At 32.6% G+C, this 71,370-nt stretch overlaps 7 protein-coding genes and 1 long non-coding RNA gene across 8 annotated transcripts in view; 3 read left to right on the top strand and 5 right to left on the bottom strand.

Annotated features, from left to right (window-relative positions):
* The window catches only part of LOC118046971 (transcription factor SRM1), a 1,367-nt gene extending 69 nt beyond the window's left edge, over nucleotides 1-1,298 (bottom strand). Inside the window, exons 1-2 of the mRNA XM_035056081.2 lie at nucleotides 785-1,298; nucleotides 1-630 (exon numbers count right to left, since the gene is read on the bottom strand). The exon at nucleotides 1-630 is cut by the window's left edge and continues 69 nt beyond it. Coding sequence (XP_034911972.1) covers nucleotides 297-630; nucleotides 785-1,122 — 672 coding nt within the window. The 5' untranslated portion in view covers nucleotides 1,123-1,298 and the 3' untranslated portion in view covers nucleotides 1-296. The remainder of the gene's footprint in view (nucleotides 631-784) is intronic.
* Nucleotides 1,299-15,052: 13,754 nt separating this feature from the next.
* Nucleotides 15,053-18,585, top strand: LOC118046970 (uncharacterized). The gene is made up of 2 exons (XR_012168161.1): nucleotides 15,053-17,856; nucleotides 18,543-18,585. It is a non-coding gene; the product is annotated as an uncharacterized lncRNA (long non-coding RNA).
* A 70-nt stretch (nucleotides 18,586-18,655) lies between these two features.
* On the bottom strand, nucleotides 18,656-19,873 carry LOC140954707 (NAC domain-containing protein 90-like). The gene is made up of 3 exons (XM_073405240.1): nucleotides 19,660-19,873; nucleotides 19,247-19,536; nucleotides 18,656-19,121 (listed from the first exon to the last, which is right to left on the bottom strand). Exons 1-3 carry the CDS (start codon nucleotides 19,871-19,873, stop codon nucleotides 18,828-18,830), a joined length of 798 nt encoding a protein of 265 aa, XP_073261341.1. The 3' UTR covers nucleotides 18,656-18,827.
* Nucleotides 19,874-29,267: 9,394 nt separating this feature from the next.
* On the top strand, nucleotides 29,268-31,757 carry LOC118046969 (small ribosomal subunit protein uS11z). Its single transcript, XM_035056080.2, has 6 exons — nucleotides 29,268-29,419; nucleotides 30,040-30,159; nucleotides 30,269-30,314; nucleotides 30,794-30,879; nucleotides 31,002-31,131; nucleotides 31,481-31,757. Exons 1-6 carry the CDS (start codon nucleotides 29,417-29,419, stop codon nucleotides 31,546-31,548), a joined length of 453 nt encoding a protein of 150 aa, XP_034911971.1. The 5' UTR covers nucleotides 29,268-29,416; the 3' UTR covers nucleotides 31,549-31,757.
* A 1,491-nt stretch (nucleotides 31,758-33,248) lies between these two features.
* LOC118046968 (peroxidase 60) lies at nucleotides 33,249-34,705 on the bottom strand. The gene is made up of 4 exons (XM_073409585.1): nucleotides 34,450-34,705; nucleotides 34,164-34,343; nucleotides 33,836-34,007; nucleotides 33,249-33,726 (listed from the first exon to the last, which is right to left on the bottom strand). Exons 1-4 carry the CDS (start codon nucleotides 34,690-34,692, stop codon nucleotides 33,269-33,271), a joined length of 1,053 nt encoding a protein of 350 aa, XP_073265686.1. The 5' UTR covers nucleotides 34,693-34,705; the 3' UTR covers nucleotides 33,249-33,268.
* Nucleotides 34,706-55,333: 20,628 nt separating this feature from the next.
* Nucleotides 55,334-56,832, bottom strand: LOC118046967 (peroxidase 60). Its single transcript, XM_035056078.2, has 4 exons — nucleotides 56,590-56,832; nucleotides 56,308-56,487; nucleotides 55,978-56,137; nucleotides 55,334-55,865 (listed from the first exon to the last, which is right to left on the bottom strand). The coding sequence occupies exons 1-4, from the start codon at nucleotides 56,830-56,832 to the stop codon at nucleotides 55,411-55,413; spliced, it is 1,038 nt and encodes a 345-aa protein (XP_034911969.1). The 3' UTR covers nucleotides 55,334-55,410.
* Nucleotides 56,833-65,039: 8,207 nt separating this feature from the next.
* On the top strand, nucleotides 65,040-65,873 carry LOC118046966 (uncharacterized). Its single transcript, XM_035056076.2, has one exon. The coding sequence runs from the start codon at nucleotides 65,131-65,133 to the stop codon at nucleotides 65,683-65,685; it is 555 nt and encodes a 184-aa protein (XP_034911967.1). The 5' UTR covers nucleotides 65,040-65,130; the 3' UTR covers nucleotides 65,686-65,873.
* A 1,816-nt stretch (nucleotides 65,874-67,689) lies between these two features.
* Nucleotides 67,690-68,867, bottom strand: LOC118046965 (NDR1/HIN1-like protein 10). The gene is made up of 2 exons (XM_035056075.2): nucleotides 67,934-68,867; nucleotides 67,690-67,838 (listed from the first exon to the last, which is right to left on the bottom strand). Exon 1 carries the CDS (start codon nucleotides 68,811-68,813, stop codon nucleotides 68,067-68,069), a length of 747 nt encoding a protein of 248 aa, XP_034911966.1. The 5' UTR covers nucleotides 68,814-68,867; the 3' UTR covers nucleotides 67,690-67,838; nucleotides 67,934-68,066.
* Between the last annotated feature and the right edge of the window lie 2,503 nt (nucleotides 68,868-71,370).

The following is a 71,370-nucleotide window of genomic DNA, read 5'->3' as shown; positions in this document are numbered from 1 at the left end:
ACCGGAAAAAAAAAAAAAAATGCTGGCGTCAGGCTAGTACAATCTAAACGTAAGAGGTGCTTAATCCTTCCCACATTTGACTGCAATTTTTGTAATATTTTAAACCAACTTTCCTCTCCTTTACCTTCTTTGTAAACTTCTTACACACGGCTGGGTTCTACACTCGTTTCACAAACTAAATAAAAATCCCTAATTTCTTTTTTCATATCTCCAGTCCCTACCGGACCTTGCTACCTGGTTGCTTCAGATTAGCCTACAAAGTCAAGTTTACAAGACGTCCAACGCCTGTTCTTCAATCACATGGGAAATCCGAACCCTTGATAGGCTGGTGGGTTTCCTTGATCATGGAAAAAGCTTGCTGGGCGGCTCGGTGGTTCATCCACCGATTGGTCCATCAGCTCAAAATTCCAAATTGGATCATGGTTGGTTTGTGCCATTGAATGGGTCGCATTAGTTGCAGTAATGTCATGTATGCTAGATCTTTTCTTTTCCTTCTTCACTGAGTTTAGACGAAGAAAATACTTCTGGGCATGGCTGGCCACCTGTGTAGGTGTTCTTGACACAACTGCATTTCTTGAAATACTCCTCCAATCCCCCTTCCCATATTTTTGCAGTCCAATCAAGAACAGCCTGCCCAAAACCACAAAATCATCGCCAAATCAATTAATTACCACGAGATTGAATCGTTTTTCGACGGAGCATCTAGTTAATTTCAATAATAATTACCAAACAAGTTTTTCCCTGATTGCAAGAAAAGTAAGGAATCAACAAGGCTAATTATTACCTGTGCTCTTCTTCTGTCCAAGGAGTTCCTTTCCTCCTCTCTGTATGCTCTCTCTCCTTTCCTGATCTAGACTCAGCAGCAGGACTCCCCAAACTCGTAGTGGAGTCGCCCCACAACTCATCCTGATCATAAAACGGCACCTCAACTCGTCCAGAGTCAATCTCCGAGACATCGTGAACCAAATCGTCGTAATGTTTCCTTACTTCACGCCAACTCTTTCCAGGAACATAGCTTGAAATCTTTTCCCACCGTCTTGGCGTTTCCTCTGGAAACAAAACAAGGGCCTGCTCGAATTGCTTGTCTTCTAGCCGAGACCAAGAGGAGAGATGGCTACTCATCGTCGATTACTAGTATTTGTCCGATGGATTTGTGTTCTTACTTCTAGCCTTGCCGCCGGCTTTTATGTCTGGAAATTTGAAGAGGGAGAGGGAGGGGTTAAGCTGTTTGCTCGATTGTTTATAGGATTAACGTTAACTTTCGGCAAGCGCATATTTAACACGTTGTGTGTAATGTATTTGTTTGAGGAGATGCTTTTGCAGTTTGCTTTCTTGTTCAACGGGAGTGCGCTACACGTGTCTTTTTTCTTACAAACGTCGGCTGAGATTCTGTCGATTTGTCTGCATTTTCACTCTTCCACAAATTTTAGGCTTCGCAAGTACCAGATTCTAGATACTATACATGTACTTACAGCTGGATTTTGCTTTATTTAATTCTTATTTAAAATATATAAACTGACCATCCATTTTCTTCTTCTTCTTCTTTGTTTTTTAATTTGCGTTGGTGTCCGGACCAGGTTGCGTGCACCACGACTAATCCCACGGCTCACTGAATATCCTGCAAACCCAGTAAACATATAAGACACCACGGGGGTAACAAGCATGCACTGTGAGGTTTGAACCCAGGATACAGAGGAATAGAACAAGTCCCTTTAACCATTGGGCCAAGACCTCATGTGTAAAAAAAAGATTGTTGGTTCGGATAAAAGAAGTTTTAAAATTAAAATCCAAACTTAGAATATAAAATGTATTTTTATCATAAAACTAGAAGTCTTAAATTCATGCATAAAACTATAAAAATCATTGTTTAAACATAAAATAAAAAAAATTCATATGCTTTACTAAAAATAAAATTACAACTCCACCCAATACAATAAAATAAAATTTAGCGATAATCTCTTTGGATAATTTTAACCAAATCAGATGGAATCTTATTCATTTGGGTTTCACCAAAATTTATTTATTTTTTATTTTAAAAATTAATTTTTTATATATATTTTAAATTGTTTTAACATGTTGATGTCAAAAATAATTTTTTAAAATAAAAAATATAAATTTGATATATTTCAGTACTAAAAACACTTTAAAAAACAACTATAATTACACTTCCAGACAGATTTGACCACAATTGAACTGATGAATTGAATGAGATTATCACATGTTTTTCAATTATTCTTGAAATCAATAAAGTTAAGGCAGAGAATAAATGTCATCCGCTTTTACTGTGAATGATAACTTTTTAAAATTTAAAAATTTATTCCTCTAATCTCATTTAAATGCGATTTCGAAGGAGGTGAATCTAGACACCTCTAAGCAAGGATTTAATTATTGCAAACATTAATTCAGGTAGCCTGAACAACAACGAAAAAGAGGAAATGTTCCATTAATTTACCGCAGCTATACTCCCAAAAGATTTGACCACAATCGAACTGATGAATTGTTCTTGTTCTTAGCTAATAATATATCTATTAAATTATTGCTCTTTGATTTTGTTCTTGTTCTTAGCTATATATATCTATTATCTAGTCATCCCATGGTGGAAAGCCGGAAAGAAGATGTTTATTCAACCTCTGAGATTATCCAATTTCTTGACTTCACTCGCAGCTCTTTTTCCTCAAGAATCTCAGTCCAAATATTCTCTTTTGAAATTCTAAAGATGACCCACTTCGTCCTGGTTGCGGAAGAACAGTCCTAAATTAATATTCTTCAACTTGCAATTTGGATAAGATCAAGTATCTCCAGCTATCGGTCCAACCAACCAGGGATTCCGGCATTTAAATAATCCCTCGATCTTGCTTGTGCTGATCCTTCGAATCGAGATGATGATCTTTTTATCAGTGATGACAGCGACCTTTGATCATTTCTTAACTCAACTTTTCACAGGAAAACGATGAGGGCTAACGCACCAACCTTATCTTGCTGAGAGACAAAGTGGTTGTAGGTAAAACAAGCTCAACTTATCAAAATTATTAAGGATGTTGTCTTTGCATAAACGCAATCAAATATATGTTGAAAACGACGAACACAACATTGACAATATATATTAATGTTAATGAAATAGATTGAAGATGAGACGAAATGTTCTTGGAACACTTGTTAAAAATTGTTTACAGTGTGTTTTTAGGAGAGCGGAAGGTGAGAGGAATGGAGATATACAAGGGTAGAAAGTTACCAACTTCCATTGTTTGGAAGAAAAGAAAGAAAATGAGAGGAGAGGGAAGAAGAAATTATGAAAATTTTCCCGAGAGCCCCCAAAAACCAATGTCTCCGTTTTAAAGAGAAAGTGAGGGCAGGCAAAATGTGTAAAATTATTCATTTTAATCCTAAAATTTGTTAGAAGTAGAGATATCTAGATCTTTCTATGTTCGAAAACGAGCCAATTATGTGTAAATAATTACAAGAACCGTCAACAGCACAAAAACTTGATAAATTATTGAAAGCTCAAAGGTAATTTTCTCTGTTAAATCTTGTTTCCAGTATCCTTCTGCTTTCTTTACTCTCTTATTTGGTTTCCAAATACGTTCTTAATGCTCCATTAATCCACCTTCAGTTTTCGTTTTTGTTACAAAGTTTTTGGGAACATTTAAAAATGTTTCCACATGCAACAAGACACAATGGCTCATGTGCATTTTTATAATTCTTTATCATTTATATATTTTTTATATTCAACATTATTCCTTTAATCTACCATTCTTTATTCCTTTAATTGATCTTACAATGATTAAGTGACTATCAATTGAGTAATTAATCACTTTTATGTGAATTCAAACAGGAGACAATAACAAATTAAAATCATTAATGAAGTTTTTGTATAATATGCCTCTTTTAATTTTGCATACAAACCATATATATATATATATATATATATATATAGTAACATAACAAATATACTAAAAGTAAATGTAGTTTTAAACCATGGACTATGACTATTTTTCTCCTAAATCATATAACATTTGTCTTGACTCATAAGATGATAGTGTCCTTTTGTTTTAAAATGAAAAATTAAAATACTAAAATATCTTTAGAGAAAAAAAATGTTTGAAGTATAAAGATAGTTTTGATTTTTCAATTTTGGATGAACAATGAGATTATTTAAATGTTTTTAAAGTTAAAAATAAAAACTCTTCGGTTAAGGGTTATTTTTTACTTTTCAAGTTGATATTTTTTGTTGTTTATTTTATTGTTAGGGTATTATTGTAATTTACACAAATTAATTAATATTATATTTTAAAAAGTTACTGGTGTGTGGGCGGCACTTGCATATTTTGATCAATGTTGTCCATTGATGGAACTTACTCTTTCGCCAACTTTTTGGATGCACCATCATGTTTTTTCTCTTATGGTGCGTCGCGTGTCATCGAAGAGAGGATGATTTATTATTGTTAGCTTTTCCCCTTCTAAATTACAAATTGGTTTTCTTGTTTTTTTAAATTTCTACTTTGATCCCTTTTCTTTTAATATTTTTCCCTGATTCTTTTGTAAAGGTTTTTTTTTTTCCTTTCAATTTAGACCTTTAATTCAAATTTTTATATATTATATTTTTAAATTTAGTACTCATTCTTTTAATTTTTTATTTTTTTTCCTTTGCCCCTTTATAAAAGTTTTATTGGTTTTCAATTTTACTCTTCAATCCAAGTTTATGTTATGTTATTATTTTTAGTTTAGTCCTCATTCTTTTATTGTTTTTCTTTTTTGTTAGAGTTATTTTTCTTTTAAATTTAACTCTCCAATAAAAAACTTGTGTCTTTTTTTCTTTTAATTTCTTAGTTTTGTCATTGTTCCAGTTATAAAAGTTTTATTTCATTTTAATTTAGTTCTTCAATTATAATTTGTCATGTATTCTTTTTTTTTTTTTAATTTGATCCCTATTCTTTTAATTTTTTTCACTTATCCCTATTATAAAAATTTTATTTTATTTTTTTTTTAATTTCATCATTCAATTCAAGTTTATGGTGTGGTGGTGTTGTTGTTATTGTTTAATTTGGTGTTCATTATTTTATTCTCTCTTTTTTTGTTGGAATTATTTTTATTTTAAATTTAACCCTCCAATCAAAAACTTTTAATTGCCCTCTATTTTATTTTATTTTTATTTTCACCCTCATTCTTTTAATTATATATATTTTTTTATTTTAGATCATTTTGCGTTGCTAATTTATTTTCCCTATTTTATTTTTCAGTTTTCAATTTGCTAGGAATTATGCTTCACTATTTTTCTATATATGATGCTTTTGGTTTAATGATCGGGTCATGAGTTTGAAAAGTTGGTGTTGTTCGACATCTTTTTTTATATTTTTTTGATTTCATCATTTAGCATTAATTTTTTTTTAAAAAAAGAATTAACCCTATGGTTTTCTTTGATTTTTTTTTCTATCGAGTTTTCTCGATTTTATGACTTGGGCCATGAGTTTTGTGGGTTACCATTGGCGGGCTCGCCTCTTATTACCTAGATTACATATCTATTGCACTACCTGGGGTGGACTCAAACCTTTTTTTATCCGATTTTGTGTCTCCATGAATTGTTTTCCCATTGTTTTGTGTTTTTTTTAAAAGGATTTGTTTGTTTGCTATTGATGCTTATTCTTTTATCATCTAATTGATATTAAACCAACTTATTAAACTCAATTTCTCTCTCTCTTTTTTTTTTTTTTCCTAACGTGCTTGTGATACGTGAACATTAGTTTTTGCAAGGAAAAAAATTTAAATTTGCCGCATAGCATGGGCCTATGCCTAGTAAAGACATATATTTCATGCCTTTTAAAGCACCATAAAGTACCCATTAAAAAAAATGAAAGAGATGGAGAAATCATTGTGCACACAAACTCAGTGCATTGTGGATAAGAGTAGAACAAATATTATTTTGCCCTGTTTAAAAAAACTCATTTACACAACCTCTAGGGGTAGAATTGTAATTGCACAAGGACCAAACAATCATTATCATTTTGTTAAGGTCTAAGATGTCTTTCTCTTTTTTAATTGTACATTGTAATGACAAAGATGCCCTTGAAATACAAAAAATCCTACATATGATATAGAGGGAGTTTTATCTTTCTCTTTGAAAAAGAAGTAAATTTACTTTTTTTGCCTCTTGAAACAAATATATTTTAAATAAGGTTTAAGGGTTTATTCATCTTTTCCTTTGGATATTTTTGTAAGTATTGGGTCAAGAAAGGGGTGGATTCAGTTTTTGCTTTGAAAACCAACCATAAATGTACCTGTCACCCCTTCAATCCAAAAATTTTAAACTAGGGTATAAGAGCTTATTTATCTTTTCAATGTGGTCATTTTGTAGTTACGGGGTCAAGACAAAGACAATTTGATTTTTGTTTTAAAAAATAATATTTAAAGAAGAAAGTCGATGCGTTCTGTTCACGCGCTAGCATGTTAAGCCACTCTGCACACTTTAAGCTGCACACACGGAGGGTTTAGATGGTGGAAATTTCTCATTTGTGGCGGCTTTAGAAATATTACAACGTCCTCTTCCAAATAAGGTGGCGTGTGTGGTGGTGCTTCGATAGCATTTCATTTATTTATTTTTATATGTGTTTGCCTTGTAAAACATGTTGTCCTCTTATCTTGTTTTGATATTTGATTTGGTCCTCTTGCTTTTGATTGTATGATTTTTTTAAATTTCTTTTGTAAACTTTAAATTTCTTTTCAATTTCACCCTTGATTGAAATGTTATATTTCCTTTTATTCTATCATAGTTTTAGGTTTGGTTCTTATTCTTTTGATTTTAGGTTTTTGTTTTGTTGTTTTTGTGAATTTGTTTTTTCAATTTTACCTTTGAATCAATGAATGTTATCTTCTCATTTATATCAAATTTAATTTTATTCAACTTCATCCTCTAATATTGGAATGTTATTTTTCCTTTTGTTTCGTTTTGATTTCGGATTTAATCCCCTTTTCTTTTGATTTTGGGTTTTTATTTTGTGTTCTCTTTTGAAATGCTTGATTTTTTTTCAATTTCACTCTTAAATCAATGAATGTTATTTACCCCATTCATTTTTTGTTTAGCATTAAATCCTCATTCTTTGATATTACTTTTTTTAGACAGGGGGAGTGGGGGTTATGAAATTGAGGTTTTTTCATTTTCATTCTCTAAAATTGAAATGTTATTTTTTCTTTTATTTGTTTTGGTTTTAGATTTGATCATTTTTCTTTTGATTTTAGATTTTTTTACTTGATTTGTTTTTTGTAAAATGTTTTATTCTTTCTAATTTCACTATTGAATCAATCAATGTCTTTTTCACCATGATCTTTTTGTTTAGCATTTGGTCCTCATTTTTAAATTACTAATTTTTTTGGGACTTTTATCAAATTTTTATTTTTTTAATTTCATCATTTGATATTGGGTTGGTTGTAAATTGAGAGTCGTGATTGTTGTTAGTAGAGCTGCATTGGGCTCATAATCGAGGTGGCGAGTTTGAAAGGTTGATTCAGGTGATATTTGTTTTTTTTTTTTTTATCATTTAATATTTTGTATTTTATCATTTTTCACGTTTCTTTAAAAATTATTATGGCCTTATGCATAAGCTGGATGCCGACAAGTAAACTTAAGTTTGCTTGGGTCATTTATTCCTCTTTTATTTTTTTTTTATTTTCTTTGTGATGCCCTTAGTTAGATTGAAATGTATTTTTGTTGTCTTTTTTCTTTTTAATTAACTTTTTTTTTTTAGCTATGATCACTCCTTTTTGTTTCTTTGTTCAATGCATCTTATATAATAAGATAATACATTCTTATTAGACCCAGCCGGGTCCATGAGCCAAATCCCTACCTTTTCTTGCTTTTTTTAAAACAAGTTTGTGGTCTTTTGATGATTTTTTTTTTCATTTGTGACATGTAATGGCTATAATTTGGTTTTGTTAGCATTTGGGTTATTTATGACTGAGTTTTACTATATCAACAACTTTTTTAGTTCAACTTGAAACCTAGTCCAAGTCGAGCTTTGGGTCATGGGTTTCCAAAACCAACCCGTTGATAGTGTTTGATGTTGTGGTAGGCAGTTGCTTTTTAAAGTGTTTTTCGCTTGAAAATGCATCAAAATATTTTTTTTTTATTTTACATCAATACACCAAAATGATTTAAAAACACACAAAAAAATTAATTTGAGGCAAAATAAATTTAATTTTTTTCAAAAGTACGGTGCCATCACAAAATAAACACCGTCTAAGTTCTAGGATCGATTTTAATTATGGCAATATTGTTTTTATTTTATTTTATTTTAAATCTGGGTTAAATAAGAATGATGAACTATGAACTAGTAATTAGACATCATACATAAATCTAGGCAATAAATTGAACATTTTTATAGGCAAGTTATGCCCGTAAATTTGGATGATCCAAACCTAAAGTCAAAATTAAAATTGATTTTTTTACAACATGTGTCAAGTTCTTAGTTTTTGTTCTTTATTAGAGATTATAAACAAGGATTAAAAAAAAAACAAGAATTTGGAAAAGCTTTGAACATACAAAATGATTTTTTTAAAAAATAATTATGTATGATAGGGAATATTGAATTGAAAAGCAGGAAATTATGTAGTGTTTTTTTAGTTTGTCTTTCTTACTATTTTACTAGAACTATTTTCATGAATCACCATGCATTTGGCTACATATATGTCATTTTCAATTCTTTTTGGGTTATATGATACATGAGTTCTATTCAAGATTTTTTTCAATTTAAAAATTTTATTTTTATTTTTTATTTTTCTATTCAAAAATATTAAACTTTCTTAGTTTTCTCTATTCGAATGGAATGATTTTCCTATTCGTTGTTAATAAGGTTGTTTAATTTTTAATTTTAATAACTTTTCTTAAATAAAAATTAAGTGCTTTAAGAAACTTCTATTTTCTTGGTTTTTCGATTGTTGTTATAAAAAACCTAAAGTTTTTCAATTATCAATAAATATTGCAATAGAAGAGAAATTAAAAAGAACATAAAGTTTAACATGGTTTGACAACGTGCTTATATCTACAAGAGCGATGAGCCTTTATTTTCACTATATCAAAATAGGATTACATAATATGTATTTAAAGTAGATCCTGAACCGTCCAAGAAATCCTATATGTTTAAGGAGCATTAATATTTTTTTCATAATACCCCTTTATCGTACCGTGGGGGCATTGCCCCCACACCCCAAACTTTTTCAAGTAATAATTCATTATAAGAAACCAATTCTATGATCTTATGAAACCTTACATCTATATACTTGGTCCTTGCATAATACACCTGATTCTTTGCCAAGTAAATGCCACTTTTCTGTCATAATGCAACTAAACTTACCTTACTGAATGCCTAGCTCTTTGACCAAACTTGTACACCACAAGACTTCATTGGCAGCATCAACCACTACCATATATTTTGACTTAGTAGTAGATAATGGAATTAGAGACTGAACCATAGACTTTCAACAAATAGGTCCTCCAATCAAAGTAAATACATAATATATGGTAGACCTCATATCATCCAAGTCCTTTGCATAGTCTCCATCTACATATCCTATAATTGAAGGATTACCCTATTGTTTACTAAACATGATATCATATTTTGTATTACCCTTCAAGTATTTGAAGATCCACTTGAATGCATTTCAATGTTGTCGTCTTGGATTTAATAGAAACTTGCTCACCACACTGACTGAGTGTGCCAAATATGGTTTTGTATAGACCATAACATACATTAAAAACCCTATTATACTGGCAAAAAGGACCTTTGACATGTCTTTCACTTCATCATCTGTCTGTGGGCATTATGTAATAGATAATCTGAAATGATTTATCAAAGGTATACTCAATGGTTTTACATTATCCATGCCAAACCTTTCCAACACTTTCTCAACATAGCTATGTTAAGATAACCATAATATCTAAGTAGCTCTATCTCTATGAATATCTATCATAAGAATCTTCTTAGCAGTACCAAAATCTTTCATGTTAAATTCTCTACTCAACAAAGCCTTCAACTTATTGATCTCACATCTTTTGTATCCAATCCTAATTATGTAGGAGTGAAGTCGCCTGTACCACTACCTCAAAAATTATTTTAGTCCATAAAATAAAATGATTTCTTTAATTTACAAACCAAGTGTTCTTGTCCAGGTTGACTAAATCCTCCTGGTTGTACTATGTAAATTTCCCCCTCTAAATCACCATGGAGAAAAGATGTCTTGACATCCATCTACTCTAACTGCATATCAAAATATGCTACCAAGCCTAACACTACCCTGATGGAAGTATATCTAACTATAAAAGAAAATATCTCATCTTAGTCAACCCTTTTTTTTATGAGTAACTCTTTGCTACTAAATGAGCCTTGAACTTCTCACTATTTTTTTTTTATTGCTTATTTCTTCTTATACACCTATTTGCACCCTATCACCCTCTTTCCTTCTGGAAGTTCAGTTAACTCTTATGTCTGGTTCTTATATAGAGATTCATTTTCTTCCTCTATAAAACCCATATATTTACTTTTATCTTCGTTGTGTAATGCCTCTTGAAAAGTAGTAGAATCTCCATTACTAGTAATAAGTGTGTACAAGACCATAACTTCAAAACTATACTTGATGGGTGGCCTAATAATGTGTTTAGGCCTACTTAAAGCTATATTTTCATGTTGCTGATTTTCTGAACTACAACTCCTTGAATTGTTAATGGTTTCTTTCTTAATATGGGTATCTAGCTCTACATGTACCTCATGGGCATTGTTGTTGCAATTTTCTACCACATGTTTCTTTTCTTCTTGAGTACGCTACAACATGCCATTTTTATTTATAAAAAAATTACATCTTTATTGATCACCACCTTGTTTGCCTTCAAATCCTATAGCTTGAAACCTTTTAACCCTTTTTGATACCCAAAAAAAAAAAAAAAAAAACATTATCTAGACTTCACAAGAAGCCTTGACCTCTCATCACCAGAAACATGCATATAAGTTGGACATCAAAACACTCTCAAACCAAAGTAGTCTAATATATTGTCTGTCTATACCTATTATGCTATTGTTCCATTTAATGCTATTCTAGGTGACTTGTTAATAAAGAAACATGCTATATTCATTACTTTTACCAAGAAGTTCTTAGCAAACTTTACATTCAACTTAAAACACTTTGCTTTTTCATCTATATTCTGTTTATCCTTTCTACTACACCATTATGTTGTGGTGTCATATATATTATGAAGTGCCTTTTGATCCCCTGCTACTCACACAACTCCATAAACTTCTAGTCTGTGTATTTAGTACTATTTTCTAACTTGAGTCATTTGGTTTTCCTTATTGTCTGGTTTTTTACTTTTCTTTTCCATACTTTGAATTTATCAAACTTTTCTAAATTATTTTGCATGAAGTACACTTAAACCTTTCATGAATAGTCATAAATAAAAATCATGAAATTCATATATCCTCTACGTGTGCTACCCTTATTGAACCCCAAATATCTGTATGAATATAATCAAGAATATCTCATTTATTGTGTGTGATTGTCTTGAACTATACCTTATTCTATTTTCTAAGAACATAATACCTAAAAAAAAGCAAGTTCGTATGTTTTGAAACCCTTCAATATATTCTTTTTATGAAGCTTCATCATTTAACGCTCACCTATATGGCCTAATCGCATGTGCCATAATACTGTGTTATTTAACTCAGATTATAAGACTTCATCTCCACCTACAACTATGGTACCTAATAATCTATAAATACTTCCTAACGATCTATTTCTTTTCATCACTGTCATAACACCTTTACTCACCTTTAGTACTTCACCTTCGAACTTGAAACTGAACCTTTTATGGTCTAAAATGCCCAATGGAATCATATTCTTTCTCAAATCTAGTATACGTCTAACATCACATCAAGTTCTAATAATACTATTAAACATTTTAATTTTGATATTCTTATTTCAATAAATTTATATGGATTATCGTTACCTATTAGAACAAAACCAGAATTTATTAACTTATAGGTGTCTAACTAAACTTTACTGGGTTTTATGTGATAAGAACATGTTGAATCAAATACCTAAAAATTTATAAGATGACCTAAATTGGATGGAATAGAAAGCATGTCTCTGTCACCTTTTTTTGGGTTTTCTTCCACTACATTTGTGAACTTTAATGACCTTTCTTTGTTCTCTATATCTCTTTTTTTTTTCTTTAGACATTCTTGTTTTATAGGCCTCATTTTTCCACACTTATAACAATTTTTTATCCTTTCTCTTCCTGGATTTGGACTAGCTTTATTGTTCCTTGATTCGTTCTGAGACTTGTTTCTCCTATGCTTCTGATTACTCCTCACCACTAACCCTTTGCCTTTTGAGTTTTTATCACCACCATTCTTTCTTAGATTAAAGCTTAATAGGGAACTTGTGATCTGTTCTAATATGAGAGTTTCTTTCCCTCACATCAGAGTTGTAACCAAGATTTTATAAGTAGAAGTAGATAGGGAATTCAGTAACATCATCTTTATCCTCAAACTTCACATAAATTTGCTTCAAATCACTAATGATATGATTGAACACATTGATATGTTGATTCAAATATATACCCTCTGACATCTTAAGACCAAGTAGTTTTTGTTTAAGATAAGGTTTGTTTGACAATGACCTGGACACATACTAACTTTTTAGTTTTGCCTAAATTGGAACCAATGATTCTTCATCCATGACATGATACATCATGTCATCATCTAGACAAATCCTAATAGTTGCCACAACCATTGCTTCAAATTCCCACCAATCTATATGATTCATGCCTTTTAGTTGTTTTTCATTTAACGTCTTCATCATGTCTTGATACATCAATAGATCATTCACTTTCCTCTATCATAATCCAAAATTACCTGATCCATCAAACGTGATCATGATGAACTTTGCAAAAGAAATCCAAGAAAGGTACATGTTGTCGTTCCTCTTTGCTTTGTTTAGTACGCCCTGCTCCCCTCATTTTACTTCACTTTAGCATCTGTATATAAGCCATGAACAACAACATTTTTTTTCCTTTTTTAAAAAATCTACCAGTTACATCATAACTTTTTTTATATATATTAAATTGACTTATTTTCCCATTTGTTTAAAAAATATTTCTATTCAACTACGAGTTTTAAATATGAAAAAATGGCTAGTTTCAAATCTGAATATTAAGAGAATTTTTTTGGGTATTTTTAATTTAATTTACTTTATTTTTTGTTTAAATATATCCTATTTGTTCGGGTCTCTAGTCAATTTTATTTTATTTTCATTTCTCATTTTAACTTTAATTTATTTTATTCCTTCCCTTTTATTTTTATCCAAAAAATACGCATAAACACCCTAACTTCACTCATCTATATCTTAACACAGGCTTATTAAAAAAAAGGTTTTAAGACCACTTTAGATGTGTTAGATGTATATCCTCTTCTAGCCATATTGGGATCAATTTTTTAGAGCTATATCCACCATTGGATTCCTTGTCGACCAACCACCCATCGGATCATCATAATTAAACCCCAACCTTGATCATTAATTCCACTTTAAAATAGCACAAGTTACCTATGTGTTTCACTTCAGAAATATACATTAAACATAAAGAAGCATTAAGACGTGTGAATAAAAGAAATAATGATATGGAAATTCACTTTCCTAGATAAAAAATCCTTAATCAGAGCAACTTAGCTGGACGATCCAGGACCTAGACTAATCTAGATTGAAGATTAAATAAATTAAAAAACAGACCCAACTTGACTTAATAAAAAACCTAAATTAACTTGTGATCTAGGATAAAAAAAATAGGTCAAAACTTATTGATTTTTTTTTTTATCATTCCAGCTATTCTGATACTATTTAAAAAGAAAAAAAAAAGATTAATCCACACGGTTTGATCCTCTAAACTCATAAAATTTATAATTAAAATTAAGTATATGTTTGGTAGTATGATTAGTGCTGCGTTTTGCCCAACCACGATACCAAAAACCATTTGGTTAATTTCTGATGTGTGGTTTGGTAATCCCCCAATAAAAATAGTGTTTTGAACTATGTTTTCTTTGTATTTAGAAAAGCAAAAAATCATATCTTTTCATTCATGAGAAATCTATTTCTCATTTGCCATTATAAACTCATTCATCCATTTAACACAAATACACTCATCTCCCTTAAATCACTAAAGCATCTAAGAAATGACTCATCTCCCCTAACGATTATATTGTTTTTCATTAGAGTTAAACTTTGCAATTTATGCATTTATTATTAGTGTTTTTTTTAACTAGGACTTTAATATTATTTTGCTATATTTATTATGTATTAATAATCACATTCTTTTTATATAATTTGAAGTAATGAAAATACTATGTCCATTTTTAGTTATATTATTATTAATAGCACTTTCAACCTAAGTTTTTAACTAAATTCTTTTAAATTATTTTTTTATTCAATAACAAATTTGAAAAGTGCTTTTAATCAAATCAAATTTATAATTTAATTCAAATAGCAATAGTTTAAAAATACTTTTTTGTAAAATAATTTTTTTCAAAGTAGTAATTATAAAACATTTAAAATATATATTGTGTAAAAGCCACTTAAATACCAAATATATGTTGGATACCTGTTTAGCAATATAGTAAAAGTTGTTTTTTAAAGTGTTTTAACTTTCCAGCCTTACAGGCCCAAGCTTAGCCATGTCTCTCATAAAAGGTCTCTTGCCATGACTTTTCGAGCATGCTGTTTTTACCCTCGATGAGGACTCCTCATATTTCATATTGATATTCCAAAATAAAAAAATAAAAAAAGGGGAAGAAGAGGTGCAAAGTTTGTGAAAAAGACAAGATTAAAAAAAAAGAAATTGAGAAAAGAAATACAAAGTCTTATACCAAAATATTGCAACTAAAATTTTTTTTCAAGAGTTTTTAATTGTATATATTAATCAAAATTTCATAATCAAAATCAAACTTAAATTAACTAATTTATTCATGAATGACCAAAATTTATATAAAATTATTTAATTTTTCTTTCCCTCCTCCTACGTCTCCAGACAGTTTGGCAAAGGTGGAAAAGGCAGAGCACGAACAAAGAATAGAATTTGACTAGGTTTGACTCTTCTATCTCTTTACTGTACATGACATTGACCGATCTGTCTTCAGATGGCAAGGCAAAACCCAACAGCCTGGAGCGACCAAGCCCGCTTCATACTGAATGGTCAACCGCAAATAGGGCAGCTCTTCTTCTCGTTCCATGCCTTTCTCAATCCTCTCTGGCTCTCTCTCGTGGTTTGTTTGGTTGGACTTTCTTGTTTCTGCTAACGAAATGGCAAGAAATCTTGAGGTTTTTATTTCTCCCCTTGTTCATGTTTATCTTGATTTGTCAATGCCTTCTTGAACCTCCTGTCTCCCCTCTTGCTGGGAATAAAGAAAGATTGAAATATTATGGTTTTGATTCAATATCTGCTGTTATATTAATTCAATCTCAGAGGGTCTTTTTTTGTTGCTGCTTGTTTTATTTCATTGAAGCGTTTCCAGACATAATAAGTAGGTTCGTTCCAGTACAAGATTGTTCTTGTGTTTGTGAATCTTTGCTGGCTTTCTGGTTTGATTTTCTGTTTCCTTCTTGCATCTTGGAGGAAGGAAAATGGCTGGCTACCTTTGTTGAAGCGAAGTTGACACAGACTGCTTTTCTTTCTTTCTTTCTTTTCTGCAACCCAAAAGTAGGGAAAATTCAAAGGAAAGATTGAAAATTTCAATTGTTTCTTGATAGGATAGAAAGAAAAAGGCAGCTATTGAATTTTATTGGATTTTGTTATGACTTGGAAAGGGGTTAGGAAGCTGATGGGGATTGATGTTTTCAGTTCCTGTCAACGGAAATGTTGCGTGCACAAAAGTCAGCAACGGGAAAAGTGGGCTGACATAAAATCAACAATCTGGTTGTGAGTTTTATTTATGGAAAGTAGAACTTTTAATCAGGTTGACATCAAATCCGTATTTTTGTTTTGAGTTTTAATTATTGAAAGCCGAGTTTTTAATTGGTGAAGGTTATTTTGCTTTTAACATTTGATGTTTGGCTCACGAGTCGAACAGTGTTGATTTGGGTGCTGATGCTAATCCTTGCTTGTGATTTCTGGAATGATGATATATGGTAATTTAAGGAAAGTTATGGTCTTGGTTATGCCATACAGTTCTCAATGTGGGGACTAATTACCTTAATTTAATATGGTACAGTTCTCATTGTAATTAAGTCTCCCATTTGAGTGCTTCTTAGGCTTGTTCATTGTGTTTCCTTTTGTCCTTGAGAATATTGATTTGGACCATTGATTAATAGCGGAGAGATTTCCATTTAGAGAAAAAACAATTGCACGAGTCTTCTAAATATGTGGTTGATTGGGAGAAGAATGTCTAGTATACTTGGTCAATAAACAATACGAAGTAACCCATAAAATTGCTAAGAGTGTTCCTGGTACTAGGATTTGTGTTGCGTGATTGTATCGTTGAGCTCCCTGCGTGCACATGAATGGAATGCAGCATAGGAATTTCTGGATGCTCTCTCGAATGTCCAAGGTTTGACTTTTCTATTAGGTTTACTTTTAATTTCTGCCAGTGTGTTTATTTACTATGGGAGTGTGATCAAATGTCCTAGAAAAGGTACTGCCTTCACCTATTTTTCTGCTTTTATCAAACTGTTAAAGATCAACTTCCAAATCATAGCAAGTCTACTGTGAGATGATGCCATCTGTTGCATTATAATCTCTCCATGTATCTCTGCAGTCTTGATAGAAAAATGATTGGATGGTACCTTTAATGATTTAATGCAAAATGTGGCTCCAAATGGTGTTATCCTGGTGGTGAAATACACATGATTTGTTGTAAACCAAGTTAGGAGGTGCAGGTAGTCTTCAGGAAGAAGTTGATGGTATTCTTCTTTGTGCTCTGATCTAAAAATAAAAAATATCCGAAATAGTTAGATTTAGTGTTAATTTAACGCATGCAATGATCTGGCAAGAAGGTGTCGGTATCAGACTTTGCTCAGCTCAGATACCTTGTAGAAGTGGTACGATCGGGAAAGAAAGTGCAGAAACTGAACTTTAGTTCCACATGATCATTTGTTTGAGTTAAGAATTCATACGATGGCATTCTTGTTATAAAAGGTTGATTGAATGTGAGTGTGCTTATAGGAGGCTTTCAACAAGCTGAAATGTTTCCAGGAAATTTTTAAGTCTTACATAATGTGATACTTGTTTCCTTGGAGATATGGTATGGTGTTTGGTAATGGTGATATGCTAAGAAAACATGTCATTTCAGTTGGGTGCATCGAGTTTCTGTCATATGCTTAGCATGAGATGCATAGGCACGTTGCATGCGTAGCTTAAGCTTGAGGGGCTTAATCATGTGAGCCATTGAGTGCACCAAGCATACTGGAATAAAGCAATATGGATGGAAGATTGCTGCTCTGCTGCGTAGCATGGTGCACCGAAAAAGTGCACACGGCGGAGTTCGGAGATGCCAAAATGCAGGTCACCGAACATCAATCAGGAATGGCTGCCAAATAAACAGAGTTCAATCATGGAGAGGGTGGGTTACTTTCCTGACAGAAAACACATCAGTAACTGACGTGGAATCTCATTCGAGTGCAATCTGTGGCAGGAAGTCATTTCTCCCACTTCAACTTTATGCCATTGACTGGGTGATATCTATTTCATACTTGGTAATTGTTATGCTTATTTACAAGCATTTTATCATAGATAACACCAAACAATGGAGATGTCGCAGATGGTCTCTATGATACTTGATTAATTTTATGCAAGCGACTCGAGAATCTTCAACTTCAACCAAGCCTGCCTTGAAGGTAGAGAATTTTGCAAACGTTAATTACCACCTCTTGATTATTGTTAAGACCACAACTGTTGACCACTGTGAATGTAAAATAATGGAAGTGAATTTTCTAACGAAGTTGCATTAATTATTAGGAAGTAAACCTTCATTTTGTTGAGCTTCAACTGTGAACCTACTTGCATGTTTTGATGTGCTCAAAGGCAGGAATGGCATCGACTTTGTGTTTTCAGTTCCCTACGAAGGACAAAAATGGATGCTGTCTCAGTATTACACAAGAACACTATCATACTTGATGGTATCAAAAAAATGTCTTAGTACTGGTCTGCATGCAGTAATCATTATATTAGTTCTAACTATTTGTGCTTGTTCTTGATTCTGTTGAAGACATCGGATGTCAAGTCCAGTTGCCAATGCCTTGGCTTCTTGTTTCTCCTTTTCTTTTCCTTTTCTAAAATTTTCAAGTGCTCACCTATGTATATATGGCATTCCTTTTCTTTTTGTTTCTTTTTTCTCGTCGAACTCCTTGGCAACTGTTATCATATTTTACATTTTTATTTCCTCTTGCTGTAGTTCCCTTGATTCCGAGCCTCCAAGTTATGCTTTTGAATTTAAAAATTCTGGGATTTATTGGAGGAAAATAAGATGATGACATCTTCAAACTGATAATGACGCTTTCATTCCAATTTGAATCTGAAACAGGTTACTGATTAGAGCCTATGAATGACATCTTCTCCTACACTTGGTAATTCTCTTGGTTAATGTGCCTAAACTTAGTTTTCATACTGAATGCTAAGTCTCCTATTTCACATATATATCCTGAATATTTTTCCCTTTTCTTATTTATTTTTTATCTTTCCTCATGATACATGAAGAAAAAAGAATTTACTACATTTGAAAGTAAGGTAAGGCCATGCATGCAGATTCTATCTTAGGACAACTACCTAGTCTTATGGGACTGGGCTTCAAATCTACATTTGCTTTTTCTCAGGGCCAATCCAGTTGTTCTGGCCATTCCCATGCAGGTGGTTCTAGACCATCTACAGCCCCCCAGGTGGCACTTGCTGCAGTCCCTGGGTGATCAACATGGTCTTCCACTGGGTATGACGTTTCAGGTGAGCTTGTCATATCCACAGTTGGATCAGGGCCCTGAGCAGATGTTGTAGCTCCATCTCCAAGAAGCTGCGTCTCTCTTGTCAAAGCTTCTAGTGGCCGTCTATCAAATGCACGAAAGCTTCCTGATACTACATAGACTCGACACAAGCTGAATTCATGCCTCAACTGCGTTCAGGAATCGGAGGACATCCAAATGGTGGTTAGTAATTAATGGAAAACGGTTGCATGTTGCATGACAGGTACATCTTTTTAATTCAAAAAACTAAAAGATCATATACATGCATGCACACCTTTGGAGTTGCATTACTAGAAGATTCATGAACTTCAATGGCTCTGTACTCATTCATCTTCCATTTGGTTTTTCTTCCTCTTGGAGCTTTTCCCGTATAGAACACCATGGTTTTCATCAATCCAATCACACGATTGTCCAAGGAGTAAACATAACCAGGAGAGCCTGTGGCCTTCCAGTACCCGGATGCTGTAGTCCGGTTAGGTCTCCCTCCCCTAGCTTCTCTCTCTTGCCTGGGTGTAAAGAAGAACCACTGCTCGGTGTCTCCCTGACATAGTTCTCCTGAGAGCTCTGCGACATCGTGCAAGAGACAAATTAAAGTCACCACTCAACCTCTACCGCGAGCATTCTTCTACCTAGTTTATCATTAGTAAAAACAAAAGAGAACAAATTTAAGTGCGGTTTTAATTTTACTTGGAAGATCCCATGGTTCGACGTCGTAAATGCTGATCTCTGGAATAACACGTTGCAGACGTTCTTGCCTCCCCCCTTCCAGCTTACTATGCAGGTAGTAGGAGATCAGCTCTTCTTCTGTTGGGAAGAAGCGGTAACCTAGAGGGAGTTCCTCCATTCTTGTTCTTGTTCTTGTGTCTTGTTCCCTTGTCTGCCTGAGCTGTATAAGCATCATGTGCTTATATAATGACCTTGACCTTGTTGAAGGGGAAAGAGGGAAGACGATGGATTTGCCGAGTGGAATGAGAGAAAAAAATGCAAACTGTGGAAACTTCTACGCGGTTGCAAGGAGAAGATTATTTTTATCCTGTGATATGATTATACAGCTGTATAAAACATCGTGTCTCGCCCATCCAAATTTCCTTTGAACAAGTCAGCATGCACTTTTCTCTCCTGTACCTCTCCGTCGTTTGTTATGTGCCCACATGGCCTCTTCCAGCTATATTACTTTGTTATTTTAATTATTTTAATAGTTTTATACATAACAAATATTTTAGAAATTAATCTCTATCACAATGACACTAGCCATGATGCATTGCTTTTTGTACGGATGTATCTAACACTTAAAATAATATTTTAATATATTTATAAATAACAAATATTTTAAAAATTAATCTAATCTCTATCATAATGACGCTAGTCATGATGCATTGCTTCTTGTATGGATTTTTCTTGTATTATTGTTTATTTTTTAAAGTGATTTTTATTTAAAAATATATTAAAATAATTTTTTATTATTTTTTAAAAATTAATTTTAAAATTAACATATAAAATAATCTAAAAATATAAAAAATATATTTAATTTAAAGTAAAAAAAAAAAAATTTTAAAAATTCTTTTTAAAATAAAAAATAAATAGAACGACTTTGATCGTCAGCTTTTGGAGAAGGGGTTGTACTTTGTACCACTGCCCCTTTTCTTTTTCAATACACATGCTTAGGGGCACTATTATTTAATTGATTGATTAATTAATTAATTAAAATTAATAGAGGAGGAGAATCACTATTAATTTTTTTTTAAAAATTGAGTTTTATAATTTATTTTGATATTTTTATAAAATTATTCAAGTTTTATGACTCAAGTTGAGAATTTTTGCAAATTAACTCAGTTGATTTTGGGTTTTTTTTTTTTTAATTGATTTTAATGAACAACATTGTTTTTTCTTTTTTTTTAATTTCATCTTTAACATTGAATTTATTAGGGAAATTGAATTTTTGTAATTTATTTCGATCTGGTTTTTATAAGATTTCCAAGTCTCATGACTTAGGTCGAGGTTTTTGCGAGTTGACTTTAGTCAAGAATTTGATAGGTTAATTCAAGTTGATTTGAGTTTTTTTTTTAATTAATTTTTTTTTCTCAATCTTATTATTCAACATTGGATTGATTAATAATTGATTTTTCATAATTATTTTTTCTCAATATTTTTTTTTAAAAATATCATATTAAAATATATTTTTTCCAGTTGTTTAGATTATCTTTGAACTGTTAAATCAACCATGTTATTATTTCAGATCAATTTTTTTTTCTTCTTTTTAAAAAATACATTAGATAAACTATACTTGGATTTTTTTTTTTTTACATTTAAAAAAAATTGTTTCGATAAATGACTTATCACAAGTAAATGACCTAGTCCTATTTGAGCATTATATATATATTGATGGCGATATGATTACGTACAAGTAAAGACACAAACAAATACTGAAGAACGGAAAGAGTCCATCCCCTTCCTCCGAAAACTGACAAGGAACAGCTCCGTGCAGAAGGGAGTCGAGTGGAAGAAAAAGGAATTACTTTTCTTTTTCTTTTTTAAGTAGGGTTAAGGGTTTTGGAGCTGCAATTATTTAATTTTTAAAAGTATTTTTCTTTAAAATTTATTAAAAATAATGTCTTTTTTTATTTTTAAAATTTATGCTATACATCAAAATAATCTAAAATAAAAAATTAAAAAATCTTCAAAAATACCTTTTAAAAAAAATATATATATATATATATATATATATACTTTTTTAACACGACAAAAAACTAAAAACAAGACAAGATTACCTTTTCGGAGAACAAAACAAGAATGGGAGGGGAGCCAGGGCACTTCTAACTCTGGACAAAAGACTTAAGTCATTGTCAAGACCAAGTCTTGACGAGACGTCGAGGAGACCCAATAAATTTGTTTCGGAGAGGAAATCAAATCGACGCGGACTTGCTTATGTGTAACGTTTTACCTATTCATACCCGCGTTTCAGGCCCTTTTTTTTTCTTTTCTTTTTTCTTCCACACGTGCATGACTGTAATACTCTTTGTTCTCTAATGTCAATTTCTTGTTACTTCAAATTGTAGACTTTTTTTTTGATAGCGTGTTGCGAAAGCGTTTATGGATAAGATGGATAAAGAAATACTCGAGAGGAATCTCAATTATTTTGGAAGTATAATTGAGAAAAAACAATTATGATTTTGTATAAGATTATTATTGAATCAAGCTAAAATTTAAATAAAAAATTCTGCAAATCAGGTTCTATTGGAGGGCAACCAAGCCAAGAATTTATAATTTAATTGGAAATTCTAGTTTTATATTTACGCTACACATTACATCAAATTTATAATTTATAAATTCTTAAATAAATTGTTGCTCGTGTATATTTTCTGGCCCTCATGAAGAAAACTATCAGACTTTTGACATTGAATGGTTGCTTCAGATTGCATAGATTAAATATTAGGGATATAAAAAATAATTAAACATTGAGGTATTAATGATATTCAATAAATTGTAAAAATTCACTACCAAAATTTAGCAATTTACATATGGAATATTCTATTGATAGTTAGACACTGATTCTGTTAGCATACTTTTTATTGACGAGATCATAAAGGGTTATTATTCATCAGAAAACTTATAATTAATGATTTCTATTATGGCGGTCATTCAGTCGGTAATATAACCATTGATAGATTTATAAAAGGAAAAACACGCTAAACAAAAAAGATTGTCAGCATCATTCTGTCAAGATTTCCATCGATAAATATAGCATGTCGCTGATAAAAAGTTTATTTGTAATTTTATCGGTGATTTATGTCTAAACTACCGATGAATGAATTTCGTCAGTGATTAAATAATGTTAATGGCATTTTCAGTAATTCTTTTTTAACTTTCTAAAATATACTAATGGACTTCTTCTGCTGGTAAACTTGTCAATAAGTTTTTAAATATTTTTTTTTGAAAAAATATGTAATAAACAGAGTAGAAAAAGTTAAAAGAAAATAAAATCAAATATTTATTATAAATTTAAAAATTTATCAATTTAAATATAATTCATCTACAATAAAGGGGCGAAGGAGGAGGAGGAGGAGGTGGGTCTTCATCAAGACCGAGGGCAATAAGGAGGAGCACATGTACTATCCATGTATGATTTTAAATCCATGTACAATCACCAAAGTTTGGCCATCTCAACACTACGTTGTTCTGTCTTGGTAGCAAGATGGGTTGTATAGGCTTTAACTTGTTGGTTTAAAATGACTTGAAACTTCTAAGATTGAGTGCTCGGAATCAATTGTGAGCATCAAACGGTTGAAACACTTTGGATCATTCTCAACTCCTCAACCATAATGTTTGAGATATTGTAAACTCAATTTCTATCGATTCTATCGGATAATCTTGCCTCCAACCACAAATCCGAATCAATTTTGGGATAAGTTGAAGGATCGCCCTTCTATCTCTCCTGCAACCGAGTGTTATAAGTTTCATGAAAAAAAGACAGCAAATTCAAAAAGAAAGCTCCTAGAAAATACTTTGTTTTACCCAATCATGGGTCACACCAAAATCAGAAAACTTCTACTTATCGGATTGAAAATCAAACACACTAGCATTGTACTATAATATTACATCATACAATTCTTCACCCAACAACACCAGTGGTGGAACATTCTCTTCAACTCTACTAATAAAGAAGTCATTTTTTTTTTCTTTATGTACTTGTGATCCGATGACAAGAACCATTAGTGGCAATAAAAAAAAAAGACGTTTTACCATTATTTGTTAAGGTAAAGGCCTTATTATTTTTCATATAGCATGAACATGCTAATTTCTCATGCGTGCTCCAACTAGAAACCATTTCACACATAGGAAAATCATTGATAGTACACATCAAAGCTATCTTTATCTAAAAATTATGTTACCTTGAGACATCATAAATCAAAGTCCTAGACGGCCACAATTGATTCAACTCATCATTCAACAGTCGAAGACAAACATCTATATTCTGACCTAAACTATTAGGATTCGGTATGATTGTAGATAAAAACATGAACTCCAACCTTATATACATCCTTAGTGGAAAGTTGTAAACTGTGAGTATCATTGGCCAACAAAAATAAGGAGCAACAAATGACCTGAATAGATTGAGTATGTCTATACACAACCTAAAATGTATATTTCTTGATTCAATTGAAAATTGAGGATGCACCTTATTAAAATGTTTTCAGCTTTGCCATTGGAAGGACACATTAGACTCCATCAACTACATTATGTGAATGATGTCATGTCATGTGCTCGATAGTGTTTGGACACATGCATAACCTTTTTAGTCTATGAGTGATTGAGAAGTATATAAGTTTTTTTTATGTGTAACAATAGTCTTTTCCCTACCAATTATAAGTTTATAACGAGCATACCCACATGTTCTATACTCGGTTAAATATGTATTTTCAAGGTAGTTTGGACACATGTCAATTTTTTAGTATACTAAGTGGTTGTTTCATCATGGATTTAGCAGTATAGAAGTTTTTTTTTCAGTTTATTCCTTTCAGGTAAAATGATTCTCGTCCATTCAATAATTCTGTCGTAACCAGCCTCATTCAACCTATGATATGATTTGATTGTGAACACTTGTGCATTGACAGATAATTTACTATGATTTATGCACTCATTCCATAATGGTTAATTAGAATGTTTTAAAAGATCAAAAGACATGGGCACACCTGCATTTGGTTCTTCATCTTTGATTGAACATTTACTTGCATAATCCTGATTCATTCTCATTATATCCATAATCATATTCCTATAAGGATTTCTATTGTCATTGACAACTCCATGTACGTTGCTATAATTAAAAATTGATCCGACTGCCCTTTTTACCATGGTCTTGTAAGGAGCATATGGTTCACCATAATTTACCGATATGATTTCGGTTGTTAGTATTTTTATTTGTATTTGCTAATTTTTTTGGTAGTGATTGCACAATGGTGATATGAAAAAAATAAAAATAAGATTTTGACTTAAATGTAATTAATAAATAATTTTGGTTTAATAAAATGGGTGTAAAAATAGGATGGTTGTATATTTGAGAGGAACATTGCGCCTTTATCATCAATGCTCATCTCTGGACATTCCATTGGACCTTTATTACACGAAAATTTAGGATGCTTCTTCAACTAAGGTTAAATAGACATAGATATATGTTACGTTTCTAAAAAGTTAGAAATAGGATTTGAACCTATTCCCATTTTTAATGAATTTTCTTCTAAACAATTAATTTTTTTTAGGCATGATATAAGTTGGTGATATCTAATAATTAGTATAATTAAAAAAAATCAATATATATTGAGTGATAAGTTTGAGAAAAAGAGAGAAAAACATAGAAGAAAAAAAAAATGTTTCCCACCCACCTAGATCCAGAATTAAGGCAATATGCGACATTATGATTTATATTTTTTGAAAGTGTTTTTTATTTGTTAAAGTATTAAATTGACGAGTTTTTAGTTTTTTTTTTTTTAATTTATGATTTTGATATGATAAAAAAAAACTATTTGATTCTCCTTTAGAAAAAAATATTATATAAAAAATAAAATTTTAATATATTTGCTGGACTGTTGACCTTTTAACAATTTATCCACCCCGTAACAAGTATAGGATGATTAAAGCAGTTAAAATGGATCTTATATAATTCCAAAACAAACATTAATAGTTCTAATAAAATTGTTATTGAATAAAATAAATCTATACATATAAGCATTCACTAGCGTCTTTGTAGTCCTTAACATAGCTTGCGTCAATGATATTAAAATACTTATAAAATTATATATTTTTACAAGTTAATTTATATATATTTATAGTGTCAACTCGGTATAAAAACTAAAGATCGTACTAAAATAGTTTTGACTAGGTAAAATCGTTTGAGATCGAGCAAAATTGTGATTTTTCTTCCGTGTTTACGTTTTCAATTGGAAAATAAAATTTGTCAATTGATCACCAATCAACTTTAACCACAGACACAAAGCATCCTTATCCTATTTTTCTCTCCATTCTCCGCCGTTCCATAACCATAATAATTTCATATCTTGCTCAATTGTTGCCTTTTAATTGCTCTTACATACTTCAATTCAATCATTCGGAAACCTTTTGGTTAATAGTTAATATAAACATATCTATATGCTGTAGCCATATGATATCATACATTAGAATGCTATGTTTTCCATAATTGACAAAATCCCACATAAAATCAGGATCTTTTGGAAGTTATTGTTTCTATTTCCATCTGTTACATATTTTGTTTTCTTTATATTTCTAAGTACTTGAAGTTTGTGGTTTTTTACCTAGAGTTTTTTTTTTTTTCCACAAGTAATAGATGTATTGAAACGCCCACAGAGGTGAGGTGAACCATGTAAGCATTAAACAAGATATATATTAATGAGAGGTCATGCACTTGATGTCTTGGCCCAGCGGTTGAAGGGACATGTTCCCTTTCTCTGTATTCTGGGTTCAAACCTCACCGTGCACGCCTATTATCCCCGCGGTGTCTTACATGCTCACTGGGTTTACAGGATGTTCAGTGAGCCGCAGGATTAGTCGTGGTGAACGCAAGCTGGCCCGGACATCCACGTAAATAAATATATATATATATATATATATATATATATATATTAATGAGAGACAGAAAATGAATTTTTCATAGTTTGGGTTTATCTCACGAGGCATGTTCAATGCAATTATTTGTCATTCTTATGAATTACAGAGGAGATGGCAACGTTGCTAAAAATATATGTCAATGCTTTTGTTTAAGTCTGTGAATTGTTGGTGAATGAAAATTTATGAAGATTAATAATTGTATTTATTGTATTTTTTATTTAAATTATGTTTGAAATTTTATTTGGTGTTTAAATTATATATAAAAAAATATTTTTTACAATTTTATGATCTATTTTTATAATTTAAATTTATATTATATTTTTTATTTCATACTAAAAATATATTTTTAACAACCTTTAATCCGAGCCCTTGAAGTACCATTATTAAAAAAACAAATCATGAATAAAACAAATCGTACAGCGGTGAAAGCCAAGTCATCTGCAGTCGCCTTTAGTTGAGCCAGCAAAAAAAAATAATTGTACTTAGCCTGTTGTTTTTTAAAAGCTAATAAGAATAAAGATATTATTTCACTTGGCTTTGTGTGCGTTTGATATTTCAATAACGGTTGTAATTATGATTTGAAAAAAATTATTTTATAAAATTTATTTTTAATTAAAATTGATTTGAAAAAATAGATGTTTGATTAAAACTGTGGCTGAAATTAATATGCTGTTTGAGATTGCGTTTGAAAAGCGCTTTTCATAAAATTTGAATTTTTTTTTTTTAGCTTGGAAGTAATATGTTTTTGATGTTTTCAAATCATTTTGATGTGCTGATCTCAAAAATGATTTTTAAAAAATAAAAAAAATATTATTGGCATGCTTTTCTAAGTGAAAAGCACTTTGAAAAGCAACAGCAACCACACTCCCAAACACCCTCTAAAGTTGAAGAAAAAATAATTTAATGTGTTTGGTTAAAAATACTTTTAAAATTAAGATTATAAAATAATTTTAAATATATATATATATATATATATATTAATATTGATGATTTTTAATTTAAATATTGTAGATTTAACTATTGCTATTACATCATCAAATAAATTATACTTTATATAAAATATTTTTTATTATTCTATGAAACTATCTACAATTTCATTACGTACGAAATACATCTGACAAGAACTACAGTTTTCAAAAAAAATTTAGCGTGTAATAAAATTAGATAAAATATTATTAGGTATAAAATTCACTATAAACTAGTTTTTTTAAAAAAAAATGTTAAAAAAATTAACACATTAAAAAAAAAAGAGTTCACGGAGTGCAAGTGAATAGTGCAAAAAAAGCAAGGAATATTTGCTTTTCTTTAATTGCGTTTCCAACATAAAAAATAAGTGAGACCCATAAATAGTATATTACTTTTTTCCTTAACCAAACGACTGCAAACTGCATTTTAATTAAAATGCAGCCGTGACTGTGTAAACAAACGGCTCTTCATCAAGGTGTTTATAATCTCAAATATTACGTTTTTATATATTTAGATATGATTATCTAAATACTATTAATTAAATGTAGTATTCATCTCTAAAAATCTTGCTGAAATTATTAATTATAGAATAAATTTCATTTTTGTCTTTATAAATTGCACTTCGATACTAATAGTTTAAAATTCACCAATATCATCCTTCCAACACTAAGAAAGTCCCAATATCATCCTTTTTCTGTATTTTTTGTGGGACATTCGTTACATCCTGAGTGGCTAAGGCCAGCTGAGAGAAAAACCAAAGATGGCATGGCAATTAATAACATTTTAATCAACTATAATTTTTCATCTCTCGGATCTGTATTTCTAAATGTATTTGAAATTGGGAGCAGAAAATATAAAAATAAAAAAGGCTCAAGAAATTCGTAGGAGAAGGTGCATTAGTTAGTTTTAGGGTGATTATTTTTTATTCCATTTGGTTTTTATATATATAAAAAATAATTAAACTGGATTTTTTTTTATATAAGATAATTTATTTTTTTTATATGTTTTGGATCGTTTTAATGTTTTAATTTAAAAAATAATTTTTAAAAAATAAAAAAAAATATCATTTTAATGCATTTTATCACAAAAAAATATTTTGAAAAGTAACTATAATTACATTTCCAAATATGCTCTAAAACTTGATTCTACTGTCAAGTAATTGTTTTTTCAAAGTTGACTTTGTAATCCAACAAGAAGTGAAACCATCTTGACTGGTCTACTTAGAAATTAAATTCTAAAAAGTCAAACAAACAAACCAAAGAAATCAACCATTACAAGAATTAAACTTTGTAATTCATGCGCAAAGTAAGATTTTATCTCAATTCTATATTTTACTTGTTGCTTATGAAAATTGATTTTAACACCATACAACTTATGATTTCTTTTAATTAAATATTTCTTTTTTAAAAATTAAACCAATAAATAGAAGTGATGCCCAAAATACTCTACAACAAAATATACTATGAGAAATCGCTTTTGAGTTTTGACCCCTTTTCTTAAAAAAGAAAGAAAGAGAGAATCAAATGCTATGTCCTATGGGCCAGTTGTTTCACAAAGCTTGGAAAAGACCGTCCCATAAAATAAGCCCATAAAATAACCCAAGAAAAGAAATCAGATTATTAGGAAAAACTAAAAAAGAGAAAAGCCCAACCTAAATTAGTCCCAATAAGAATAAAATAAAACTCCAAGGACTTTCAAGCAAATAAAAATAATATTGACTCTACTAAAACCCTGACCACTCCCCTCATATAAAGTCTCCTCTTAGAGCCGCTCCCTGTCGTCCTCCGCAACGCCGCAAGCAAGCTCGGCCAGCAGCCTCTTTTAGCATCCTTGGGCTTCTGAACCTAAACTGCCTTCAGCCATGGTAAGTAAGATCTCTTTAACGTATTTAACTCTCTTCGTACCTTGTTTTTGTTGTTCTTGTTGATGTATATCTGCTTTGGAGGACTTAAGACAAGGATATTTGCTTTTGTTATCTGTTTTGTTTTAAGAAAATAAACAAAGGGGAAGTGGGTTTCGGTTAAATTTTCGTACTTTTCAATTTGCATCTGTTTTAGGGTGGGAAATTTGGGATTTTTCGGATATAAGTTGATGTTGTAGAAGGTTTCTTTCTGATGCTATCAGTCACTTGTCCTATGCTTTGTTTGATCGTTCTTGACTGTGATAGTATATACGTTAGCTGTTTGTTGTTTAAGGACGTGGGGTTTGAGTTCTATATTTGTTTTTCAGATTTAGATTTCTGTTTTAGGGTGGGAAATTTGGGATTTTTCGGATGTAAGTTGATGTTGTAGAAGGTTTCTTTTTTATGCTATCAGTCACTTGTCCTATGCTTTGTTTGATTGTTCTTGACTGTGATAGTATATACGTTAGCTGTTTGTTGTTTAAGGACGTGGGGTTTGAGCTCTATATTTGTTTTTCAGATTTAGATTTTGCTTCTTTTTCGTGGGTTTTTGTTTTGATAGAATTTTGTTTATGATTTGATAGTCAAAGAGAAGGACAAGAGAGCCAAAGGAAGAAAATGTTACTCTTGGCCCAACTGTCCGGGAGGGAGAGCATGTTTTCGGGGTGGCTCACATTTTTGCTTCATTCAATGACACTTTCATTGTGAGCGTTCTTTCATATTTTCCCAAATGAACTATCATGTCTGTCTTTTGATTAACGGGATCTTTTGGGTTTATCTGTAAGTGATTTAACTTGGTTTAAATTATTGCAGCATGTGACTGATCTGTCTGGGAGGGAAACCCTAGTTCGCATTACTGGTATGTGTTTTATACTGTCATAATTTTTTTAACAATTGCTCTTTCTTGGAATGGGGTCATGCTTATAAAGATTTCTAGCTTGCTTCTGCTCTATTTGTCTTTTTCTCTCTTGGTTTGCTGTTTTTGCTAATTAAAACAGACTTGGGTGTTTTCCTTTTTAAAATTAATTTATACAATGATTTTAAAATTTTAAGTGTCTTGAGTTTTTACATTATGTTTCTATATTCTTATCCAACATGAGTACTTTGTTGTACTGTGTAGTGCAGTGTTGATTTATCAGTGGCCTTTTGACTGTCCAAAATACAATTGCATGGTGAATTCATCATTTTGCTATCACATGATTGCTTGTTCAATATTGGCAGTAGTTTGCTTTATTTTGGTTGTGCATTACTCGTAGAACTGTTGCTTTGTCACATGTCATCAGGCCATTGTTTCTGCTACTAGTGTAACTCTATCTCCTTGTTCTGCATATGTACCAGGTGGAATGAAGGTTAAAGCTGACAGGGATGAATCCTCACCATATGCTGCTATGCTTGCTGCACAGGATGTTTCACAGAGATGCAAGGTCTTTGTTCTGCTTTATATTTGATACATTGATTTGAAAAAATTTCCTCCTTTTAATTTATAATATTTTTTTTATATTCAGAAGTGGTTTCATTAGCACTGAACTTGTTTCAAAACTAACAGGAACTTGGCATTACTGCTCTTCATATCAAGCTTCGCGCTACAGGAGGGAACAAAACTAAGACACCTGGGCCTGGTGCCCAGTCTGCTCTTAGGGCATTGGCTCGTTCTGGAATGAAAATTGGTCGCATTGGTAAGTCATTAATATGAAATAAAGTTTTAGAACCATTGATTGCAATTTTAGGAGTTTAATATGCACTTGTGTTTGTTACCTAGCTTGGATGAACTGGTGCTGGTGATGCTTGTGGATTGAAGCTTTCAATCTAGAATTAGTTACTCTTTAATGTCGTAATTTTTCAAGAGCCTGACATTTTATATTTGTTATATGCCATGAATACTGTCTAACATTTATGCTGTGTTTTTCTGTTGATCGAGTATGAATAGCTGAACTGGCCATGTAGTAATTAAACCAGAGAAGCATTTGTAAGCCTGAATCTTCTTTCATTGGCATTGAGTTTGACGATTGCTTGTATGTTTTTCAGAGGATGTGACACCAATTCCAACAGACAGCACCCGCAGAAAGGGTGGCAGAAGGGGAAGAAGGCTGTAAGCTGTCTCTCATCAGAGAAATTCCATTTCGGTGGTGCTGCTTTGACTGCTTGGTGATGGCTCTTTTCAAGTCAGGACGTTTTTGTAGTTTTTCTTATCCTATGGAAAATTGTTGACTTCGAATTGATATTTAAACTTTGTAGAAACTTAACGATATGGAGTTTTGCTTGTGACTTTTATGCTCTGAATGAGGTGGTTACTTTTCTTGAAGCAATATGTTTTTTTACTGATGCACTTGCAAATATAGTCACATTTGTTCTAAACGAGTTAGCGTCATAGCTGAGTTTATATTGTGGTCATCCTTCCTCCGCCATAACCTTGCACGAAGCATTCCATATGAATCGGAGACTCACCCTGTTCGAGTCTTCTGTTAGACATTTATTGGAATAATCTTCGGTTAGCCAAGCAGAGAATATTTCATTATAATCCTGGCATGTTAATGTTACTTTGATCTGGTTGATTTGGATTGTATATCTAACAGAGATCTCCTGTTAAAAGGCTCAGATTTCAAAGATGGATTATGGAAAATAATTATTAATATTATAAAACAAATTAAGACAAACGAACGAGCATGATTAAGCAAGAACAAATGAACTATATACGCCATCCTGCATGTCAGGGCATTTCTTTAATACAAATCATATAAAGAGAAGAAGATACAGTGGGAGGGAAGTTAAAGATAGCAGAATATGTTTTGTTCGCTGAAGTGGCTGGTTCTATAAAGAGTTTGCTGGGTAGAGAAGATGAACAATATATATATATATATTGCAAAACTCATTGTAACCAGAAAGATTAAAAGTTTTTTTTAAGATAAATTGTTAATAAAGAATCTACATAATTTCTAGGTTTTTAAAACCATGTTAAATTTAAATTTAGAGGATTTTCAGAAGCTCTAAAAAATTGATTAATTGTAAGAATAATTAAAAGCTTGTTTTCTGATATCAAAATTGATATGGATCAAAAACTAAAAAACACTAAAAATAAAGAAAAAAAGGAAGCCATGAATTAAAAACAGTGAAAGAAAAGCTAGGAAGAAGAGAAAATTCAGAGAATGAATAGTTTGTTATTTTTATAAAGTCTACAAAAACTCACAAATTAAAAAAGAAATATATAAATAACACAACTTTAAAATATATAATTATTCAATTTAACTCATTAATTAAAACTGTTTAATATAAATAATTCAGATAAATAAAATAAAAATAATAAAATAAACTCATGTTAACTTGGTCTAGCAACCCAAAAAAAGTGAAAGGTGAGGCCATCCTTCATCGTTGAATTGATGATGCTGTCCTCGCCAATGCCTTCAAAAACTGATATGGATACTATCCAAAAGATCAAGGCAGCCCTTGCATCCAAGGCTTAAACTAAAGTCCCCCCCCTCACCACCATCTGTTGAGAATTGAGATTGTTCTTCTGAGTGCATTTTCTTCTTTTCTAATATTGGCACGCCAAGACTATGACATCAATTATTTAGCTGAATGAATGCAGTTCTAATTAAAACGATTCATCTCATATTGCGCAAACTTGAGCTATTCTTTCCTTGACCAAACATATATAATTTTGTTCCTTGCTTCATTCAATTAGAACAAGATTACAGCAAATAATAAATACAAAAAAGAATAACATAAAGAAACATGAGATAAAAACAAGAAAAAAAAAAGGGGCATCAATTAATAAACAAGGATGAAAGCAGATTAGTTGACGGATGCCAAGTATAATCAACCGAATATATTAAAAATATTTTCACCAGAATTTCCACTAGGTGAATTAACAGCTGCGCATCTTTTCCTGATCTCCCCATCTTTGCCAATCTTGACGTCAACAGCTCCCAACTTAATCATGGCCCGACCAAATTGAAAACTGAAGTCGCTGCTTCCAGCTACTCTTGCCACTGAGAATCTGGTGTTTGAATCCAGTGCCAGCTGCTGATCAACTTCGAGAATCCCATTACCTAAACGTATTTGCTCGAAGAAAGATTTGTCCACTGAAGAAGACTTGAGAGGATCCTGGTCGAGATTAGCTGAGTTGTTACTGTTAGAATTTTGAGGACAGAGAGTTTGTAGGGTTTTCAGTAGTGTTGTATTCATGGTTGGATCAGGGTTGCCAGTGTTCTTGAAATCATAAAGACGATTTTGGAATAAACCACAATGTGCTACCCCGACACTGTGACCACCTCCTATACATCATCAGAAGAATCAAAAGACAAATAAGAAATGTGCCTGGAAATGTAATATCACATGTCGTTTCAAAGAGAAGTAGGAATGGAAACATGCATCATCACGTACCAAGAAGATAAACCATGTCAATAGTGCTCAGTCTTTTGCTATTAAAAGCTGCAATAGCTTGAGGAACTGGGATGCTTGGAGATGGGAGTTTCACATTTTGAGCAGAAGATACACGACCATCTCTTCTTCCTGTTTGTACAGGGTACCATCCTGTCCTTGACTTCTTATCACTCTGCATGAGCACAAACATTTATCACTCAATTCTTTTGTTATCCTACTCTTTTGACCCCTGAATAAATCTTTTTAATGTTTGTTTACAGTTCAGTTCTTTTGACAAGAATGAGACGCATGCATTGATTCTGAAAGGGAATAGAAAAAAGCTATGCACCTCGAAAACAGCATCTCTGGTAGCCATCACTATAATATCAGCACAAGAGACGACTCCTGGGCATGTATTTTCAATTTCCGTCTTTATTTCCTCGATGAAGTCATAGCCCCTCACACTTAAATTTGGAGGTGCAGTTTTCTCACCATTTGGCACATCCAGCAATATAGATGCATCGCATCCCTTTCAACACCCCCAAAAAGTCGCATTAGATTGTGTATGTATTGAGCAAAGAGATTGTTAATTCTATAACAAATTAACGTTGAAAGGGATTGCAAAACCTTCTTACATTGACAAAACAATCATGAAATTGCATGCGAAGAAGAGCAGCCACTATTGTTGTGTCTGTACTGAATCTTGCCTCTACTTTCTGCTTGACAATATCCTCAACATCTCTCTGAAAACCATTTCTGTCCCTGCATTTTCCATTATAGAATCCAAACTGCAACTGACCACTGCATTGGCCAGCCATGCTCACAAAGATGAGGCTAAGTGCTAGTGCCAAAGCTGCAGCTACTCTTGGCATTTCCATTTTTTTCCCTTCTTTTTCGAACTACTAATATTGGACATGGAAACAAAGCACATTCTGCTTTCTATTTATAAGGAATTGATCAGGATGATAGAGATATGGAAACCTTGCATAACATGAGGTTGGAATGGTGTGCATGATCACTAGTCATTGTCGTTAGACGTGCAGTCCTCTAAGGATATATGGTGCTGCCGCCGAACGCAGGGAGATACGTAGCATTCCAAAAATTATTCTAAAGAATTACAGATAGCTGGCTGCCTTGCCCCGGAGATCTGGAGCTGATATGCAAGAAGAATACTATAATGGAGGAAATTGTTGCAGTGAATTATTGACCAATAATCTAATCTAATCCTTTTTTTTTCCTGAATAATATATAATCTAATCCTTTTCGACTCAAAAACCGTGCCAATCAAACATTTTAAACCTTCATGTTTCCCTGCGAGGAAAGCTGTTCTAATTAATGACATGCGCATGTGGTTCAAGAAGCCATAAGAAGAAGGTCTAATGGTTTTCTAGGCTTGCAACCGTGTACAACTTCAAAAGAACTGATGCCTATCGACTTATTGACATATCTATTATAGGCAAACAAGGTTGTAGGAAGAACTAGATCCCAATTTCTATTATGATCAAACACTAAACATCTAAAAAAGTTGTCTAATTAACCACCTTAGTTTGACCATCAGATCAGTTAAGGGGTGCTAGGCACTAGAAAATTTCAACTTAGTTCTCACCATATGTCAAAGGATTTTTCATAAATCTAACACCCCTATCTGAGACTATGGTTTGAGGAAGACCATACATCTCGACATTTCATCAAAATAGAGTTTCGCAACTCTAAAAACATATGTGGTCTTAGTATAAGGGATAAAATGGGTCATCTTAGAGAACAAATTGATAACCAAAAAGATAGAGGCATGCTTCTTGTCACGGGGTCGCGCTGCAATGTTGTCTGGCGATGGTGGAGGCTTTTTCGTGCCTCTTGTGTGAGGTGTGTGTGTTGGAGACGATTTTCAATTTAATCATAAAATTATGATTAATGTTCAGGAGTCATCACCTATTATTATGGTCACTAGAAACCTATGATTTGCGAGATTATGGGTACGAGACTGGTTGTGCAAGGGGAAGAGGTGTCACCCCTAGTGCACCTTACCTAAGGTAAGCTGTATTGTTATTTGATTGTTTTTCTAGGTCGGGTTTCTATTCGTTGGTCTTTTTTAAGGTCCAAGGCAGATCTCTCTTTATGAGAGAGTCTTTACCTTATCGGGTTAAATCCTAACCGTTCTAAAGTCTGAATTTTAACATCACATTTATTTACACCTTGTATCTTTAATACCTGAGGATGTACTTTATCATATAATTTTACACCCCACAAATATTAAAGTCTACATATGGAACCTAAAACATATTGGAAAAGGTTTATGATATTTTGGCCAAATCCTAATGGATGATCAAAAACTGGTTTTGATATCCAGTTTTTGAATTTTCAAAACATGAGAAAGATGCAATTTTTTAATGAAAATATGCATTGAAATTTTTTAGGATTTGGCCTTATGCATGAAATTTGTTTTTTGAAAATGGAAATTAATTTAAAAGTTGAGATTTTTTTATGAAAATGTTTTGAATTGTTTTTGAAATATTTCAGAGAAAACTGAGTATTTTAATATCGAATTTGTATTTTATAGTGTAAATATACAACCCAATATCATGCAAAATGGGAAGAAAAATATGTGATAAAATCACAAATGTTTTTTTAAAGGATTTTTGAATTTTGTTTTTTGGGGCTAGGCTAGAACTGGCCCAGCCCGAAGGAGATGTTAATTATTTTGCAGAACGTGAACAATAGTTCATGTTTTGCATGTAACTACACATTTGCAGACGATGAGAGAGAAAAATGGGAGGCAACCTGGCGGAAGGGATGGGGTTGTTGTTACTGGCCCGGAGTGAAGTGGGCAAAGGTGCTGGTGGCTGGAGTCGGCTGTGGGAGGAAGAAGAAAAGGTTGCAGAAGAGAGAGAAAGGCTGGAAGGAGAAGAAAGAGAGTTGCGGTGGCTACCTGGTGGTCGGTTGGTGGTTGTGTTGGCTTCCTTTGGTGTAATTGGTGGCTGAAGGGCTGGCAACGACCTTGTTCGGTAGCTGGAATGACGGAGAGAGAGAGGGAGAGAAGAAATTGCAGAAACCGAGGGTGGACATGCTAGTTTTGATCAATTTTGGACCCGATTTTCCCCTCCTTCAAACCCTAAAATCGACCTCTATTTATAGGTGGTGGAAGAGGGCAATCTTGTCTATACTGGAAAAAAATTACAACCCTTGATTCAGCTGGGAAGGATCCCAATTGTTGGTTCAAAGTAGGCATCTTAAGTTGTCAAATAAGTCGGAAAAAGCTGACTTAGTTGCCTTCTTTAGGCCGTCGTGCTGTCATTCAGCTTTAATGGTTCACATGATGTTGTAGAGAAATTGCAGGTGATCAATTGCGTGTAAGATTTGTTAGATTTGATGGACGATAGATGCCTTAAATGCACGTGTAAAGTAGGTGACATGAGCAGCTTTTTCCAGTAAAAGAAAAGGACAATGAACAGTAACCAGATGACGCGTCGTCTAGTCTGACTTTTTTTTTTTTTTTAAATCATCAAAACAATGCCGTTTAAGGTTAAATAAGGGTTTTCCTAGAAGTTCAATGTAATTCTCCAACTTTCAATTTTTTTCAATAGAACCCCTCATTGACTCTAAATTTTTGATTTAATGCAATTAAACCCCTGATGAATTACTGTTTGAGCCCTAAATTTACGTGTCTTTTGTAAATTGTTCCTTGGATGCTAATTTTGTCAATTTAATCGCTAATTGACAACAAATCTTCAATTTTCTTACGATCTTGCCCCCGATTTCAATCAATGAACTTTGTAAAAATTAAATTTGGCCTCTTAAAATTTTAATTTTCTCAATTAAGCCCAAATTGGGCTCCCAAACTTATATTTTCACCAATTAAGCCCCAAATAAAATTAATTTGATCAATTTAAAGTATAATTAAGTCCTTACACTTAATTATATCCTTCAATTGGACCCAAATTAATTCTTAAACATAATTAAAATTTAATTTGGCCCATGATTAAATCAAATTGGCTTATTAAAAATTTAATTATGTCATTGGACTTAACTTTTATGCAAATTCGTCCAATAATAATTTAATTTGATCTTCAATTTTCATTTCCCCCCATTTTTTGGCCTTATGGGGTACAATTAGACCTTGAATTTCCTTCGAAATTGCAGCTTGATTTCCCGACTTGCTTTCTCCATGTTGGTAAATTTTATTTTATTTTTTTAATTTTTATTTTGAAAAATAGGTGATTTTTGGGGAATAACCCAGAATTGTGTTAAGACACTTCTTTGCAGTATGGAAGCCCAAACAAAAATCCATACTTACATTTTGCCAAGGGTAAGTGGGAACAAGCAAGGGGGTGTAAAAACCAATATTTTATTTTCCATGCTTAGCTGGTTGACATGTTCTACATTAATCTTCCAATTTAACTACATCTCTTTTTAAGTTAGACCAAAAGAACTGACATTCCATCTTTTCATTGGTTTTATTTATCCCAAAGTGTCCTAAAAGACCTTCATCATGAATCTCCTACACCAAACAATTTTGCACTAATGTCTTCGATATACAAAGCTTATTATCCCAAAACAAATACCCTTCTAAGAGGTAATTACCATCTATAACATGGTTGCTCTCATCTTTTAATGTCATGTATATTTCTTTAAATTCTTGACAAGATTTATATTCCTCTTTGAGTCTCTCAAATCCAGTAACTTTAACACATTACAAATAACAATATTACTCGATGAATGAAGACATCTGCCACTTTATTTTCCATTACGGATTTATATTTCATTACAAATGAATAAACTTGTAAATACTCAACTCAATGACCATGCCTATGGTTGAGATTATTTTTTGGAGTTGAGATAGTAAAAGGTCTCATGGTTGGAGAAAAGAACAAACTCCCATGGTAGCAAATAATGGTGCTAATAGTGTAAGGCTTGAACTACAACATAAAATTCTTTATCATAGGTTGAGTATTTTTGTTTGGCCTTGTTAAGTTTCTCACCAAAATAAGCTACATGATGATGTTTTTGACAAATACTCCACCTATACCAATTCTTGAGGCATCACATTTTACTTTAAACACCTTAGTAAAATCAGGAAGCCGTATTATTAAGGCCTTCGTCACCTCTTCTTGACCACTTCAAATGCATTATTAGCTCATTTACTCTATTGAAACTCATCTTATTTCGAAACAATCCGTGATAAGAGATATGATGGTGCTACATCTCTTGATGAAATGATGATACAAAGTCGCAAGCCTAAAAAAAATACGAACCTCATCAATATTCTTAGGTCCAGGCTAATCTACAATCGCTTGAACTTTTTAAATTCCCTCACATGACACTATAAAGCCTAAGAAAACTACTTGATTCATAAAGAAAGAACACCTTTTGACATTGGCAAATAAACTTTCCTTTCTTAAGGTTGTACAAACTTGAATAAGATGATCTAAATGCTCTTTCTTGGTTTTGCTATGAATAAAGACATCATCAAAATGCACCACTAAGAATTTTTTCATAAATGGCCTAAGCACTTGTGTTATTTCTCTCATAAAAGTACTTGGTGAATTGGAAAAGAAAAAAAAGGCATGACTAGCCACTTATATAATCTATTCTTAGTCTTAGATATAGTTTTTCATTAATCCTTTGGATATAGTCTTATATGATGATACCCATATTCTCCAGGTTAATCTTAGATTAAATTTAGGCTTATATCAAATTAAGTAATGAGAAATCAATACTTGATACAAATCCTATTAATGACTTAACTATCTACACACATTCTCCTTGAGCCATCTTTCTTAGGTGTTAAAAGGGTAGGTACAACACAAAGACTCAAACTCTCATATATATATATATATATATATATATATATATATATATATTGTAATAGTTCATTTACTTGCCTTTGTAATTTGACATTTTCACTATGATTCATCCTGTAGTGAGGCAAGTTAGGCAATATCGAATTAGGTATAAAATCTATAGCGTATTGAATGTCATGTATAAGAGGTAAACCATCAGGTAGTTCACATAAAAAGATATCTAGAAATTCTTTTAACACTTCCCCTGTTTCTTTAGGTGGTTTGTCTAAAGAACTTTCTACAACCTTATTGGCTATTAAGGCAAACACAACAAACTCTTCATGAACCTCCTTTTCAAACTCCTTATGACTAATTATGTTAAGCCCATTTTCTTTTACCTTTTCTTTCATTCTGATACTATCATTAGGCCTTGGTCGTAATCCAATGATTTGATTCTTTTTATCATGAAAAGTGAATGAACAAGAACTTGATCGCCTAAAGATGTAACATCTAAGTCATTTGACCAATTTCTACCCAAATGATGTGTCCTACATTTATGGAAATTACATCACACCAAGTTTCATTATAATAGTCCAAAATATTTATGGGAAAAAGACATTTTAACCCGGGACACACTAAATGTCTTGTTGTTACTCATTTTTGGGCCCTACATGCTGGAGATGGTGTGTATCTCTCTTGAACCAAATACGGGATTTTAGTTCGTGATTGTTGAAAAATTGACAAAAGCAAAGAAGAAAGAAATGTTTTCGAACCTTGTTTCAGCTGTTTTATACTCTCTTTATCCTTCCTTTTTGTTGTCAAAATCTTTAGGATTTTTAGGCTAATTAGGAGTTTTCATAATTTCAAATTCATTCCTTTTTTTATCTGGTCTTTAAGATTAGATAAATCCTTCAGAATTTGTACTAAAACTGATTCTGTTGCTGTCACAATTCTGTTGTAAACCAATTCTATTCGAACTTCAACATTGATTCTGACTTGGTTTCGTACAATATCTAACCATCCCAGCTATATTCTGTCATTCATGACTTATTAAAGAATTGATCTGCACCTTTTTTTAAGTCCTAGGGCTCGATATTCTTATGTCAGACTCTTAGTCAGATCAAGATGCTCGACATTGTCAGTTTCTGAATCAGATCAGGAGATCCTTTTGAGCAAGCAGATTGCGGCCAGATTCTTTTCTTCAAAACAAATTTATCCCACTTTGAATCCTTTATAAAAGTTGTAGTCCTGTATGTGTAGATGAATTTGGGTTTTTGAGTCTCCTGATTTTGATATCAGAAGCTTAAGATATTCTCACTCGAATATCTAATGTGAAAGCAGAGAATCTTGTCGCGAGAAGGATTCAAACCCGAGTTTTTTGCAATTCTATTCTTCAAAATGATTTTATCTCACTTTGAATCATTCATGGAAGTTTTAGTCCTGTACATGCTGATAAATTTGGTCTTTTGAATCACTTGATTTTGATAACATAAGCTTAAGATATTCATGTTTGAACATCTAGGGGGAAAGTAAAGAATCATGCCGCAAGAAGGATTCCTGCCCAAGTTTATCAGGTCTTGATTCGAGTCACCCGATTTAATATTTCAAGTATTTATCAGGTTAATTAAAGACCAATTTTAAACTTTGGAAAGTTAATTGGTTTCATTGAAGGAATTGAAAAAAACAAAACAAGGACTGGATCAGAAAACATCATAATAATTTTTGTTACTTGGCTGCCGATGTTGGAGTCATCATTCATTTTGCTGCCACGCTAAGGGAACATTTCTACTTCTTCAAACGACATCATGAAATCCTTCATTTTAACAAACCATGCCGCGTATAAAACAACCCCATAATAGGAATTAATTGGCATGGTACTATTCATTTGTGTTTTGAGAACAGTACCCTTAGTCTGCGATTTCTTTCCTTTTTCTGCAATGGTTCTTGCTGATCGGTTTCTTCCTCTCATCCTTGTGTCCTTTGTTTGGTTTGGTGTGCAAGTTGTTGCCTCTTTTCACGCCAAATGATCAGCTACAATTCACCATTTTTTCCCCCAACACATACGGTCAAGATGAGGGAACATTATAGTTGGTCTCCAAGTCTAAACAGCTATATAAACATCTGGCTTTGCAAGGAAAAAAGGGAAAGAATGTGTGGTAGTAATATATAGCATCAAGGCTAACATCAAAGAATCATATAGGAAAATAATTACTACAATATAAAGGACCATGGATATAGGAATTGATTGGTGTTGGTTATGGAAAATAATTACTGCAATATAGAAGACCATAGATATAGGAATTGTTGGGGATGTTTATAAAAGATAATCTTTGTAGTAATTACTGAAATATTTCATTGAATAACACTTGTAGAGGTTTTGTATATAAGTGAACCTTTAACCATGTATAAAGGCAGCAGTTTTTCTTTGATGGGGGATGGTGAAAAGTCATCACTAGACAAGGAAAGAAAGATAGGAAAAAGGAAAACAAAGCAAAGGTGTAAAGAGAGAGAGGAGAAAGAAAACAGAGTGAGGCTAGAAGAAAATAAAGAAATAAAGAAAACAAATGGAATAAGAAGAAGGTTGAGAATAAAAAAAAACCAAGAGAACAAAAGAGAAATTCTTTCTTCGTTTACCACAGGCAAGAAGGTAGAAGCCTTGTCCATCGGCTTGCACGTCATCTTTTATATAAAACAAGCAATATCGGCAGGTATGAGTCTCAACCCCTTTTCTTTATTGTCATATGTATAGTTGATCGTTGTTGTTTATTCTTTTTCAAAATTTGTTTTTGCTCTTATTTTGGACATTTGAGCTTTGTTTTGAGGCAACATGGTTGTGCGCTCACCTACATTTTCTTCCATAGCTGTGAGTAGACAGGCGTTTATGTTAAGAGTTGATGGTTCCTTTCTTTCCTTTCTGTTATTGAGGAATCAGAGGCCTTAAAGACCCTCCCCACCCCTTTTCTCTTTTATTCGGGTCTCTCTACCTTAGAATGTCGCGCAGGAGAAGTGCTGCTTCTAAACAAAGCTTTGGCCAAAGGAGAAAGAAAATACTGTAAGGGAAGTTCTTGAGGAGAAAGTAAAAAAAAGCCATGAGGGAAGTTCCTTTTCAGTCAAGGTGGTCTTTTGACAGACTCGTGGGTTATGTTTGCCTTTTTGTTTTCTTTAAAACTAGATAGCTAGCCATCTGTTTCTTTAGTATTAGTTTTTAATATACAGGGTAGAGAGGCATGATGCCCAGGTTCCTTTCCTTTTGCATGAAATTAGTATGGTAGTTTTCCAAGATGGGTAAAAAAGAATAGGCCATGAGTCACAGACAGTGCATCAGGATTTTTAGTTCAAACTTTGGCTCCCTATGTGCATATAAATGTGTTTCTTTTCCAGTTATAGGATTTTAAGTCGAGTTGGCTTTGAATGTTTTTTTAGAGTTGTTTTAAGTTTCTTGTAAATCTTATAATATATATGATGGCTTGCTACCTTCCATTATGATGTTTGCATTTAATTGTGATGCTCGTGTTTCGATCAAAATATAAAAAAAGGTTTTTTGTGTATTGCATACGGCTAATCCCCTAACATATTTTGAATTTCCTCTTAAAAAAAAAACAAATATTCAAAGTTTAAAAGAAAATGTGTTTTAGTATGAATTTCTTAAACAAAAAAAAAAAAAAATATTTTCTTGCATTTTGAATTTTACAACATGTTTGTAAACCTCTAAAGGATGTTGGCCAATATTCCAAAAAATACAAAATATTAATTTGGGGGAATGCTACTTTATTCACCTTTTATATTTGGATAAAGAAATCCCAAAGAGATTAATGCTCAAAATATTATTGGAAATAACTTGCTATTATTCACTGTTAATGTTTGGATAAAAAAACCAAGTGGTTAATATCCAAAATATTTTTCTAGAAATAATAAGTCATCACACATCCTTGAAAGAAGCCTCAATTATAATTTAAGAAATTTTTAATTTTGACTCAATGGTTTACGAGCTGTGAAAGAATGAAACGTTAAGGCAAAACGAAGGCTTTTAAAGCGCTCTAAATTTATGTAGATATCTAAATCTTTGTTCTTGTTCCTTGAGATTTACAAGTAGCAAACACGTGAAATACTAAGGGAAAACTAATCTCTTAAGCACATTGAATTTCCTTAGATTTCTATATTAGTTGTTTTTTAATTCATAGGTTGTAGATTTATTTCAAATCAAACACATATTTCAAGAGATCTGCATCAGTTCTCCATTCATAGGTTGGCACTCTATGGACATATCTAAAGGTATGATCCATATTGGCTAAGGGTTCTTGCTTTTAGATTTTGAACTTAAGTCCATTCATCATAGTAAGTCCATTCATCGACATGAATCCCCGCTTTGGGAAGGGTCGCCGTGACGCTGAGCTCTCACGAGGGTGTGGCATGTCTTAGGATATGGGATAAAATTTAAACCTAAACGAGATATACTACTAGAGGATACTGTATTGATACAACTTCCACTATTTGTAATGATCTTGCGACCTTTATCTCCATATTTAATATAAGTGTAAGAGATAACAGTTTTCTTCCAATCATCAGTTTCTTTGGGTTGTGTTAAGGCATATCTAACTACAGTTAACTTGGTTGTCTCCCATCCTACCAAGTCTCATTCGATCTAAATGGATATAAACCTAACACATCTTAGCAGGTTGGACTCATCCTCATCGTCATTTAGGTCTTGAAAATCATAGGGATTGAGTTCATACACCTTATCATCATAATTATCTTCCTCACCCATATCATCTTGATCCTTAATGAACAAAGCCTTATTGGGATAACTTAAAGAAATATTACCAAAATCCTGACACCTAAAACACTGAATCTTTGAGGTCATCTTAGGTACTTCATAGAGAATAACCTTACCTTTGTCTTTCCCAAGCATATGAGAAATAATAGAATTGCGTTTATGGGGGTGGGGTTCTCAGTAAAGAATTATTATTACTAGGTTGGGACCTAGAAGGGATTCTTTGGGTTTCCTACTGTCTCATCCACTATCTTTTCATGACCAACTCGTAGTTTTGCATTAAGGTAAAAGTTTTATAGACACACCTCTAAACACAACCTCTCTTCTAAAGTCATCATTCAAGCTAAGTATTTCTTTTGTAACTTAGTCTTAATCAGTAATAAGAGGTTGACCTATCCTAGCCTAAGACTTTTATACACTTTCCCAATAGAGTTGAGCGGTACCATTAAGTTTTATTGTTGCAAACCTTACCCTTATATTCTTAGATAAATTATACTAGTCAAATAATTGATCAATGTCACGGATCCACTTATCAAAGATCCATGGGTCATGTTGACCCTTAAAAGTCAGGGCTTCTACCTTGATATGTCTTATGACTTGATTATCAGGGTCATTGTAGTTGTGGTAACCCTGATTGTGGTTGTATTAGTGGTTCCTATAGCAAAATGACCTCTAACAATAATTATTGGAATGTTCACCATTATTAAGGTCATCAAGTCATTGTGACCTTGATGGTGGTCATGTCGGTGATTTTTATTGGGAACTACTCGTTGACGATTCCTATGATTGTTTTTATAATACTCACTCTTACTAGATTACTTTACTTGTAAATTTTCTATGGACTCCACTCTTTAAGAGAGGTTATTCATCTGAGTTGACATGTTTTTTATATCAGCTCGTATAAGCCATAATTTCTCTTGAATATCCTTAAGAACATTACTAGCTTTCGGGTCTATGGTAACTATAAGTTCTAGATGACCACTTTGTTAATGCATTCAATACAAATTTTATGACTATAACTAAGATCACAAACAACACTTGCAAGTAAAAGATAATATAATATTAAAGCTAATATTTAATTATTTATTTATCTTAGAGACTAAGCAATAATAGATTAAACTAAGAAAATGCAAGCAAGCAATATAAGTCCTTTATATGCAAAAAGGTAGTCCAAACATAATGTTTTGATTTTCCAATAAATTTAGCCAAGCTTTGCAATTAATTAAGAGGACAAGATATTCAATATAACTGAATAAAAAAGCTAAAAGTTAAGATAGTTTAAAAGGCAGGCTATATATTTATATGCAAGCATAAAAGAATAATATCAATGTTAGTTCTAGTTAATAAGTGAAAAAATATACCAGGAACAATGATGTCCAATGGTTAAGATGTTGTTTGGATATACTGTTGTGGTCGCGATTAAAATTAAAATCTGCAATTTAGTGTTTGGTTAAAACCAACCATGTTTTTTATTGACGTGGGTCCCAGTTCAAAGCTAAAGTTGGACTGCAGTTTTTGAAAAGCAATTACCAATTGCTTTTCATGCATTTTGCCCTCTCTCTCATCATCGACACTTTCCCCTTACTTTCCCATCGATCCCAAAAAACTTTCCCAACTCCTCACCCAAATTGTTCATAGCATGGTTAATTGGTAGATCAATTTGGCTATTAATCTACAAACTCCCATTTTCCACCTTCCCCAGACTATTCCCTTCTCTCGTCTCTTGCCGACAACTAACAGCCCCGTTTCAAAATTTTGCAAAAACAACCATGTACAGGACGATGTTTACAGGAAAAGCATCCTTCTTCCCCAGTCCCTTCTTCTTTCCAAACACCTACAAAGATCGTCACCCAAACCTTCACCGATTTGTGCCTCCATTGTTACCATTGTAGAAAAACCCAACGACTTCGTGTTGGGAAAGGTCACACGAGCAAGAGACCATTCATCAAATTTTTTTTCTTAAATTTAGCTCAAAATTTCATTTCTGTTTTGGGCCTTCATTGTTTTTTTTTGCAGAATAACATTGCAGAACCGGGCTAGGAAAAGTCACATAAGAGAGAGACAAAGGTAAGTTCTTGCCTTAATCTCCATCTTCATTTTTTTTAGCTAAAAATTACATTTTTGTGATGCTGCATGATCTATTTATTGTGCTTTCTTGGTTTGTTTGAATTGAGCTAAAAAGAGTAGTTTGATATTGTTGCTTCTCTTCTGTTTATTTTGCCTTCGTTAATATTTTTAATTGAGCAAATTTCATTGCATTTTTTTGCTGCTTCATGACCTGTAATGTGCATTCTTTAATTTTTTTTTTACTTGAGCTAACAATTTCATTTCTGTGTTGTTGTATGGTCTTTGTACTGTGCGTAATTTGTGTTGTTCTTTGTTGAAATCTGTTTTTCTACTGATGTCTTACAGTGTTGCTGCTTGATTAACATTAATTATCTGGAAATAATGTGATGCATCCATGTTGATCTGATTACTGTGCACATTGAGGTTGTTTCTGCTTGATAAACTGTAGAGTTCTTTACTATGCACATTACGTGTGTTTTATATTGAAATTAAGGTACCATGAAATTAATTTTAAGTAAATTGGATATTATGATGGATTGTGATAACCTTGAGCATAATATAGTAACACAAACTGACTTATAAATAATTATTGCAATATACATTATGTCCATCATGCAATTTGTATATCTAGAATTTCCCCCCTTAGTGATGTCACTAGATAGGAATGTGGTTTTAGTCTTTTCTCATCCCTTTTATTCATTTGCAATACAACATATGGACTCATGCATGTATTGATTATCATGCTACGCTGTTTCTTTACTGGATAAACAGGATTTAAGTCATTTGTTATGATTTTAAGCATGTCAATGTGACTTGTTAGCATGTTGTGTAGGATTAGACCAAATTTACACTGTCAATTACTTTCATCTCTATTTTTCAAGGAAATCATAACTTCGATTTCTCATTTGTGTGTTTGCATGCTGAGAAAGAAAGGTGTATTACTTTGAATCTAGAAATAAATTCTTGACTTTTTTGTTTTTTTTTCCTCTGTTTTTTAAGAATCCAAACAACCATGATGATGATTTTCTTTTAAAGAAGTAAACAAAAACTGAGTGTTATGCACAGTTGAAAAATAATGGGTTTGAATTAGTTTTCATGACAAATTACAACTCCTTCTGGTTTACTTGGAATTGACAAGAACATTCTCATTCAAATTAAATGCATAGTCAATGTTGTTGCTAACCACATAGCTTTTGTAAATGCAGAACATTGACTGTTTTTGTATTGGTTGAATCTATGGTTATATGTCCTATAATGTAATTGATATCATTGATTGATTTTAAACTTTTGTTAAATGTTTTAAAAGATATCAAGGAAGGTCCTGAATCTTTGGATAAGGCTGCTAGGACAAAGGAAATGTTGCATATATTTTGTGATATATGCATTAAGGCCATTGATATGTGAATGAGACCTAATACTCATTTCGATAAAACAGGGTGGAAGTTTCTTATTGCATCATTCAAAGAACAAACTCGCCATGCATTCACTAAAACATAATTGAAAAAAAAATGGGATGGATGCAAAAAGGATTGGAGGATATGGGATAAGTTGGTTTCTGAAACTAGTGTTGGCTAGAATAGTGAAGTAGGAACAATTTCTGCTAGTGATGAGTGGTGGAAACAAAAAATTCAGGTAACTTCCTTATCATCCTAACAATTTCTTTTATTGTTGTAAAATTTTAGAAAAAAAAATTTACATGCTCCTTCATTAATTGATTTTATATGTAGGAAATTAGAGGAGAAAAAAAATTCAGACATGTCAGTATTTAACCATCATTGAAACATAAATTTGACATAATGTATTCAAACATTGTCACAACTGGAGAGTTTGCATGGGCTCCTTTGTCTGGAGTACCTGCTGGAAGTGATGTCGATCCTGGTACAAGCAATGCTGACATTGCTCGTGATGGTTTCGAAGAAGGAAGTTATGATTTAAGAGGAAGATTTGATTCTAGATTTCCAGACTGACATGACTCGAATGATTAGAGGGATAAATATGTTTAGCAGCAACAACACAAACAACAGTGGCAAAAGAAAAGAACGAGATCCTTCTGAGGTCCGAGGTAGAAAGAAGAAAATGTTTGGAATTGGTGTTTAGTTGCTGTCAAGGTGCAATCAACTATTTGAGAGTATGTCAATTAAGAGTGATTCCACTTCTATGAATATGGATCGCGAAGGTTGTAGTATTCGCGAGGTTATGGCTAAACTGCACTCAGTTCCTGGAGTTTCAATTGAAGATGAGTTTCATGACTTTGCTATGGAGTATCTGAGTTTAAGAAGGAAAAAAGAAATGTGGGCCAGTATAGGTGATAATCAATAGAAGTTGAGATGGTTGCAATGAATGTATACATAAACTAAACGTGCTTAGCTGACATGTTATGATTTAAGTTTCTTAACTGTTAATCAATTAACTATGTTCAAGTGCTTATGGTATTTATACATGTTTATTTTTTTGTTGCAGAATAATGGGATGTTGGTTTTTAAAAGAGTAGTTTCCATTTGCCAAAGTTTGTTCAAGACATTATATTATTCCACATTTCATGTTAAGACATATGAGCATATCTGTTTGTGGTAATTTGTGTACTATTATATTTATTAAACTGCTTTTCGGGAGTTAACAGACTTGTATGAGAAATTGCTGGTTTTAATGTTGTATTTTATCTACTACAATGTTCAATGGTTAATGTTAAATTGTTGACCCTTTCATGGAATTAGCTGTTCATTTACCTTTACTGTTTTGTTCCATGTCAAAATTGAGCTTGATTGTTCTTGTTATAATGCTTGTTTTCTTGTAATATTCCAGTTGCCACAGGTGGGTTTAGGTACTGTGAGCTTGTGATGTTTTAAAATTAGGTTGTTTAGAAGATAGAAACCTCATTTGCAGTTATTGTTTGTGTTTTTTTCTTTACTGTCGTGAGGTCTGATGGGACTAATAATACATGTTGTTGTGTTTCTTTCCTTAGCTGTAATTTTTTTCATCGGTTAGCTACTGTGAGCTTATGAGGTCTAAAAAGAAACCCCTTTTGTAGTTACTGTTGGTGTTTTTTTCTTTCCTGCTGTGAGGTCTGATATGACTAATAATACATGCTGCTGTGTTTCTTTCCTTAGCTATAATTTTTTCCATTAGTTAGCTATTGCTGTAATTTTTTCCATTAGTTAGCTATTGTGAGCTTGACATGCTACTGGTGTTTCTTTCCTTGGCTATATATTTTTTTATTGGGTAGCTACTCTGAGCTTGTAAGGTCTGAAAAGAAACCTCTATTGCAGTTACTGTTGGTGTTTTTTTCTTTGTTGTCGTGAGGTCTGATGGGACTATACATGTTGTTGGTGTTTCTTCCTTTTCTGAAAGCTTGGTCTTGCTACTAGTTTTTTACTTTTAGCTGTGTTTTTATTCCTTTTCTATCATAGGGCACTTCATTAACAGGAGTTGAGATTGTATAATGAGAACAAAACCTTTAAAAGACTACATGTCAGAATGGTGTACATATATGAGCTGTAAAAGTAACATTATATGTTACTTTTACAGCACATACATGTGAATGTACTTATGTTGAAAGCTGAAAAATTGTAAAACAGACGTAAACATCATTGAATTTTTTCTATATAAAGAGGAATGTTTGCACCATATTTTTCATTAAACTATCTTTCTTCATAACAAGCTTCCCAAACCTCTCAATTGCATTTTATACAAGCAAATAAAATACTTTTTTGTTGGCTTTACAGGTATTGAAAAAACTTATGTCGCACCAACTCTTTGATAGTTTTTTTTATTGAATAATATTTAATTATTTAAAGTTTTTTTTTATTAACAACATATAATTTTTTTCTTGTTTACATGTAATTGAAGTTATGGATGATCCACGGTTTAATGACATATTTAATGAAGATTTTGATGGTAATTATAATAATGTAATGAACCCCATTGTAGACCAAATTAATTATCGTAGTTGTGAAGGTAGTGATGCCTCAGTTGATGGTGCTAGAGATGATAATAATGGAAACGACTTTGACGACAACAATGATGATGATGATAATGATGATGATGGTGACAATGCATTTATTATAAGGAGGCATTTTGATAGGAAAAAATTAATTATATGCACAGTTGGAGCTATAAACATGTATTATATTAATTATATGTATAAAGAACCATGTATGGTTTCATATAACACAGGGATGCGTTGGTTGACGGAGGTTTTAAGAGGTCATTGGAAACGAAGTGTTAACATGTTTAAGATGGACACAACCACTTTGTTGAGTCCGTGCACTGAATTAGAAACGCACCATGGCTTAAAACCGTCAATAAGAATGAGCGTTATTGAAAAGGTGGCAATGTTTCTATTTACAATAGTAGTTGGGGCATCAAATGGACAAGTATAGGAAAGATTCCAGCATTCAGGTAAAACTATTAGTAGATGTTTTAAAGAAGTGCTTAAATCAATATGTTTGTATGTTGTGGAAGTCATAAAACTAGTAGATTCACAATTTATGAACACATCAAGAGAAATTGTTATGAATCTAAGATTTATGCCACATTTTAAGGTAAGATGAATTTTTGTATAATTAAGTAGTTTAATTAAGTTTAATTAAGTTGTTCAAAGGAGTATTATGAAATATGTTATAAATATTTATGAGTATTTAATGTTTTTGTGGCTTGTAGAATTGTGTCTGTGCAATTGATGGAACACATGTCCGTGCCTGCATACCATCTACAAATCAAATTCCATTTATTGGAAGAAAAGGTGTACCAACATAAAATATCTATATATATGACTTATTATTTTTCATATTTTGTTTCTGTTTTTTTTTTTATTCGAGTCTTCAGTTTCGTTCATATTTCGGATAGACTCGCTTGCTACTCGCGAGACTATCATCACAGTTTTGTTTTGCTTGTTTTCTGGTTTTTATTACTTCTTGAGTCATATATATAGATATATTTGGATTGCGCTGCCAAGTTGGTTTTATTTGGTGTTGGTTACAGTTTCGCAAGGACTGTAAGAAGGTGAGACGAGAGGTGTGAGCGTGTGAGGACATTAAGAGTGTTTGAGCGAAACACGAGCGACGTGAGGATAATTTTTTTTTTACCACTAACCAATTTTTGCAAGTATTATCATGTTAGATCAAAACAACACACCACCCCATCCCGAGAGAGAACTTACATTCCTAATGCAAGCCATGACACAAATGATGGAGAGGATGAATTTTGTGATGGGAAACGTGTGTGACAGACTTGATAGGGTGGAGAAACATGGTAATGAGGCTGGTACAAGCACCCAAAATTTGAGGAAGTATGGGGCTGAACCGAAAGCAAACAGTGGCAGTAGGGCCGAAAGGGCAAGGTGGGCTGATTATGAGGATTTTGAGGAGGCCGTTGATGATATTAATGATAGTGGTTCTAAGAATGAGACCATAGGCTATCAGGAAGGTTTTCGGCAGCCTAGAAACCAAAGGGATTTCATGTATTTTGATGAGTTGTTATGGCAAAAGAAAAGGAGGATTCAAAAGGAGAGGTGGTATCAAAGGGACAGAAATAAAGAGATTGGTGTTCTAAAAAAAGAATCCAAGAGTCTATCTTGTATTCTCGAGGAGATTAAGCAAGAACTTGATGTGTTAACAACAGCAGTCAATACGCAGCAAGCTTCAAAAAGAGAGGAGAAAAAAATGTTGTAATGATGAAATATGAAAGAGAACGGGTGCTACTTTCATCCAAAGTTGTTGGCAAGAAAAGAATTCCAAAGGCTTCAAAATGAGGCTAAGGAATTGTCCATTCAACTTGTTGGTGATTCGAGGATGAATAATCTTGAAGAGAAAGGGAATGATATGATCTAGGCAAGGTCAAATTCAGATTTTGACATAAAATGCGCAACTACCCAGTTTTACGGAAATAGTTATAATTCTCAATCCTACCGTTAGATCGGGTTGAACTGTTATGTGGAGGCTCCTGACATGTTTTTCGTACCTTGGGTTAAAATATCATATCAATTGGAGTTTGGCAAGGCATCCAAACACGGGTCAATAGAGGCTGTATGGGTTTTGTTATTTATTTCCTTTTGACTTGTGGACTTCCTATTTGGCTAGGATTCTTTTCCTAAAAGGATGCGGCAGCTTATTTTGGGAATATCCTCATTCTACAAAGGTCTTTAATGGGATGCAACATAATTTTCAAGTGTGGCAAGGATTCATAAATGTTTCAGAATCCTTTTATTACAAGGATTTCTTATTCATCCTAGCTACAAAAAGGAAAGAAGATTTCAAAACTAATTCTACCTTCAGATTTGATTCTCCTAGCTTATATAGGACTTCTAAAGGGGTAGAATCTGATTCTATCATATTTAGGATATTAAATTCGGATTTATTTATTTTATTGTTATTTTTTTCTTAGTTTAGGGTTTATTTATATTATTTGGGTTTAATTGTAAGTGGGCATCATATAAGTCCACATAAGGGGTCCATTAGGGTTTATTTTAGTTTGCAGTCACTATAAATAAGGGCATAACCAGACATGTAAGGTCAGACAATTCATATTAATAAAACTTCTTGTTTGCCACACTTTTTGTGTGTGTGTGTGTTGGTGAGATAATCTCCCTTCCATGGTTCTCTAAAGAACTGAAAACGACTTATCGAAGAACAACTGTCTTTGTGGCGTCATCCTTATACTTCTTGTTCGAGAATCAATATTTGTTGGGTGGGGGTCACCGTTTCCAATAGTGCTGGTGCCTAGGTACAAGTTATCTTTGTGTCACACTCCTATCAAACCTGATTTACTTGGCTTTCCGGGAATTGGTGTCTTTGCGTGTGGGTTGCATAACCACGTGATCACGAGGTTCGCATCAATAAAGATTGTGGTAGTGGGAGAACTATTATGGGCACTGGAGGTGGCGACTGTTGAAGGTTTGTGGCACCGGTCTATTGTTGTTGCTGAGAACAATGGCACTATAGTTGGTAGAAAAAACATTGATGTGTTTGTTTAATCTGCAAGGATTTATTCCTATTGATGTTCAGGTTGGGGGTCTTGTACGATGAAGTGGTTGGATCTATGGAGGGTTTGTTGGGTAGATTCTTTAGATCAATTATCAATAAAGATTCTACACAATTCTAGGTTTTAGAAACTATGTTAAATTTAGAGGGTTTTTACAAGCCCTAAGAAATTGATTAACTGTAAGAACAATTAAAAGTTTGTTATTTGATACCAAAGTTGATTTGGAACAAAAACTAAAAAAAACTAAAAGTAAAGAAAGAAAAAAGAAAGAAGCAATGGCTCCGTTTGTTTGCTGGAAAGTAGTTTCCTTTTGGAAAGTGAATTCCGGGGAAAGTAAATTCCAAGAAAGTATTTTCCGATGTTTGGTAGTGTAATGGAAAATGAGTTGGAAAACACTTTCCAGTGTTTGGTTATGTCATAGAAAATGAGTTGGAAAATAACTTATTAATATTTTATTTTTCTCAAGTTTATTAAAATAATGAGGAACAAATCTTACAAATTAAAAAGTTGAATGAAAATGAAATTGAAAAAAAATATATAATTTCATAAATTATCTCAAATAAAATAAATAATAATCAAAACAATAGAGATCAAATCTAAAAAATTAAAAAAAAAATGAAAGATGAAGAAATTAAAATAATAATAATCAACATTTCATAAATTATTTTAAATAAAATAAGTAACAATCAAAAGAATGAGAACCAAATTTGATAGATAAAATTTTTGTAATAAAAATATAATAAGAAAAAAGCAAATAGCAATTATAAAAATAAGGACCAAAGTTAATATAAAAATAAAATTTTAAGAGATGAAATTGAAAAATAAATATTCAAAACAAAATATATATAGCAATCAAAAGTTTGAGGATTAAATTTAATATAATCAGCAAATAATGACATTTCTAAATTTTTCACAACTTCCGGAAAGTGTTTTCCCCTCAAATTTTTCAGGAAAACACTTTCCTGAAAACCAAGCCAAATTTTTCTTTTACTGGAAAGTGTTTTCTCGGAATCCACTTTCCGCAAAACAAACACAGCTAAAGGGAAAATACTTTCCTGAAAACCAAGTCAAATTTTTCTTTGACTAAAATTGACCGGAAAGTGTTTTCCGTTAACCAAATTTCCTAATAACAAACAAACACAAGAAAGTTTGGAAAATAGTTTCCCGGAAACTACTTTCCAGGAAACAAACATGGCCAAATAGTTAAAAGTAACGGAGGAAAAGCTAGGAAGAAGAGAAATTTTAGAGGATTAATAATCTCTTATTTTATCTAGTCATAAAAAACTCATAAACTGAAAAAAAATAAATAAATAGCACAACATTAAAATACACAACTATTAGGCTTGACCCATTAATTAAAACTGTTTAACATAAATAATTCAAATAAATAAAATAAAAATAATAAAATAGGCTTATATAAGCTTAGTTTACCAACCAAAAAGTAATAAGTCGGACCATCCTTTATTATTTTTATTCATATAATCATGTAATTTGTAGTGTTTCAAATAAATAAAATAAAAATAATAAAATAAGTTTATATGAGCTTATTCTATCAATCAAAAAGTGACAATCTGGATCATCCTTTATGATTTTTGTTCATATACTCATTTAATTTGTAGTGTTGGTCTAATGTCCGCATCTCTTGGCCACTTCTTGGATGGCCATCGTGATATTGTATTAGACTTTATTTTCCATGAAATCTCAACCCTTGATGCCGACCTTTACACCTTCACTGGAATCCCTGCTAGCATGGTTGATTTCCTTTGCTTAATTTTCTCCAGTTTCCTGCAGGAAGTGTTAACCCCCTCATAGAGGGAGTCTCGAGGTTGGTTTTATTGATATAATTTTGCTGCTTGCTTCATTCAATTAGAACAAGATTACAACAAATAATAAATACAAAAAAGAATAACATAAAGAAACATGAGATAAAAACAAGAAAACAAAAGGGGCATCAATTAATAAACAAGGATGAAAGCAGATTAGTTGACGGATGACAAGTATAATCAACCGAATATATTAAAAATATTTCGACCAGAATTTCCACTAGGTGAATTAACAGCTGCGCATCTTCTCCTGATCTCCCCATCTTTGCCAGTCTTGACATCAACAGCTCCCAACTTAATCATGGCCCGACCAAATTGAAAGCTGAAGTCGTTGCTTCCAGCTATTCTTGCCACTGAGAATCTGGTGTTTGAATCCAGTGCCAGCTGCTGATCAACTTCGAGAATCCCATTACCTAAACGTATTTGCTCGAAGAAAGATTTGTCCACCGAAGAAGACTTGAGAGGATCCTGGTCGAGATTAGCTGAGTTGTTACTGTTAGAATTTTGAGGACAAAGAGTTTGTAGGGTTTTCAGTAGTGTTGTATTCATGGTTGGATCAGGGTTGCCAGTGTTCTTGAAATCATAAAGACGATTTTGGAATAAACCACAATGTGCTACCCCGACACTGTGACCACCTCCTATACATCATCAGAAGAATCAAAAGACAAATAAGAAATGTGCCTGGAAATGTAATATCACATGTCGTTTCAAAGAGAACTAGGAATGGAAACATGCATCATCACGTACCAAGAAGATAAACCATGTCAATAGTGCTCAGTCTTTTGCTATTAAAAGCTGCAATAGCTTGAGGAACTGGGATGCTTGGAGATGGGAGTTTCACATTTTGAGCAGAAGATACACGACCATCTCTTCTTCCTGTTTGTACAGGGTACCATCCTGTCCTTGACTTCTTATCACTCTGCATGAGCACAAACATTTATCACTCAATTCTTTTGGTATCCTACTCTTTTGACCCCTGAATAAATCTTTTTAATGTTTGTTTACAGTTCACTTCTTTTGTTAAGAATGAGACGCATGCATTGATTCTCTGAAAGGGAATAGAAAAAAGCTATGCACCTCGGAAACAGCATCTCTGGTAGCCATCACTATAATATCAGCACAAGAGACGACTCCTGGGCATGTGTTTTCAATTTCCGTCTTTATTTCCTCGATGAAGTCATAGCCCCTCACACTTAAATTTGGAGGTGCAGTTTTCTCACCATTTGGCACATCCAGCAATATAGATGCATCGCATCCCTTTCAACACCCCCAAAAAGTCGCGTTAGATTGTGTATGTATTGAGCAAAGAGTACTATATATAACAAATTAACGTTGAAAGGGATTGCAAAACCTTCTTACATTGACAAAACAATCATGAAATTGCATGCGAAGAAGAGCAGCCACTATTGTTGTGTCTGTACTGAATCTTGCCTTTACTTTCTGCTTGACAATATCCTCAACATCTCTCTGAAAACCATTTCTGTCCCTGCATTTTCCATTATAGAATCCAAACTGCAACTGACCACTGCATTGGCCAGCCATGCTCACAAAGATGAGGCTAAGTGCTAGTGCCAAAGCTGCAGCTACTCTTGGCATTTCCATTTTTTTCCCTTCTTTTTCGAACTACTAATATTGGACATGGAAACAAAGCACATTCTGCTTTCTATTTATAAGGAATTGATCAGGATGATAGAGATATGGAAACCTTGCTTAACATGAGGTTGGAATGGTGTGCATGATCACTAGTCATTGTCGTTAGACGTGCAGTCCTCTAAGGATATATGGTGCTGCCGCCGAACGCAGGGAGATACGTAGCATTCCAAAAATTATTCTAAAGAATTACAGATAGCTGGCTGCCTTGCCCCGGAGATCTGGAGCTGATATGCAAGAAGAATACAATAATGGAGGAAATTGTTGCAGTGAATTATTGAACAATAATCTAATGTAATCATTTTTTTTTCCTGAATAATATAATCTATTCCTGTTTGACTCAAAAACCGTGCCAATCAAACATTTTAAACCTTCATGTTTCCCTGCGAGGAAAGCTGTTCTAATTAATGACATGCGCATGTGGTTGAAGAAAGGAATTATGTATCATGATCACAAAAAAAATCCTAACTAGTTTTTAAAAATGTAAAGTAAGTGATTTATTATGCTAAAAAAAAATAATATAATTCCTAAAACATCATTCCCGAGGTAAAATATATTATTGATCTTTTTATAGTTGTTAATAGTCTATTATGTTACACAGTTGGTGGTCTTTTTACAAGATTATAGTGAATTTATTTTAATGATTTAAACTTTGATTGATGGTTTAAGTCTAACCAATCTAAGGCTTGGTTTGTTTTCGTTATTTTTCATTTAATTGATGAGTTGATAATTCTAAGATGATTCGTTTAAAATCACAACTTAAATTATGTTAGTGAATGATCGGTGGTTATATATTTGGCTCATTATACTATACATAGTCTAGATTCTAGAGAAGATTCATAGAAAGAGCTTTAATGAGATTCACCTGTATCATGACATCTAAATAGTTTTGATTCTGGTGTTAATCAATATTAGAAAAAAAAAATATTTTTAATTCTGATATAATATTGGTAAAAATTTAGTTGAAATTTTAAATTAATATTCATGACTGTAAGCTAACTTAACGGGGGCGGAAAAAAAAAACACCTAGATTATCACATCACAAACATCTACCAGACATGGCATAAGCTAAAGAAAGGAAACTGTACCATGTAGCCTGTCCCCTCAAACTCAACGTCACACTATAAAAATAGCATTTATCTAAAAGTAAAACATCAATATGTGAAGACAGTAAAGATAAAAAAAGCCAATATCATATGCTACGAAGCCAAAATATTATAAAAAAAAGTTAAATGGAAAGGGAAAATCATTGTTGATGAAGATACATTTTATTAGGAATGAAGATACATTTTATTATAAATTATAATAGTAGTTTTATTTTTTATTTTTTTTATTTTTTAACGAGCGGGTAAATATTTATTTGGTTTTCTTCTGCAAGAGTATCCAGGTTTTTCTAATTTTCATGTATAAGCAAATAACACTTTTAGCCTCAGAAAAAACAAAAAAAAAAAAATTTGTCTTTGGGGGTATTTTGTGTAATTAAAAGGATTATGGGGTTGTTTTAGTATTTTCACATTATATTTTTTATTTTTTAATAAAAAAAATTGTTGGAGCATGTTTCACACGCCTCAACGAGTGGGTGGCATCCACACCATTAAGGAGACGTGTGAAACGCTACTCGATTGTCAAATCTAGTCAACTGTCGTATTATTAGATGAATAACCGTGCTCTCTTCCACATTGAGTGGTGCATGTAGACATATCATGGTTGGATTGCCGTCAGTGATTGATTGTTTATTTTTTTTCTTTCTTTTCTCTCTCATGACAACTAAAGTGTATCATTGTCCTCTTTTTATTTGTTGTTTGCTTGGGTCTGATAACCATTTTTAATGCCAAGCCTAGGCACGCGGGTCTAGCTTGACTATGAGACTCAAGGCACTTGGATCTAGCAAGACTGACAGACTTTTACACTTGGGCCTATCAAGTCCAACTAACATGGATCTGACATATTACTAGACTTAAATAATGTGGGTTTAGCAAATTTTCAGATCCAACTAAATTTGAGTCGGGCATGATTGCTAGCAGATCGCTAAACCCCAAACATCTTGAGTATGGTATGGTTGTTATTATTATTATTATTATTATTATTATTATTGAAAAAATATATTATGATCAAATGTAACCATTGCTAAACCAGCAAGTTCATAATAGGTACAAAACAAAGAGTTTATGTCAAAAGTGGGAAGAGGCTCCAAAAGAACTAAAATGGATGCAGCCTAGCCAAGATCCGACTGGCTAAATCCCTAAGCAGAAAAAACATGACATGTACAAAAGCTAGGGGGGCAAGCGCCCTGCAGGGAAACCGTGGTTAAACCAAAAACCAGCGCGCAGTTGGTGGTGTTGAGCTTAACCCAAAAACAACATCCAAAAGGGGAACTGACATACAAGAAACGTAGAGCTATTACATGGCCAGAAGATGACGTGGAACCCATTTGTATAAACAGATAAAGAGCAGTATTAACGAAGAAAACCACATGAAGCAGCCTCAGCACCCTCTCAAGTCTCAACCTAGCAATCAAAGGACCACAAGCAAACAACCAGCGAGACTGGAGAGCAATGAAGATGCATAAAGACTAAAACTTCAGCAAAGATCAACTATCAGCCTTCACAGCATCTCAACAAGAGCAGGAGTCAGTCAGCAACATTATAAGCCATGGGATTTTTGTCATGAAAATACAGGATTGTGTAGAACATAATCTGATACTTGCGGAATATATATAAGATTAATAGATTTGTCAATGTTGTCAGAAACCCTTCTGTTTCTTTCTTCCCAGATCGGGTACACAACCAGGGCTAGAGAAACTCTTCTCATTCTCAGCTGCAGACCTTTCTTGTTAGAAGTGAGACCTCTGATTGCACTATTTAGGGTACCCATATTCCTTGTAATCCTTAACCAGCACTTAACCTTTCTCCACAGAAGAGAGGTCCAATCACAGGCAAAGAAAAGATGGCTATGGGACTCCTCTTCTTGCCCATAAAGTGCACATTGAGTGTCTGTCAAGAGAAATTGTAGCCCATCCCTGGTTTTCAGTTCCCCAAGCGCAACTAGCCATAGAATGAAGCTGTGTCTGGGCAGTGACCAGCTTTCCCAGACCATGCCATCCCATTGAATAGAGACACTTTTAAACCTGAAATATTCATGTGCATTAGCAGAGAAAGTCCCCTGATTATTATACCAGCTTTGAAGCATGTTAGTTGCTGCCTCTGCTCCTCCACAATCGTGAACCAGTAGGTCTTTTAGAAGGAGAATGGATTTCCAGAGAGGGGATGAGGTACTTTGAAGCCTTGAGTTCCATACTATGTGGTGAAGCAAGTAATAATGGTGAACCCATCAAATCCAGAGGGTGTCAGATTTGAGATGTATGCTCCAAAGCTGCTTGGCCAAGAAACTTTTGTTTCGAGCTTTGATGTCTAGCTAGGATCGACCCAAACCCCCTCCATGTCTACGCAAGCAGACATTCTTCCAAGCCACTAGCGCAGACTTATTCTGTGATATAAAGAGGTGATTTTACTGATAACAAGTCCAGGCATAGGAAAAGTATTGATCCATAAATGGACCATTCCATGTAGCACAGATCGAATTAGCTCCAGCCTGCCAGCAAAAGAAAGTTGCTTCCCCAGCCACCTCTGAATGCGTGTCTCCAGCTTATGTATTAGAGGGAAAAATTGGCTTGCCATGATGCCAGCAATCTGTGGGGACTTAGCGGCTCCCCAAGGTATTTAAAAGGGAAGGTTACTTCAGAGAATCCTGTATGAAGTAGAATAGCTTGCTTAATGTGCTCCCCAACTCCACCAAAGAAGATGGAAGATTTTGCAGCGTTAACAACCAACCCTGAATCCTTCCAAAAGCCAATAGCTGCAGAAATAGAATTTCAATGGAGGACATATCACCTCTGCGAAGTAGAAGGATGTCGTCTGCGAAAGCCAAATGGGATATGCCACTTTGGGTGGAAACAAAAATTATCCCTTTGCATTGCCGGATTCAAGTAATATAAGTATAAAAATTATTATTATTATTATTCAAGTAAATTTGGATGAGATATTTATCATATTTAAGTAATGTAGGTCTAAAAATTATTTCTAAATAATATATAAATATTTTATAAACAACAAATCTTTACAAAAATCTAATTTAGTATTTTAAATCTAAAAATTCAAATCATATCTTTTAATTAAAATAGTTTATTTTTATGTTTATGAATTTATTATTCATTTAATAGAAATTCTTTCAATTATTATTATTATTATTCAAACAAATATGGGTCAGACATATGTGCTAGACCCAAAATTATTTATAAATAACAAATTATCATAAAAAATCTAATTTAATGTTTTAGGTTTAAAAATTCAAATAATATATTCCAATTAAAATAGTTTATTTTTTATGTTTATAAATTTGTTATTTCTTCAATAGAAATTTTTTCTCTCTTTTTTTCTCTTTTTAACTATATTTAGTAAATTCTGCACTTCCATGATACAACAAGTTAGGCCATGTTTGTTTCTGGAAAATAGTTTTCGGGAAACTATTTTTCAAACTTTCATGTGTTTGTTTATCATTAGGAAAGTTAGTTAACGGAAAACACTTTTCGGTCAATAGAAAATACTTTCTAGTCAACGGAAAATATTTTCTGGTCAATGGAAAACACTTTTCAATCAAAGAAAATTTTGGCTTGGGTTTCAGAAAAGTGTTTTCCCTTTAGTTGTGTTTATTTTCCGGAAAGTGGTTTCCGAAAAATCACTTTCCAAACTTTCTTGTGTTTGTTTGTCATTAGAAAAGTTGATCAACGGAAAACACTTTACAGTAAAAGAAAAATTTGGCTTGGTTTTCAGGAAAGTGTTTTCCTAAAAAATTTGGGCGGAAAACACTTTCCGGAAGTTGTGAAAAATTTAGAAATGTCATTATTTGCTGATTATATCAAATTTGATCCTCAAACTTTTTATTGCTATATATATTTTGTTTTGAATATTTATTTTTTAATTTCATCTCTTAAAATTTTATTTTTATATTAACTTTGGCCCTTATTTTTATTATTGCTATTTGCTTTTTCCTTATCATTTTTTTATTGAAATTTTTTATCTATCAAATTTGATCCTCATTCTTTTGATTGTTATTTTATTTGAAATAATTTATGAAATGTTGATTATTATTATTTTAATTTCTTCATCTTTCATTTTTTTTTTAATTTTTTAGATTTGATCTCTATTTTATTTATTTATTTATTTTATTTGAGATAATTTATGAAATTATATTTTTTCAATTTCATTCTCATTCAACTTTTTAATTTATAAGATTTATTCCTCATTATTTTAATAAACTTGAGAAAAATAAAATATTAATAAGTTATTTTCCAGCTTATTTTTCATGACATAACCAAATATTGGAAAGTGTTTTCCAACTTATGTTGTGTTTGTTTCCAGGAAAACCAATTCCTGGAATCCATTTTCCTTAGTTTCCCATGTTTGGCACTAATATGGAAAACAAGTCAACAGAAACTTAATTCCGGTCAAAACAGAAAACGGAGCCTTAGCAGAGGAAAGTGTTTTCCTTTTGATAAACAAAGGAAAACACTTTCTTTTCTTTCTCATTACACACATTTTTCTTAAAAAAAATCTACAAGAAGCACGCGTGTTGATGAGAAGCAAACGTTCCTTCAATTCTAAAAAAAAAAAAAACCAGAAGCAGAGAGGAGACAAACGACCAAGAGAAGAAGAAGCAGAGGGCAGGAAAGCAAAAGGTCGAAGCTGATGATGATGCCGGTTCTCCCCGATGATTTTGGTTCTGGGTCCTTCTTCTTTTCTGCTATCTTTCCGTTTTCTTGCCTTCTTGTTGCTGCCTCCGGTTCTGGGTTTTTCTGGGTTCTGTGTGCGCTTTTTTTCCTATGCTGGGGTCTTTCTCTGATTTTTTTTTTGTTTCGTTTCTGGTGTTTTGCTCTGTTTCGTCCCCTGGTTCCGCTCTGTTCTGCCTTTATTTTTGGGTTTATTTCTCTGTTGTGCTTGCGTCCCGTCTGGGTTTTTTCCGGTTTTTTGGGTTGATTTTCCTTCGTCTCTCCCCCCCTCCTTTTTTTCTAGGTTTTCTTCTTCCTTTTATAGCCAAGCTAACCCTCTCCTCCGTCCTATCTTTGCAGGACTGTCTTTGGAATTCACGAACGAGTTTATCGGCAAAAGACTTGGTCCAAGATCAGATTTGTTGCAGATTATCAGCTCCCCTGATGAATCGGAAGCTCTCCTGTTGAATTGGAGGGAGAAGAACGCACGGCTGTTCCTTAGCAGCGGTGCCGTTTTGGCTGGAAAATGGGAGTTTTCAATTTGACCCCTGAACTTTGGAAATTCTGCAATTGGACCCCTAAGCAAATAAAAATTTCTTTTAATTTTTCCATTTTTGGATAAATTTCAATTAAGTCCCTGAATTTATTTAATTAATTAAATCAAAGTTTAATTAAGTCCACAAACTTATTAATTCTTCAATTTCTGATCAATTTATTCCCAAATCTAATAATTTTATCACTGAACTTTGAATTTGTGTTATTTTAACTCCATTCTCAAATATATTTTTAATCATTGATTTTGTATTCTTTATTCAAAAATTGGGTTATGACACTGTTAATAAGGGGAATTAAGAGAATCAAATATGAAAACGTTGATTGATTTTGCTGCCACAAAATAAAAAAAAACTATGGAGATTGCACATAATAGTTATATTTTATAAAATAAGCTATATATGAATATAACATATAATAATAAAAAAATTCATTATTATACTTTTTAGATTTTATTTTTTTTATTGTAAGTGCTTAAATATTTATATTAAATATTATATATATATATTAGATAATATTGAAAAAAAAAATTAATTTATTAATAAATTATTTTCCAGTTTATTTTCCATAACACAAAAACACTGGAAAGTGTTTTCCAGTTCATTTTCCATAACACTGCCAAACATCGGAAAATACTTTTCCGGAATTCACTTTTCAGGAATTCACTTTCCAAAAGGAAACAACTTTCCTGCAAATAAACGGAGCCTTATTTTCCATTACATTACCAAATATCGAAAAATACTTTCTCGGAATTCACTTTATCTGGAATTCACTTTATCTGGAATTCACTTTTTGAAAAGAAATTACTTTTCCAGCAAACAAACGAGGCCTTAATGTGAGATTTTAACGACAGAAAAACTCATGGGCTCTCTTTTTTTTCTCTTTAATTGTGTTTAATGAAATTGCAAGAAATTTTTTTAGAACATCATGTCATAAGAGACTCATGGACTCTCTTTCTTTTCTTTTTAATTGTGTTTAATGAAACTGCATGTCATAGATGTTAGCTATTAAAATAACTCTTTTTCATAAATGATTTTATATGTTATAATTTTTTTTTAATGTTCTAGACTTTTTATCTTTATTTTTTATTTTTTATTTTTTTTTATTTACGTGGGTGTTCGGGCCAGCTTGCGTGCACCACGACTAATCCCACGGCTCACTGAACATCCTGCAAACTCAGTGAGCATGTAAGGCACCGCGGGGGTGACAGGCGTGCACGATGAGGTTTGAACCCAGGATGCAGAGGAAAGGAACAAGTCTCTTCAACCGCTGGGCCAAGATCTCAAGTGCATTTTTTATTGTTGATACAACAAATGGTTGCATTGTACCAACTTCCTAAACAAGCTTTGATAAATTTCTTTTGAGTACAAATTGGATAAAAGCTATCAACTTTCACCTAACTTAACTGTGATATTAATTAGTTATCACAGTTTATAAATGTGATATTTAATATATATCTTGATTCTGCCCCGCCAGCAAAAATATGATATTTCATCAAGATTTTTATGCATTGCCTATTTTTTAAATTTTATATGGTAATTGCCTAATTCCTCCAAATAAAAACACAAAAAAGATGGGAAGATAAATCTAAATTTAATGATGAAATATATACATAAAATGTTATTTATAGAAAAATATTGCGGGAATATAATCCAAAATTCTGAATTGTGCAGACAAGGAAACTGTCCGCTGTCCGAAACACTTGGGTTTGGCACACATGAAATCACCAAGATATCCTCGAAAAAAGCGAAAGACAACGGAACCACTATGAAGCCCATTTCCGTCATTTCCAAATCTCACCATTGGTCATAGAAAGTACCATCCATTTATCTGCGAAGCCCTCTACCGACCTCTCAATTCTTATTTCTCATTTCTAGCAAACAGAGGAAAGGAGGACGAGGAGGAGAAGAAGAGAGTAATTATCTCCAAAATTCATGGGCAAGAAGGTAAAATGGAGCTGGACCGCCGCTTTACTAGGTGCAGCATCAGCTACAGCAGCCGTGGCTCTAATAAGTGCCAAGCCAAAAGACCCAACATTTCATTTGATCAAAATCAACTTCACTTCCTTCAAGCTCAGATTTCCAGTCATCGACACCGATGTGATACTCACCGTACACGTCACCAACCCCAATATCATACCCATCCACTACTCCTCTACCATCATGTCGATCTTCTACGACGGCGCTCTCATCGGTTCGGCTCAAGTCGAAGCAGGGTCTCAGCGTTCGAGGTCTTGCCAGATACTTGAGCTCACGGCCCGGCTTGATGGTGTCGAGCTGATGGCTAACCATTCCGTGAAGTTTTTCAGTGACGTGGCAAAGAGGGAGATGGTGCTGGATGCTAAGGTGGATATTGGAGGTACGGCTAGGTTGTTGTGGTGGGGCCATAGGTTTAATGTACACGTGGATAGTCATATAACCGTTGACCCTTTGTTTCTTGATATTATTGATCAAGAAAATAAGTCACGGCTTGATGTTTTTCTTGCTTGAATGGGAATGTCGTAATTATAGTTCTGAGTTATCGCAGTTGGATGTGTTTGTGCTTGAAGTCTGAAGATGAAAATGAAATATTTTGGAATCTTTTGCATGAGATGAAAGCATTGTTGGATGGTGGAAGTGTTATAAGATATTGCCAAATTAGAAGATAATTATGATAATTAAATGTTATTTTTAATTTATTTTATTTTAATTTTTAAGTTATTTGATTATTTTTTTAATTGAATTAATTCATAGCTAGAATTAGAATTAAGTACAGAATTAGAACAAGTTAATTTAAAAATTTCAAAGTTTAGAAACAGTTAATTTAAAACTTTAATTTTCATTAAAAAAAAAATACATCAAGCAGACCTTTTGTTTTATTGATCATGCAAAATTAGTTATCTTGCCTGTGTTATGTCATGGGAAGGATTTAAAGTTAATTATTAATACAATAGAAGAAGTTATCAATAATAATGTACATATTTAATATAATGAATTTAAATATATATATAATTAAAAAATAATATTAAAGTTGGAAGTTGATTCTTCTATTTTTTTTTTAAAAAAGGTATGATATATAAGCATAGACTATAAAAGGTCTTGCTAATAAATTATAATATATGTGTAATTGTAATTTAGACAAAATATCTTACGCATCAATACCTTTTTCAAATTTACTCTCATGGATTGAACAATTATGATGTTTTAAGACCAAAATATAAATACTCAAAAGCTACATGGATGAAAAATAAAAAATCTCTAAATTTTAGAGAATTAAAACCCGGCGAAACAAGTGGAATGTAGCGCAATCCACATTAACACTACCAAGTAAAAGTACTGGTCATAAATTATTTAGTAAATGGTCTTGTGGTAAGAATTTGAGATAAAACAGATCCTGTGATAAGAATTTAAGATCAAGATGTTTGTTCTCTTCGAGCTTTATAATTGCTAATATAATGGCCACTAAAAACATACATGATCGTTAATTTTAAAATCAGTAAGATAAGTAAGATGAATGCAAACTGGTCCGGACACTTATATTAATCAATAAAAAAAAATGCTAGTTATATCACCATCATTATCTTGTAGGCAAGATTTTAAGTTGATTTTTATGTAAAAATGATTTTTATATCAAGAACAAATTATTTTTATTTTTATAAATGCATCGCGTAAATTACAACTCATCTACAGAAAACACACGACAACAAAATGAAGCATTCTGGCTATGGAAACGGCATGATGCAGGTAGCAATGCACTCAATCAAAGGAAGAACAAAAACAAAAGGAGAAGGCATCTTATTGCCCTCCCCCCCAAGAAAAAGATAGCATGCTTCATCAAAAGGAAAGCAAAGGCAAACAATGCTGATTTTGTAAGCAACTGCGTGCTTCTGCTTGAATTCAAAAGGCTAATTCAAGAGAGCAAGCACTAATGGAACAATACCAAAAAAGTGACAGAGAGTGAGAACAAGGGATCAAAGAAAGCAAAAGCAAGATCTGTCCACTTGCCTGGCAGATAAGGTAAAACCTAACCAGCAGGCAGCATTCGACAAGAATCGGAGGAATTCCAGGGCCAGTTTTGCAGGATTATCTGCTCCATCCCAAGGAGAATCCGTTAAAAAAAGCTATATAATTTAACTCTAATTGTCTAGCATCACACAACTGAGGCACAAAACAGCCTCAAATTTCTCATAAGATAAACACAACTTGCTCCAAATAACTACCAGCTATAGGCATAATTCTCCTCAAATTGAAACGAATAAACTCATCACAAACTCTAAAACCATCTCCTCTCATTATTCAATCACACCCCACTGAAATGCAGTAGAAAAGCAAGAGAAGAGGATTTCAAGAGAGTTCTACGCATCATCTTTATTGCACACTCTCTTCATCTCTCAATTGTTGCAACTAAAACATTGCAATGACCCCTGATGAATCTCCACACCAAACCTACAACTATTCAATCATTTTACCTGTTAGCAATTCCGGCTAGAAAAAAAATCTGTCTCGACGGCGATCTTTAAACGAAAGCAATGAATAATGTAACACTTACCTACCAAACAAAGACACAAACAGCAATAACATCCACCATTACAATCCATGTACTTTCAAGATTCCTTTCCTTCCTCTATTAACATCTCAATTTCACAGCAATATAAGAAATCAATCTGAAAAATAAGAATAACCACAATTTCAGGCAAACAGATTCTTGAATGAAATCAGCATTTTTTTTCCCAAAGCACTGTACATGATCCACAAATACCTAAATCAATGTACCCCCGCCAACTCCATTTTCCGAATCCGGAATATCAGTCCTGAGTTAAAAACCAATACAAATTACACTAAGAAACTTCGTCTTCTGCTTCGTCTTACTCACAATCAGTAAAGTTCTCCACTCAGGCATAAACACTACATCGCATGGCACCACCAGTCAAGTTCCCAGATCGACCATTCCTTGAAATCCCAACTGCCACATCATTACAATAAACCCTAAGCAACCTTCTTCTTGTCCAAAACCCTTCAGCCTTAAACCCAGCATCAGCAACAATCCTCAAATTAAAACTCACCAATCCACGCCCTTCATCAGAATTAATCTGACTCACCGTCCGCTGGCCGATATAAGAACTCGTCGCCCCATATTCCACATCGATATCAGTGACATTCCTTTTGCCCTGTCTGAACGGGGGAATCCTCGTCCGGGACAAGACCTCCGATTTATAAAAGATCGAAGTCTGTATCTCATTGTACGAGATTTTCATCTTCTTGTTCGGATTAGAAACCTGATACCTGGCGTTCCAGGTACCAGTCACAGTGGAGGACGATGAGGAGACATTAAAGTTGGAGATAGAGAGAGAGGTGACGCGAAATTCAGGGAAGTGGGGTCGGATGACTAGCCAGCAAATGAAGAGAATGGTGAAAAGGATGCCTGTGAAGATGATTAGAGCGATAATTAAGCGGCGGAGGAAGATGGCGCGTTGGTTAGGGTAAGTTTGGTTGGTGTTGTAGGTGTAAGGGTAAGTGGGTTGATGTGGTGGTGGGGCTTGGTAAGGATAGGCAGAGCCTGCCGGTGGTGGGGCTTGGTAAGTGCCGTTCGGGACAACAGGGTAGCCGGTTGCGGGCCTGGAAGGGTCTGAAGTCGCCATTTTCCCTGATTTTTCGAAGATTTTTGGAAGAGTATTTATGTGCCAACGTTTGGAATCTTGGGCTGGATTGTGCGCCTAATATTAGATGGGAAGCTTTGATGGGGATTCGCCTAATCTTGGGGGGGTTGGGTTTCTGGAGATGGGCTGGGCTATGGATTGTGAATGTAGATGGGAAGCTTTGATGATGAACAACATTAGGATTTGTCTTCATTTCTTCCCTTTTTTTTTTTTTTTATTGCTAGAGTTCAGAGTTTAATTGTTGAGGGAGAAGAAGATTTTTCCTTTTGGATTTAGTTTGAAATTAGAATCAGTTCTCTCTCTCTCAAAATATGTAAAGAAATTAAGATTTTGTTTATGTGATTTTTATAATTTAAAAGTTATTTTTATAAATAATTTATGCAACATGTAAAATGAGAAAGTGATACATTATTTTTTTATATCTTATTTATGAATTTTATTTGTAAACCCCCTTAAAAAATTTATTTAATAATAAAATGGTAAATTAGAACTTCTTTTTAAAATTTTATACTCTTATACTCATTGTTTTTCTTGTGTTGCTCTTATTTGTGGTAGTTGATATTAGAATCAAATGAATGATGGTTAGTTGACTTGTTTTGTTGAATAACTATGACTATAATAAGTGGTTATAAAATAAAATGTGTGTAGGGGATGAAGATATTTTTTTCTAGAGAAAGAAAGGTTTAGGATTTGATGATAAAAGACAAATAGAGATAAATTATAAAATTAACCCGTTGATTGGAGATAATAAACATGTACATACAAGTTAAGGAATTGTCTTGTCAATTAGTAAATATGGAAAAATAGAAAATTAGAGTATTGTAGGAATAGTGATCATGAATCCATGGTCAATTTTTAAAAACTTATTTTAGAGATATAAGAAAAGAAAGCAACCTTTTGATCGAGATGAATATAATATTGAAGCTAAACTATTTGATTATTATGGTTATTTTAAGGATTTGAATCAACCACTAATTTATGATTATGTAGAAAATGATATCATATACAACGACAATAATGGTAGTGATGATATCGTTAATGGTGTCCTTTTTTATAATTTAGAAATCAAGTACAAAAACAAAAATGAAAGATGCTCAACAAAAAAAAATATTATTGATTTAAACTATATTGATCCTATTGACTACAAGTTTAGTGTTATTGTCATGACTCATTTTTTACTCTTAATTTTTGTTTTTAATTATCTTTTATGATGATAATATAATAATAATTAAAAAAAGAGTTCAAAGAGATAAATAAGAAAAAAAGAGAGAATAAATGATTATAAGTTATAGGGACTAAAAAATAATATGAGAAGAATATGTAAAAGAGAAAAATAAAATAAAAACGAGGTAAAGTAAAATTAAAAAAATTAGTGAAAAAGACCTTGCATATTAAGAGAAAATTTAATTAATTAGAAATTCATAATCAATAAGAAAATAATATAATTGCATAATATCATTTTGCTGGTTTAGTTTTTTTATTTTATTTTTTTAACATAGGATCCCAAATAATGAAACAGAAGACATTTAGAAAAAAAAAAAAGAAAAAAAAAAAAAAAAGAAGAAGGATACACACACATAAATTCAAGGAGGAGATTCTTAAAAAGAAAGACCTAGCTAAAAAAAAGCAAAAACCAACATGGAAAAAAAAAAAAAAAAGCAACTTAAAAAATTATCACATTAAAGAGGAGAAGATAGATCGAACTTCTCAACCTCCGATCTCCTAGCTTTGGTGGGCATGATTGACACTGCTTGTACTTACAGGAATGATTGTACTTACAGGAATAAGAAAGAGATGTTAACACTATATAGTCATCCATGTGCCTCCCTTCCATTATAGAACATGTAAAAAATCCATAAAATCCCGACTAGTCATCCAACTTGTGAACAATATACACCAACACTTGTTTTTCCTAACACTGTTTCTCCTTGTTCTAACCTCTCTAGTCTAGTTCTAGTTGACTCCCTTGAGTTGTAAATGTCAATTTTGAACCCTAATGTACGACTTACTTGTTTTTAGAATTATTTATGGCATGTTTGTTGGGTTTTAATTCAAGAATGCTTGGCTGAATATTGTCGTTATTTATTTTATTTTGAGTAATTTGAGAGGCATGAATTATTAATTTTTTAGTTATATTTATTTACATTAATTGACTTGTATTGAATTATTTGTAATATATGAATGATTTTTTAGACGTGTGGATATATTTGGGGATTATGTTGAGACTTGTGTTTAATAACATTGTATTCATCATTTTTTATTCGATAACTCAACTCAATATTAGGCTAATTGTTATTGATTCCTTTACATGAATGTTGTGATGAGAATCAACTAACATCATCAAATGATCCATTAGGGTACCAATTGGACCTATTATAAAATCTAAAACTAAGAAGATCAAAGAAAAAAATTAATAGGCCAAGTCAAGATATTTGAGTTAATAAGTTGCAAATCTGTCATATTGAACCTTTATGTGTTTTTTTGGCAATATCTGAAGCTACATGTTGGATTTCACTGTGATTTTAGTTGGGATAGAAAT

Source organism: Populus alba, chromosome 1 (genome assembly GCF_005239225.2).
Source record: "Populus alba chromosome 1, ASM523922v2, whole genome shotgun sequence".
Lineage (NCBI taxonomy): Eukaryota > Viridiplantae > Streptophyta > Magnoliopsida > Malpighiales > Salicaceae > Populus > Populus alba.
This window is presented reverse-complemented; position numbering and strand designations above follow the sequence as displayed.

Excerpts from the sequence above, each read along its gene's own strand:
- LOC118046967 (XM_035056078.2), bottom strand. The coding sequence starts at position 56,832 with ATGGAAATGCCAAGAGTAGCTGCAGCTTTGGCACTAGCACTTAGCCTC. Across the intron at positions 56,488-56,589 it reads TTCATGATTGTTTTGTCAAT|GGATGCGATGCATCTATATT; the intron begins GTAAGAAGGTTT and ends GGGTGTTGAAAG. Across the intron at positions 55,866-55,977 it reads TGACATGGTTTATCTTCTTG|GTGGTCACAGTGTCGGGGTA; the intron begins GTACGTGATGAT and ends GATGTATAGGAG.
- LOC118046969 (XM_035056080.2), top strand. Across the intron at positions 30,315-30,793 it reads AACCCTAGTTCGCATTACTG|GTGGAATGAAGGTTAAAGCT; the intron begins GTATGTGTTTTA and ends CATATGTACCAG. Across the intron at positions 30,880-31,001 it reads ATGTTTCACAGAGATGCAAG|GAACTTGGCATTACTGCTCT; the intron begins GTCTTTGTTCTG and ends CAAAACTAACAG.
- LOC118046966 (XM_035056076.2), top strand. The coding sequence starts at position 65,131 with ATGGGCAAGAAGGTAAAATGGAGCTGGACCGCCGCTTTACTAGGTGCA.
- LOC118046968 (XM_073409585.1), bottom strand. The coding sequence starts at position 34,692 with ATGGAAATGCCAAGAGTAGCTGCAGCTTTGGCACTAGCACTTAGCCTC. Across the intron at positions 34,344-34,449 it reads TTCATGATTGTTTTGTCAAT|GGATGCGATGCATCTATATT; the intron begins GTAAGAAGGTTT and ends GGGTGTTGAAAG. Across the intron at positions 34,008-34,163 it reads CCAGAGATGCTGTTTTCGAG|AGTGATAAGAAGTCAAGGAC; the intron begins GTGCATAGCTTT and ends GTGCTCATGCAG.
- LOC118046965 (XM_035056075.2), bottom strand. The coding sequence starts at position 68,813 with ATGGCGACTTCAGACCCTTCCAGGCCCGCAACCGGCTACCCTGTTGTC.
- LOC140954707 (XM_073405240.1), bottom strand. The coding sequence starts at position 19,873 with ATGATGCTTATACAGCTCAGGCAGACAAGGGAACAAGACACAAGAACA. Across the intron at positions 19,537-19,659 it reads CGAACCATGGGATCTTCCAA|AGCTCTCAGGAGAACTATGT; the intron begins GTAAAATTAAAA and ends ACGATGTCGCAG. Across the intron at positions 19,122-19,246 it reads CTAGTAATGCAACTCCAAAG|TTGAGGCATGAATTCAGCTT; the intron begins GTGTGCATGCAT and ends TCCTGAACGCAG.